Here is a 63,084-nt window from a genome sequence, read left to right on the forward strand (position 1 = left end):
ATAAATATTGAATCATGTTGTACACCTGAATCTAATGTTACATGTCAATTATATTTTCATTTAGAAATTATTTTCATAAAATCATATGAAAATTATGTGAAATTGTATGAGCTATTTTAGTGTCTGCAGTTTTATTTGAACACAGCCATGCCCATTTGTTTATGCATGATCCATACCTGCTTTCTCTCTACAACAGTGGAGTTCAGTAGTTGCAACAGTGACCATATGGCTGGCAAAACCCAAAAGAGTTACTGTCTGGTTCTTTACAGAAAAAGCCTGCTGATCCCTGAATCTATGGGATATTCAGAGGATGTTTAAAAAAATGATTTCAGCCTATGAATCTATAAACTTAAGAAAATGAAGAGTATAAAGATTTAGATTTATTCCAAGAGGCCTATAAACATTTTTTTAAATTGCAGAATATTAAGAAAAATTATCCAAATTTTGGAAATAAGACCAAGAATGTACTATGTCCTTCCAATGTCATATTGGGCCATTATTTCACAAGCCCACCCAAGGATTATTTAATTACCCAAAGGAATGGACATTTGTTTGAGTTTGTTATTTACTATTCAGCGTTCAGAATGTGAAATTACAAGTAGATATTTTCCAGGAGAGATGCAAAACATTTATATCTAGTAAAAATAACCTCAAAAGTTATTATTTTTACAAAAATGTTTATTAATTGTTCTGTAGGGCATCGTGTTTTTTTGTTTTTAAATTTTATTGGGGAATATTAGGGGACTGTGTTTCTCCAGGGCCCATCAGCTCCAAGTAATTATCCTTCAATCTAGTTACGGAGGGCGCAGTTCAGCTCCAAATCGCTGTTTTCAATCTTTAGTTGCAGGGGGTGCAGCCCACCATCCCATGTGGGAATTGAACCAGTAACCTTGTTGCTGAGAGCTGTGCTCTAACCAACTGCGCCATCTAGCTGCCCAGGATATCAACGTTTTGTATCTAACCTATAACCACATTCTAACATTCCTCTTTAAGTGCTTGCCAGCTCTTCAGGACGGTTTACCAACTGAGGAGAAACCCCCTCTCTAATGAGTTAACGCATCTTAGTTATATATTTTGTATATTGAGATGTTTATAACTTTTTAAAAGTTGTACTTTGACAATACATATGGTGTGGCTTTTAAAAATGTTTTTTATGTTATGCACGTGAACTTCTACGTGCATGTAAGTGTATGAAGTTACATCAATAAAGGACCAAAATGATGCCCACTCGCCAATCTGTTGAAGAGGTTACCTCTGTAGGAGTGAGGGCGGAGGACTGTTACGTTTTCCTCTGTATGCTAGTGTAGTATACAAATCTTTTTTTCCTCCTTCTTCCGCCTCCTCACTCCTGACTCCTGTTCAAGCCATTGTTTCTCAGTCTAGTCGTTTAGGACCCAGCTCCCTGGCCCATGCTGGTATTATGAGCCTTGCGCTCCCCTAGCTGAGGCGGTTGGTCGCTGGTCTGGCCACTCACGCTGGCCTCTGGTCACTCACGCTGGCCATACACAGCAGCCCGCTGTACCTCACAACGACCTCCAACTGTTCCCAGCAGCCCAGCTCCAGGGAGAGCAGTCACTCATAATCTTAGCTGCGGAGGGCGCAGCTCACTGGCCCATGTGGGAATCAAACCAATGACCTTGGTGTTAGAAGCACGGCGCTCCAACCACCTGAGCCACCAGGCAGGTCACAAATCTTTTATAAGAACATATTCATACATTACTTGGGTAATTGCTTAAATGGCATTGAACTAGGAGCCCTAACGTTTAAGAGTTAATTTGTATTCAAACGAGAACTGAGCTGAGGTGCAATTATTTCAACAGTGGAATCATACATAGGTGGGCATTGGGGCATCACCCCTTTAATGTGTTAGGATGGGGTTTGAGGGGCTGTGGTGATTAATGATACTGGGTAGCAAACATGGATGGTGAGGTCAGGCTCTAATCCTACTGCTTCAAAACAGAAGAATTTGGGTCTTGGCCTGACCTGGGACCTAACTAACTTCTGGGGCAGTCAGGCAAGAGGCAGTGGGGATGGCCAAGTTCAACATCAAGTCCTCCTTCTTCTACTTTAGTTCCTGGGAGCTTGCATGTCCCTTCACACCACTTCTGGCCATGTTTCTGGCTTATTTTGTTGACAGTCCTGGAGGTTTCACCTTGCATATATGGAGGAAATGTTTCCTTCTTGGCTTCTAACTGTCCCTGCTCATTTCATAGCCTCAGGTAGAACTGGATCTTAGCCTCAGGAGTAATGGCCCCAGTCACTGGCTGTGAAAGCTTGAGCTGACAATCCCTCCCTCTCTCTACCTCAAATTTGCATGTAAAACAGGATTTATGCCACCGGCCCCAGCTTTCTCATGGGACTCTTGGTTGACATAGATGATGGGTGTGAGAATGCTGAGTGCCAGGAGGCGGCAGAGAGGGGAAAGTGGGTCAGCATCAGGTCCTTGAAGAATATCTGGGGAGAAGATGGAAAATCCAGTTGCTCAGGGCCACAACTAAGGAGGGCATGCCATGTTGTCCCTTTTCTTCTCTTAGTTCCTTCCCAATAGGGGTTGGAGCAAATACTTAAGAGCTTGTCATCCAACCCCAGGCCTCCCCTCACCTGGAAGTGCCCTCCAGCTACACATCTGGGTCCTAACCTCTCATCTGCCTAAGACTTGCTGTGGACCTGAGACATGCTCCCCCCCACACACACTTTTCTGATCCCCCGTTCTTCATCTGTAATGTGCCCACACTAATTCCTCTGTCTTAACTCAGTAGTTAAAACTGTTGAGGACTCAGCGGGAAAACGTTAAGTGTACCTGGTGGGATGAAGGGAACGCTGTCCCTTCAACATGACAGACTCCCACTCATCTGTACCTTTAGCCCACTACTCCTCCACAAGTCAGAGCGCCCCAACCACCCATGAGACACTCCTGTGTTCTAGAATTCCAGCCTGTGTTCTAGAATATTGTCCCTTTGAACGTCCTCTTGGTTTTAGAATCCCACTGCTATTCCCAACTGTGCATTCTAGAAGCGGTGGAGGCAGGTGCTTTTCCTGGGCAGTGTTGGCTTGCTCAAGCTCTATTGTCTGACTTGAGTCTGTACTGCTGCCAGGATGCGGTGGCGGGACCGCATTGCCGTGCTCTTCTTCCCGCAAGGCATGATGCTCACCGTGGCTGCCCTGATGCTCTTCTTCATACACCTGGGCGTCCTCGCCAGCGACGTGCACAACTTCTACTTCACCCACCATTACGACCGCATGAGCTTCCGCTACACAGTGGTCCTGATGGTAGACCGTGGCAGGGGCTTAGGGGCTGGTCGGGGGAGGCCCAGGGGCTGATGGAAACCCCTGTTGTATCCGGGGGCCACTCTCCCACTGGATGGGGCCTACAGTTCTCCCAGGTGATCAGTATCTGCTGGGCTGCCATGGGGTCCCTCTATGCCGAGATGCTAAAGGACAAGTTTCTTCGGTACTTTGCCCTGACTATCCTGAGTGAGTGACGGAATGGGGAGCTTTGGGACCCTGAGATGTGGAGGGGGCAGGGAAGGCTGATGGGGGTTCTCTCCACCCAGTGCTCAATGGAGCCATGTTCTTCAATCGTCTGTCCCTGGAATTTCTGGCCCTCCAGTACCGGGAGGAGAATCACTGAAGCTTGGGGACTGGGCTGAGAAGGTGGAAGGAAAAGGAAGCTTCGGGTGTTTTAATAAAGTCTGTCATTTATTTCCACCTGTCCGCTCCTTCATGGGTTAGGGAGGGTGAGAGGCTGGAGACCTAGGGGAAGCAGATCAAGACGAACACTTGATCTGTAGGAACCCCAAGCCCAGCCTGCAGCCATTGTGGTAGATTCGGCTTTGGGCCTGGGATCTTAGTGTCTCAGGCCTGAGGGAGAGGAGCTGAGAAGGGCCCCCAGACTGTCCCACCTCCCCTCCTCAGGCCCCCAGTTCCTAGGCTTGCCCAGACACAAGCGAGGTCTCAGGAGGGACCCACACGGATGTGAGGGTTCATGAGCGGGTCCAGGTTGGGATCACTGTCAGCTGCAGCCCGGCCCAGGCGAGACATGAGGACAAGGAGGGCCAAGAAGCCCAGCAGCCCCAGCAGCAGCAGCAGCCCCGCCCGCTGGAGCAGGGTCAGAGGCCGCTTACGAGACCCGGCCCGGCTCCTGGGGGGACGAGGGGAAAGTCAGATCAGGCCTTCAATCCCTGGTGGCCCCGCGGCCTGGCGAGGAGCCCTCATCACGACACTTGTCTTCTGGCCCCAGCACCACCATCAAGCCTCATTTCCTCAAGTGTGTCATGGGGACGAACATCCCTGGCCCTGCCTGGCCACTACAAGGGTGACCGTGCCGCTCAAACCAGCTGAGGCACTGACTGTTCTGGAAACCGGAATGTGTCAGGCATGGGGACAGTTACAAAGATCGGGTGGTGGTAAAGCAGGAAGGAGCCTCAAAGAGCCCGAGTCGAAACCTCATATGTAGCAGCTGAGGAACAGCCCTGGAGACGGCAGACCCAAGACTTCTACTGACAAGCCCCAACACCGGGGACCAATGTTACCCAGGACAAGCCTCTTTTGTCATGAAATTGTCGTGCCCGGGGACTCTGGCTCTCACTTCCCTTCCTCCCCCTTCCTGGCATCCTGCCCCACCTGACCCTGTGTACCTGAGCAGCTGGGCCAGCCAGCCCAGGGCAGGACGGCGACGGTACTTGTCATCGTCGTAATCCCCGTGGAGGCCTGGTGTCCGGTCATCGTCCCGCGTGTCATACACCTTCCTCGGGGCCGAGGCTGCAGGGGCAGAGCCATTAGCATACACCGGCTCAGGGAAACTGGCCCACAGCAGGGGGAGTGGGGACGGCAGGAGATCCTTGCCTTTCTCGGCCTGACAGTAAACCTCAGAATCGTAGAGTGGTAACATCTGTGATTAGAGTGAGGAAGGGTCCCTCCAGGTGGGTCTCTGGACCCGCGCTCCCTTCACGTGAACCACCCCACCCCTTTTCTATCCTCCTCTGGCCTAGACAATCCCCTGGCTCACCATGAGTCATGGGCTCGGAACTGCCCATGTGGATCACCGTGTGTTGCTCAGGCCGGCTTGGGGAAGCGGGGGGCCGAGGGGCTTGGTTGTAGTAGGCTGGGGCAGCAGAAGCACTGGCTCGCTCTTCTTGTTCAGGGGTGCCATTGGCTGTGGCAGGAAGAGAGCCGTCAGCAGAGCAGGGAGGCACGGGCCCCAACAGCAGGTGGAGATTGCCACTCACCATTAAAGCTGGACCAGTCAGAGAAGTCGGAGGTGTTGAGGGGCTCAGGCTCCGGGCTCACCACCTCATCAATCTGAAGGAAGGAACCTGTATCACCAGCCTGCCCAGTGCTAGCCCCACCCACCCATCTGGCCCAGGTGGGACCCTAGACAGACAGAGGGACTCTCACCAGAGGAAGGCCCAATCCTGCCCGGGCCCAGTTGACCGTGGCCAGCTTCTCTCTCAGCGCGGAGGCCACGGGGCCAGCCAGGTTAGTTGGGGGGAAGATGGGGCCACTGCAGCTGGGACACTGGTAGCCAGCAGGCGCTGTATTTTGGGGCAGCTGGGCAGCACGTTCATTGAGGCAGGCCCAGTGGAAGAGATCTTAGGGCCCATGAAATAGCAGAGGAGAGGCATGAGGAAGAAGACACTTTGTACCCCTAGCCCAGCAACAGCCCCCAGCCCATTGTAGGAACATACGCATACATACATAGAAGCCCAGGGCCACCTCCTTCCCGTACTCGCCCCAGGTCCATCTGGTCAGTGTGCCCTCAGCCCTACAGCTACCACCATCTGCCTGAATCAAAGCAGATGCTACACAGCCTACTAGGAAGTGGGGATGGGTGGAAAGATGATGCCATAAGCTCCTTCATTAGCTAACAGCTAATCAAGAACAATTTCAGAAGAGCTTTCTAGACGTACACACAGGCACGTATATGCCTATACACCTCCATGGGCACACATACCTGTGCTTATATACACATAACCAAACAAGTGCCATCCCTGCATCTATCTTACAGACACACTTTCACACAGACACATCTGCACACTCACTTGTGTGCTAACACTCAAGCACCCTCACCCACAGGCGCTCCTGCAACCCCACGACACACCTGTATTCTTATGTTCACATGCAACATTTACCCATTCACTCACCCACAAGTACTAATGAACTCACTAACACTTACGTAAAGACACAAAGCACATTAAATTCATGCACGTATACCCATGCACTCACGTTAAGAAACACCTACGTGGAGCTCACTCTTTTGCACTAGTTCCTCCAAAAAAATGGAGCTAAGGCTCTTACACAAAGTCAAGGTCATGACACATGTCTGCTGACTGCTTTTAGCTGACTCTACTATGGGAAACTCGCTTCCTCTCTGTTTAATCTTGGAATCAGTAATGGATCCTGAATGTCCGAAAGGCCCACGCCAGTCTGGCCAGCTCACAGCTTCAACCACGCCCACAAGTTTGACTGTCTCTTGCTCAACCCTTGATATTGGAGGGAAGTAACTAGGAGCTTTCATTGTTAAGGAGACATTGAGGCCTAGAAAGGAAAAATGACTTGCCTGAGCTTACAGAGCAGGTTAAGGAACCCAGCAGGATTAGAATCTGGGGCTCCAGCCTTCACGGCTTAGAGGGGTCTCACTGTCCTGCTGCTTAAGGAGGGCTAGGAAACTAGTCACCAAGCTGGATCTATCCTGATCCCCCCAAGGTGCCCAGGCCTCACCATAGCAGACAAGGCGGGTCGTCTCCCGAGTGGCCAGGGGTATGTTGCACAGGCGGCAATTGGGGTTGTAGTCGCTATCTTGGAGCCACTGCAGGTAAGACTGTACGATGCACTGGAGTGGGAGAGAGAGGTCACAACTGGAGCTGGGCTCCACAGCCCAGTTCTCTAAGGCCCAACTGCCTCTTTATCTCTCATCACAGAGGAGACATCCTTTCGTTTGTTCAATCAATAAACATTTATTGAGCACACACTGTGTGCCAGACTCTGTCTTAAGAGGATATAGCAGTGAACAAAATAAACCAAGTCCTTGCCCTCGTGGAGCTTCCATTCTAGCGCCAGGCCCTTCATGGATTTGGAGGATGCCAATACCACTTGCCCTCCCAGTGCCCTGCTCAGCCGCTCCCCTGAAGGCCCCACCTTGGCGTGATTGGCTACCAGGCAGTGCTCGCAGACGTTGACCCGGTGTTCGAAGCAGAACAAGTTGGTCACCTTCCTCTTGGGGCACTTGCAAAGCCCCATGGTCGACCCTGGAGAAGAGGCCTGAGTTGGTAGGGAGCTAGGTTCTGGTGGCCGCTACGCACTCACCAGCCCAGTTCGTTTCCACTTTTAAGTCCCCAGACACTCTCACATTCGCCCAAGCCCCAACTTCCTGCCCACCGCCCCTCTTCATTCCAAGCTCCCGGCAGAAACCCCGCCTCCGAAGACCCCTCATTCCTCCTGGATCCCGCCCCCGGCCAGGCCCCTCCATCAGCGTCTCTCCGATACCACCGGCCCCGCCTCCAGGGGCCCCTCCTGAGTCCCACCCCTCCAGGCCCCGCCCCCACTTTCTCCACAGACCCCCCTCTCCGTGTTACTGATCCACTCGGGCACGGGTCCCGACAGGCGCGAGCGCTGGTCCAACGCGCAGAAGGACAGACACCGCGCTCCGCGGCCCTCCCGCTCAGCTCTTTCCAGTTCGGGCCGCTCCTATTATGCCTCGGCTGCCACGTCTCTTCCGGGTGCGGCGCGTGCTGATGACGCCACGCGCTCCTGGCCCCGCCCCGCCGACGGCAGACTTGCGACGGGTGAGGAGGAGGCGACCCCCGCGCCGCGGCCCTCCCGCCTTACGTCATTTCCGCTTCCTCCCGGGCAGGGCGGGTAATCCGAACGTTTTTGCTTCAGAAAGGCCCTCGGGTTGGCGCGAGCCCGGGCGGCGGCGGCGGCGGCGGCGGCGGCAATCCACACCCAGGCTAGACATGTCCGAGAGGCGAACGCGGTCTGGAGGGGCCTCTCAGCGCTCTGGTGAGGGGCGGGCGCGCGGAGAGACGGGGCCGAGCTGTTGGAGGGTTGCAGCCCCGTGAGGAAGGCCCTCCCCGTACCGCCCCACGATGGATGACCCACCGCCACCTTCTGCCCCGAGAAGGCTCCCCCAAAGTGCCTCTTGGGGAACCTTTGCTCACTGTGTCCAGAACCTGTGTTCCAGACCTCGAGGTCTAGAGCCCTCCCCTACCTCCAACTTGTTTCTCTTTCCAGGGCCAGACACCCCATCTCCTCAGTCTCTGCGGAGGTCCCAGCGGAAGTCAGGCTCCGACCTCCCCAGCACCCTCCCTGACATCTGGCCGAAGGTGAGCCCGGGGTCCCTCACTTCCTACCCTAGCGGGCCCTGGTCACGCAGAGCTCATGGTCACGCCTCTTCTCCAGGCACCCCCGGTGGCTCCCGTCAAAAAGCCCATCGTCTTGAAGAAGATCGTGGCCCATGATGTAAAGGTGAGGACGGAGAGAGAGCTTGGGGGGGGGGAAGCACAATTAGGGGCCGCGGCTCTGTGATCAGTAAGTGTTGTCTCCGCAGGTCCCATCCGTCCACTCGCCTCGGAGGAGCCCTAGGGTGAGTTCATTTTCATTTGCTTTGCTAAGTGGAATCCAGGACCTTCTGGAGCTGGGACAGACGGTAGTGGCCCACACTATTTGCTCCGCAAGCTGTTTTGCAGTCTTTTGAACCAGTTTGCCCTTGGACACCTGCAGGCATTGCCAAGCTTGCTTACTCCTTGCGGACTTAATATGTTTAGCTCTTGATGGTGTGTTCAAGAGATGGTATGTTCTACCATTTTCCTATGAACGTTAACTGGGTCCTAACTTTCTTTCTGCTCCATCTTGTCCTCAGTTTTTGGGTTTTTTTTTAAAAAAAAAAACTTTATTTATTTAAGTGTTTTTCCAGGACCCATCAGCTCCAAGTCAAGTCGTTGTCTCAATCTAGTTGTGGAGGGCGCAGCTCACAGCGGCCCATGTGGGAACCCACCTGGCAGCCTTGTTGTTAAGAGCACTGCGCTCCCAACCACGCTCTAACCGAGCCAACCGACCACCCTTTGTCCTCAGTTTTTATTTACGGTTGTTGTAAGATGAGTTATGTGTACGATGGCTTTGCAGTTTTAGCAGAAGTCAAGATGTTTCATTAAAATCTATGCCTGAGGATATAATGAACGAGAAATGCCAACTGATTTTGAGGAGCTGATGGGGCTTACAGTCAAGTGGAAAGAAAGACAGATGAACAGGTGACAACATGGTATGCTGAGGACTGCAATACAGAAAGAACTAGATGGTATGAAGGCCAGAAGAAGAAATATTTATAATGAGTCTTAAATCTGTACAGACAAGTAGGAGTGTCTGTAAAGGAAGCTGTATTTGCAGAGACCTGGATTCCACACACACATTCAAAAAACAAGGTTTGGGGAGCAGCAGCTTGCTTTCTGGGTATGTCTGCAGCAGACCTTGATAGAGGAGAGCGTGTGCTAAGCCAGAACAGAGTAGATCCTGATGAGGCATGAAAGCTGTGTTTGAGACCTTGGGTTTCATCCTTGGCATTGCAGGCAGCTTTTGGAGAGTCTTAATCAAAGTAGTGACTGAGTTAAACTTTGGTGTTTGAGAAAGCTCCCTCGTGGGGGTGGGGGTGGGGGGAGCTGGGTGGAGAATGGGCTGGAAAAAGACTGCTAGGGGTTCCAAGACCAGGTAGGAAGACTTGACAGGAATCCTGAAGTGAGATGATGGGGGCCTAAAGCAAGGTAATGGCAAAGTGATGCTCCTACCCCTGGCTCACCACGTGACTGTCCTATCACATAGGACTCAGCTCAGTGGAGACCTCCTCCCAGAAGCCTTCCCTGACCACCCCTACCCAGTCACGGTCACATTTCTTAATGTAATTCTTAGGACTTATATCAATGGCTGGGGGTAATTTGTTTGTTGTCTTTCTCTCTCCAGTAGGTGTCTTGAGGGCAGAGACTGCCACCTCTCCCATGGTAGTTACTCATTCTTGTTGGCTGACTAATAAATTCATGAGACAGTAAACAGAAAAGGCTGTGACGACTTGGGTGACTGCTTGGCCATAGGGAATAAGTAGTAGTCAGGTAACCCCCATGTTGTTCAGCATCCCTTTGACGAGACTCGGGGCACATTCTCCAGAGCTTTCAGTCGTGTCTCTTTTTGATAACCAATGGACTTCTTTCTAGAAGACCACAGGAGTCATTGAATTTGTCTCATTTTCCCCTTGTCTGGGCTGCCAGACAGCTCAGTGCCAAGTTTTGTGTACATTATTTGGGTTTTGTGTACATTAACTTACTGAACACCTGCTGCACGCGGGGCTCTGCTGAAGACGGGGCACAGGCAGGGTCAGCCAGACAGATAACGACCCCTGCTCTCATGAAGCCCATATTCTATTGGGGGGTGGCAGTCAACCAATGGACAAGCCCAAACCAGAAAGTGATGGTTGCTGTACAGGAGAGAGTTGTGACAGAGAGTGACGAGCAGAGGTGAGGAGGGTCTGATCTAAACTCCACGGTAAGGGACGGCCTCCCTAAGAAAGCAGCCTCTGAACTGAGTGGAATTGTAGGGGACAGTATGTGAACCTCCTAACCCACACGCCCTGTTCACAAGCTTGCCAGGGCTCCCTGAGTCTCCCCTGACAGTGGCCTACAAAGTGCGCTAGGATGCCCCCAATGACCTCTCGTGCCCCGTCTTTAGTGCCTCTCCTTAACTTCCACTCGATTCCGGCACACGGGCCTGCTTGTTCCTAACAGGCACTTTCGCCCCAGGACTTCTGTACCTTCTATTCCTCCAGGTGACTCACTCCCCCACCTCCATCAGGTGGTAGCTCAAATGACACGTCGCCTGCGTTCACCTCCTTAAAATTCCAACACACCCCTGATACTCTCTCCTGTTTGGTTTTTCCCCCAAACTCTAACATACTACGTGGTTTTCCCTATTTATTATCTCTTCCCCCACTAGAATGGAAGCTCCATGGAGACAGGGGTTTTCTCTGCTTTACTCCCTGCTGTACACCCAGTGCGTGGAGCAGGCAGGTGACCGATAAGCACTTACTACTGACTTGATGGACAGTTCAGGAAAGTCGTTGCCAGCTGGGACAAATGGACCACCGAGGGCAAGGGCGAAGCAGGAAGAGCAGTCAGGAGGTTATTGAACTGGTCTAGATGGCAGGTAATGTGGCCTTGCCTCAGTTAGAAGTGGCTAGCTGTCGGTCATGTTTTGGAGATAGCTGGCAGCACCAGCAGGTGGTGGCAAAGTCTTGTGTCACAAAAGACTCCTCAGAAGCAAGGACCGATCGTCCTTTCCCTCCCCGCATCTGTCTCAGGATCTGACTTGTTGCCTAACCTGTCTTCTCTTTTCCTTTTAAAAGTGTTTGTCCTGTGGCTCTTTCCTTCCAGCCTGCATCCCCTTGGGCCTTTCTGGAAGGAAGTAACACAGCTCAGTAACAGGGACGTGCTCTCTCTTCTGTCCTGGTACAGATTGCTTTTTTCTTGGAGAAAGAAAACCATCCTCCTACCAGGGAGCCTACCAGGGAGGACCTCTTCAAGCCATGCAGTGTCCCCATGACCCCCACCACCACTCCTGTGCTGTACAGCCCAAATGTGGGGTCCAACTGTGGGGAAGAGCTGGACACCAGAGCCCTGGAAATGTCTAAAAAAGTCAGGCGCTCCTACAGCCGGCTGGAGACCCTGGCCTGTGCTTCCACCTCCACTCCAGGCCGCCAGTCCTGCTTTGGCTTCCAGGGGCTGCTGGCGGCAGAAGACCTGGCCGGAGTCTCGCCTTTGGGATGTTCAAAGTTCACTGAGGTCCCCAGGGTCCCTGCAATTCCCTGGGTCCCAGACACGACTCTCCCTGGAATCTCCCCACCAGCTGTGAAAGAGAAACGAAAGAAGAAGAAGGTGCCGGAGATCCTGGTGAGTGCTAGGCAGGGGCCTTCTTCTGTCATCACGTGGACGCGCTGGGCCGGGGTTCGGCTCTGGCAGTTTTGGGGGAAAGGCAGCACCTACAGGGTATGGGTAGAGATGCTCCAGCCAACATGACCCCTCCCCACTCACCTGCCCCCCGTTTTTCTTCCCCCAGAAATCGGAGCTGGATGAGTGGGCCGCGGCCATGAATGCTGAGTTTGAAGCTGCTGAGCAGTTTGATCTCCTGGTTGAATGAGATGAAACGGGTGTACCTGGCCAGGCCCCCCCTTCTCCCTGTACACATCCCCTTCTTCCTGAGGAAAGGACACTTGGCGTCCTCTTCCCTGGCCTTGTTACCTATGCGTGTGCGTTGTTGCACGTGAGGTCTGTCCTATGAGAGTCTTAAGCAAGGTGGTGACTGAGTTCAACTTGGGCCAATGGCAGCAGCCGTTTCGGCTTCAGGGAATGGGGTCCCCCGGCCCAGCCACACGCTGGTATGCTGTTTCTAGTCATTGACCTCCATCCTCTTCCCTACCTGCCAGAGTGGCCTGGCCAGAGGAGGTTACAGGGCTGGGGACTGGGTGGGAGCATCTCGTTCTGGGGGGAAATGGGACGGCTCTGACCAGCCCCTACAGAAAGAGGCGCCACGGCCCATGGCAGCCTCATGCCTTCTCTCCCAGGTCGCCTTCTGCTGGTGGCTTGATCCAATCTACATAACATGGCTTGGGTTTCCTTATTCTGTAGATGGTCCAGGAGAGTGCTCGTGGATTGGGGACAGACTGAGGAAGTAACTGGACACTCAGCCAGTAGAGTCAGGTTTTGAAGGAGGGTGGGAACCTTTGGTTGGGTGTCAGACTTTAAGTGTTGACTCCTTAGAAGCTGTTTTATTGGTCTGTGATCTGCTGTTGAGATGTTTGGTTAAATGACAGGCTGGTGGCTGCGTGGGCAAAAGGTGCATTTTGAGGTGCAGTGCCAGATGCCATATGCTCCAGCCTCCACAGAACCTGAGGCTCAGAGCATCTGGACTGGACACCACAAGGCCAGGAAGGGGCCCGTGGCAGGAGGCACCCCCTCTTGTCATCCACACCGGTTTTCCTACAAAATAAAGCAGTCAACTCAGCTCTAGCACAAAAACTTACAGGTTGAACAGTCCTATCCCACTAGCGTTTTGCAGCTGCACTTGTGAAGTTCTAGGAAGCTTTTCTCAGGGGCCAGAAAGGGGCAGGGGGCGATAGCCGTTTTAACCTGTAGCTCTCCTAGTTTTCTCTCACATGAGGGCACTGCCTGGGGCAGATGCTAGGAGTTGAGCTGGGGGAGGGCGTTGTTTCACTGTCTCCAGGGAACCCCACTCCCCACCCCGTTTCTCTTCTCAATGCTGGTAAAAGGTGTGCTTTCAAAGGTTGCCCAACCGCAACGTCCACCGCATCCCAGAACCTCTTGACGTGTATAGGTTTGTGGACGTAGAGGCTAAGGAGTGGGGGGGGGGGGGCTGGTGGAGGACAGAGGACGGCAGGAGGATGAGTGCTTGCTTGGTCAGGGTACTGGAAACAGCGCAGCGTGGTGGGCGCTAATTAAACTCTTTGCAAGGCCTGTGAGTCCCAGCTTACCTGCTCAGCGCTTCTCGCTTTGTCACCCTGCAAGCAAGCCCCTTTGCCAGGGTGGGCCAGGGTGGGCCAGGTGGGCTGGAGCTAGACCGTGCCCAAGGGATTTCTGCCCTTGCTAGCTGGCACAGAACTGGGAAGTGTATCAGTCTGGCAGAAGAGTCAGGAGCAGCCTGCTGATGATGAGCTGATGGCATCGCTGCAAACCTCTCTCTGTCCCTGAAAAACTAAGAATGTGGGGTTTAAGGGAAAATTGGGGTTTCTTTTATAAATTAAAAAAAAACACCTGATTGAAGAGTTTTTGTTCCTACATGGTTTCTTTTACTGGGTCAAAGGCAGAGCTGGGGGTAAGCGGCCCAGGAAGCCACGCCTTCTTCGGGCTGTGTCACACGGCCGTGCCTTTGGACAGGGCGCTGCCAGCCAGGCCTCTAGTAGCCCTGTGGTACATCACTGCCCCCGCTCCCCGTGACTTTCTGTCGAGTCGCTCACACCTGCTCCTCCAAAGGCAGGGCTGCCTGGAATGTGCAAAAGTTGCTCTCTGCTTCCATCTTATTTACTTGTCCTCGCTCTATTTACTGCTCAGCCACAACTAACTAGTGACTCCGTAATGCCCAACGCTAGAGATTCAGGCCTCTGCAGCCTGGGCTAAAAGCACCCTTTTGGGGGTCATGACAGTCCTGCCCCTCTTTCTTGGCTTCCCCTGAAATGTCAGGACACACAGGTTCAGCCTTGGACCCGCTTTCCAATCTGATTGCTCCCCCCGGACAACCCCAGGCTCTCTGGGCCACCTTACGGCCAGTCTCCCCTGAGCCTCAAACAAGAATCTAGAACGGTCTCTCCACTCAGAAGTCATCTTGAACTCAGCTCAACCTCCATCTCGCCTCTTCCTATGCGCCCTACACCGTTGGCATCACCACAAGCTGACTCGCCTACAAGCCAGGACCCTGGGGTCATCTGCAGGTCCACCCTCTCCCACACCCCATCCCGTCAGCCCCAACCAAAAACCCCCATCCCGTGGCCACAGGACAGCTGTCCTGGCCTCCTAGTGGGTCTCCTTCCCTTTAATCTCTCATCTCTCCAAACGGTTCCCACTGCGAGCGGAACGAGTTTCCTGAGAAAATGTGCTGTTTCTCCTCTGCTTAAAGCCCTTCAACACAATGGCATTTCTGCGTGTAATGCCCACAGAATTGAAAGCAGAGGCTGAAGAAGTATTTGTACACTCACATGCAGCAGCAGGACTCACCGTGGCCCTCAGCTGGAAGCAACATCGGTGTTCTTCGATGGATGACCGGATGAACAAAATGCAGTGTGGACACACAATTGAATGTTACTCTGCCTGCAAAAGGAATGACATTCTGACATGCTACAACATGGGTGAACCTTGAAAACATGATGCTACGTGTAATGAGCCAGCAATAAAAGGACAAATATACGACTTAGGTACCTAAAATAGTCCAACTCAGAAATAGGAAGTCAAGTGATGGTGAATCCCAGGGGCTGGGGGAGGGGAATGAAGAGTTACATTGAATGAGAATTTCAATTTGGGGAGATGAAAAAGTGATGGAGATGGATGGTGGTGATGACTGCATAGCATTTAATGTGAATGCTTAATGCTGCTGAACTGTACACTCACAGTGGTCAATTTTATGTCGTGTATTTTGCCATAATAAATTCAACAAAACGCTTTGGTGACTTCCCATTGTCAGCATAGTGGTAACAATGATGGTTCCTGGGTTTGGGCTGCCCAGCATCTCAGCCTCCACTAGTGGGCTGGCTGTATGACCCCGCTTCCCTCCATGGGCGTGAGGACACTGCTCTCCCTGATCCCAGAAACCAGGACTTCAGCATCTGACCTGAGCTCAGCCAATCAATTCTGCACCTGAAGCGAGAACCAAAAAGAGGGAAGAAAAATTGAGGATTCAGCGAGGGGGTGGCCCTGTGTGTCCAGTGGCCCTGGGCCTCCATTGTCCTGTGTGGAGAGGGCAGGTCACTACAGTTGGCTCCTGCAGCGGGGCCCTGGGTATTCCTGGCAGCCAGCGTCCCACACTTCCTGCCCTTTAAATCTGTTCCTCCTATGAGTTGTGCGACTCCCCAATATCCTTCCAATAAACTACTTTTCTGCTCAAATTAGCCAGCATGGTTTTCTATTGTGCAACCCAGAGACCTGCTGGTCCAGACTCGGCAGAGCTTGTGAGAACGGTGGCCACAACTCTGGTCTTCAGGCCCGTAGGACCACCGCAGGTCCTGAGATGCTACAAGGTCCGTGCCTCTGAGCGTTCGCTCACTGCTCTGCCTTGCCTGCTGTTCCCCACTTCCGTCTCACCTGCTGAGTCTTGCATCCATTAGATCTGGCTCAAGCGTCAGCTCTGCTCAGCCTTTGTGACCTGCTCTCCTCTCCACGGCGGTAGCATGAGGAGTAAGAGCATAGATTCTGGAGTCCAACAGAGATTGGATCCTGGCGCTGCCAGTTTCTAGCTTTATGACCCCAGGCATGTTAATTAGCCTCTCTTGTGCTTCCGTTTCCTTATCTGTAAAATGGGAACAATAATCATACCTAACTCATAGTGTTTTGACGAGAGTGTGATAAAATAATACAAGTGAAGTGCTTAGTACAGAAGCGTTCAATGCACAATAGTTATTTTCAGGTGGAACTGACCACTCCTTTCTTATTCCCTGATCCCTGAACAGACCTCCATCATCGTACCTTTAATCTTGAGTCTGTGTGGTGCACACACGTTTCTACCGGTGTCTGAGCTCCCTAAGGGTAGAGACACAGGCTTGCTTCTGTCCCGCCAGCATCCAGGGACATCGTGGAGGACGTAATATGGTTTCCCTCCAGCCCAGTCAGGCCGCGCCCTTCTGAAGTTAGGCTAAAGCTGGCAACCCTAACGGAGGGATCTGGTTGGCTGGATAGTTAGTGGTGGAGGCTCTCCAGGCTGGAGGTTGCCCCAAGAAAACCGAACGAGGCTGGAAAGGGGAGGCCAGCGGGATGGTGGACATGGCTCACCCATCAGGCTTCTGTCTCCCGCAGTCTCCCCTGGGCAGACGAACAGTCCACTCTAAGCCCATCAAGAAGCCAGTGGTGCCGCCTATTAAGGAGCAGAAGCTGGAAGACCCTCAGGTCTCTGGAGAGCCAGGCACAGAGGTGACAGGCAGGGGTGGCAAGAGGGTTGGAAAAATTCTTCCCCTGCCTGGGTGGAGATCTAAAATCCCAGCCATCACTCCAGGGTGTGGGAGGACCCTGGCTCTTGGGCTGCCAGCCTCAAGCCACCTCAGTCACCATGACACCTTCTCTGCCAAAGCCACCCTCTTCAGAGCCAAAGCTGGACCTGCAACCAGAACCCACGGCCAAGTTCCTGTTTACACTCCTGAACGTGACAGAGACCCCTGAGCCCAAAGACCCTGAAGAGTAAGGCTATGTGATGAGGGGGAGGGAGGCAGAAGGTGCATCTCCCCTCTTCCCCCCCATTAACATGCAGAGCTGGGCCAGGACTCAGCCCTGGGGTGGCCAGAGGGAGCCCGTGCCTTGGGCTCCCTGCCACTCTGCCCAGCTCATCTTCCCCCAGCCTCTTGACCCTCTGGGCCAACCCTCACTGCACACCTGCCCTAGGGACTTGGAGCTCCAGGAGAGCCGGTTCCTGGATAAGGAAGACTGGGGCGCCCAACAGACCTGGAAGGAAATTAGCCATCTGCAGAATGCTTGCATGCGGTGAGGGGCCAGGGCAGGGGGGGCACAGGGCTTTCCCACGGAGGGCAGGGCCTGGGGCTTGACAGCTGTGGGTTTGCCCTTCACTTGGCCCTCTTCCTTCCCTCCTTCCCTTGCCTTCTCCCTGTTCTAGTCCTGGTGACCTCCTGGCTGGCCAGCAGTTTCCTTCCCTCCCAAGCATCAGTGTCCTAGTATGCGAGCAGGACCTGCCCCACAAGTATGGGGCCACCGCTCTTTCCCGTCAATTGTGTGCCCACATGCCTGGTTATTGGGCAGTCTATAAGGCTGCCTATTAGGGACCCCTGACTTTTCATTGTTCAAGAACTTGAAGGGTAGTTCGGTCTGGGGCAGGGTATGTTCTCTGCATGTCAGGCTCTGGAGCTTCGGTTGGTACAATCCCATGGCCACTTGCCAGGATCATACTGAAACCGGAGACCGAGTCCAGCCTTATGCTGCCTGCACCATTCAACCAATAGACCGACACGGGAATTGCAGTGTAGAATAAGCATTTATTATCAGAGCATCAGTGGTCTGGGAAGGCAGCGTGTTAATACCTCCAAAAACTACCTTTACATTCTCAGACCAGCTTAGGGGATTTAAGGGAAAATCTGGGCATTCTTCCAGAGGCTGCATGACAGTTCCGCGGGGGTCTGTTCTGCTACATGGAGTCTTCCCTCTGGCAGTGTGGTTCTCTGACATGGTTATCAACCCAGGAACAGTGATGGGAGTAGCCTGGAAAGAGTGCTAGGCCAGAAAGATTGTGACCAGTAAGTATGAGGGTATTAATCAAGTTTCAGGTTAATTTTCTAAAGCAGGGAACTGGGATGGGACATTCTGAGCTAATGGGGGTGATTTATGGTTAAGCTATAGGGCAGGGACATTGAGAGGGGTCTCAACAGGGCCCTGTTTCAATTCCCCACTGTCAAAGGCAAAGTCCATATGACACCAGCTTGAGGTGAAATTAGTCACTGTGATGTTGAAGGAAGACTTGAGCTTCCGGTGTCCATTGGGCCTTCGGCAGCCGGCTGGCAGTGGACCTAGAAACAGGGTACATTGAATACGCAGCAAGACATAAGCCCTACAATTACAAACGAGGAAAATGAGAAACGTTTCCCTTCATCCAGCAAGGCTGGGGAGCCAAGAGGTGAGCCAGGAGAGATCAAGACCAAAGAAACTATGGGGACAGAGCCAGGAGTGCAGTTTCCAGGCTCTCGGCCTCACCTGGAAGGCATCTCGCCCTTCCATACTACCCGCATGACACGCGGGTAGTAAATGGCCGTCAGCTGTGATTGGATGGCCGTCAGCTGTGGCTCGTTGGCCGTCAGCTGTAACCAATGAGCCATTGGCCACTAATATAACTGCCGTGGCTACGCTAGCAGAGAATGGGGACTAGCAAGGAGATGGTGGCTGAGCTAGCAAGCGCGGATTGCAGTTAGCGCAGTGGAGTGCGGTTGCAGATTGCAGAGAAGTGGACGGCAAGTTGCAGATAGTGTGGCTCCTGCTTCCTGTGTCTCCAACCCAGCCACCAGCGAGAATATAGTGGTATGCCTCCCCTATCTATGGCTCCGTGGGTGTTCCTTTTTGGCCTCAGCATATCCTGCATTCTTATGAGGGGAGCGGGACCAGAGACCCTGCATAACACCCGATTTTCAATGACGGCCTCTCTAACTTGTCCTTGTTCTTCCCCGAGAGCATGGATGGCCTGAGAGGTGGCATTCAGGGCCTTTACCATAGAGTAGGCCATCCTGCTGATTTCTATGATCAGGGCAATAGTCATGGCTGGCATCACAAAGAGAGACAGGGCTGTGTATTAGGCTGGACTAAACAAGTGTAGCTCGCTATTGCAGTGAGAGCCTAAAGCAGTTTCTCTGTGATGTCTGGTTGGGTGGGGTGTCTGTGGCATAAAAACAGTAAGTCTTCCCAGGGAGCAAGGCCCTCCTTTACTACTGGTTGGCACCTAAGAATAGTTTTTCCACAGATGAGGAACCACCCAGCGGATAACTTAACATATCCATTGCCATAACTCACTGCGGTGATGGAACTGCAATTCAGGTCTGCGTTAGCTATAACGACAAAACAAGAGTGGGTACAACCAGTACACATAACACAGTCCTTGCTGGGGTCACCGCTGAGACCTTGAAGGAAAACATAGCTCTGTCCTTCCTGGTGATGACAGGACCCCAGTTATAGATGTCAGAGTGTGACATAAGCTTGTCAATGGATTGGAACATCGTGTGATTCCTGAGTCTCTAGTGGGGCACAAACTCCTGTTACACAGGAGGTGAAGGTCTGTTCTACGTACGTCTCCCCTGAAAGGTAAAAATCAGAGATATTAAGTACAGACTTAGTCAGATAAACCCAGACATCTTCATTTTTTTCAAATGGTATTGGTTCCCCCAAGGAACATCCTAGGAGGACTGCCATGAGAACAAATATTTAAGGTCCCCTAGGGGTGGGGATTGCCATGTTGCAGTATCTTTTCTCTTGAAGTTCTGTCTTCTTTATTCTGGAGTGGTGACTCCAAGGCCGGATTCCCTCAAGTCTGACGGCCGAGTTCATGGTTAAACTCAGGTGGAGCTTTGTCCCTTAGGGCCTGGAATGGTCTCCCATGAACAATTTCAAATGGGCTTAATTTCAGCCTGCTTTGGGGAGCCACCCAGACTCTCAGCAGGGCAAGCGGCAGTGCTTGAGTCCATGGTAGCTGAGTTTCCTGGCAGAGTTTTGCTATGGTCTTTTTAAGGGTATGATTCAGTTTTTCTCTTTTGCCTGAGGATTGGGGCCTCCGCGGCGTGTGAAGTCTCCAGGTAATATTAAGGTACGTACTCACGCTCTGAGTGATGGCTGAGATAAATGATGGTCCATTGTCGCTTTGCAGACTTCAGGGGAGTCCATATCTGGGCATGATCTCCCGGAGTAGTGCCACGACTACCTCGGCTGCCTTTTCTGTTTGAGTAGGAAATGCTTCTCTCCACCCTGAGAAAGTACCTATACATGCACGCAGGTACCCGTAATTTCTCCATGCCCCGGGCATTTGAGTGGAGCCAACCTGCCCGTCATCAAAGGGCAGCTGGCCTCTGGATTGACAGCCGTGGTCTCTGGAGTCTTGATGAATTTGGGGGTTATTTTTCTGGCCAACTGAGCATTTATTGATAATATCTTGAGCTATTTGTGTCAAGTGAATTCCAGCGATCAAGGGGTTAGCTATATAACCAAGGAAACATCTCTCCTAAAGTACGTGGCCTGGTGTATTTCTTGGAGAATCAATGGCGGGAGTGAGGCGGGGATGAAGAATTTCCCTTCCGAGTTGACCTATTCCCTGTGGAACTATTTTGTGTGTGGCCCCTCTTGGATGCCTCTTGCAGGTCTGTTTCTGAACAGGCAGGCTGATGCTTCTAGAAATCTATTACAGGAACCAGGGCTGCCTCCTTGACTGCAACGGCCCATCTGTTTCCTGTTGCCAATTGATCTCCACCTTTCTGATGCCTTGGGCAATGCCTTACGGCTACCTGGGCGGGTTCTTGGGCAGCTTCAAGTAGTAGTAAAATTTCTGAGGCATGTTTTAATTTCTTTCTTCCCAGCCATAAGGAGGCCACGTTCTTCCCAAATAGGCCTATGTGTAGGTAATACCAGGAAAGCATATTTAGGGTCAGTGTTAATGCTGACTCATTTTCCCTTGGCTAGTTCAAGAGCACAGGTTAGTGCAATGAGTGCAGCCTTCTGGGTGGATGTACCTGCGGATAAAGGTTGGGCCTCTATCATTCGGTCCAGAGTAACCACTGCATACCCTGCTTTTCATCTCCCGTTGTCCACGAAGCTACTTCCATCCACACAATAGTCCAGTCTGGGTCCTGGATGGCTTGGTCCTGTAGATCTGGCTGACTGGAACAGACTAATTCCACAATTTCTATACAATCGTGTATTAACAATTCATGGGGGAGGGGTAGCAGTGTTGCTGGATTTTGGAAAGAGACGGTTTGGAGGTGGAGGTTCAGATTATTTAACAGGATGGTGTGGGGACAGAGTCCCAGAGAGCAGTTTCCAGGCTCTTGGCCTCACGTGGAAAGGTGCTGGCTCAGTTATTAGATGGCCATCAGCTGTAATCAGATGGCCATCACTGTGGCTGGATGGCCATCAGCTGTTACTAGTTAGCCATTAGCCACTAATATAACTGCCATAGCTATGCTACGGGGTTGGTTGGTTGGTTGGCAGAGAAGCAGACAGCGGATTGCGCATCGTGTGATGCCTGCTTCCTGTATCTCCAACCCAGCTGCCAGCGAGACTATAGTGCTATGAACCCCCCATCCATGGCTCCATTGGTGTTCCTTTTTGGCCTCGCCATATCCTGTGTTCTTACACAGGGAGCGGGACCAGAGACCTTGCATGACAGATGGTTTGATATTTGCCTTTCTGTCTGGATGTCAACCATAATCAGCCCTTCTATACGAATAATGTCAATACCTGGTGTGGCACTAGTACAGTCACATGCTACCCAAGAGAAAACTTTTCCACCTCTTGTACCAGTTCACAGGTGGCAGCTATGGCCCGTAGGCAGCTAGGCAATCCCTGTACTGTGTTATCCAAGCTCTTAGAAAGGGAAACTACTGGCTGCTGAGCAGTCCCAATCATCTGCGCTAACATTCCCAGGGCAAAACCTTGTTTCTCGTGAACGTATAGGTGGAATGGCTTAGACACGTTGGGTAGCCCAACAGTAGGAGCAGAGCTTAAGTGCTTCTTTAATTTTTGGAAGGGAATGTGACATTCAGGAGTCCGATCAAGGGGCAATCTTTCCTCTCCTTTTAGGGCCTCATATTAGGGCTTGGTGATGAGGCTGAAATTAGGAATCCAAATCCTACAAAATCCAGCCATTCCTAAAAATTCCCGTAACTGCCTCCTAGTTGTAGGAGTTTCAAGACCCGTTATTAAATCTTTTCGGTCTTTGAGGAGGCTTCTCTTTCTGGGCTCGAGAAGGAACCCTAGAAAGGTGACCCAGTTTTTACAGATCTGGGCCTTTTCCCGAGAGACCTTGTACCCATATTCTGCCAGGTGGTTTAAAGTTTCTATAGTATTGTTTCTGCAACCTTGCTTGGAGTTATCGGTGATTACCAAGTCATCTACATGTTGCAGAAGCACTCCTTTTGCTGGTCGCAGGGTCTGCAAGTCGTGCGCCAATGTTTCCCCGAAGAGGATAGGGGAGTTCGTAAAGCCTTGTGGCAACACTGTCCAGCAATATCAGTCCTCACTAGTGAGTCCGAGCCTTGCCATTCAAAGGCAAACACCTCTTGGGACTGCGGGACCAGGGGTTACAGAAACAGGCCCCCTTGACATCCAGCGCATTTTATAGCACTGCGAAGTACCGGGAAGGCCAGCTCACAAGGTGTGCATTCACCATCGGATGAATGGCCTCCGTTATTTCATTAATTGCCCGCAGATCCTGGACAAAGCGATTTTCCTGAGATTTGGGTTATTGAACTGGCAGGATGGGGGTGTCATATGGTGACCAGCAGGGACAAATAAGGCCTAGATCCTTGAAGTTTTGAATTAAGGGTTGGATGCCTTTCAAGGGTTCCTTCTTAAGAGGGTACTGTCTTTTCCGGGGAGTTGATGCCCACCCCCTCCTTCAGTCTTATTTTGTATCAGTTCACTGTTCTTGGCCCTGCCCAGATGGAAGGATTGACCTGTAATAAGAAAGATTTCTGACCTGTGTTCCAGCGTTGTGGTTGGGTCCTCCTTCCAGGAGCATCTGGAGCCGATATGCATTTTCAATTGGTACCTACAGGTGGAGCTGGTGCGCTTCAGGAGCAAAAGTGAAATTTGAGCACGTAATTTTGAGTTAAGTCCGGCGGAGCCAGAGGTATTGGACAATCAGGCGTATATAGAAACTTATGTTTCAGGTGTAGCTCTCCTACTACATATGGTGATGATTGCAGAAAATGTTGCTATTCTGGCTTGCCGGACCCCAGTCACCTGAAGGGTTTGAGACCAGTAATTTTCTCACTCAGAAGAGTGTATGTAGCGCCAGTATGAAGAAAATCTACTTTCCTGTTCCCCACTCCATCTAACTTTTGGAGTTCATTCCGGGGAGGCTCAGCCGAGGCTCCTTAGGGGTGATTGCTAAGGCCCGTTTGGGGAACAAAGGAGACCCCGGGCCCTATCGTTCTTCCTCAGAAGCGGCCACCCTTTGGCCGTCAGGGCTACTGGTGCTTTGCCTCGGTTAAGGCATTCCTTCTTCCAATGTCCTTTCTCTTTGCAATAGGAGCACTGGTCTCGCCCTAATGGGGGACCCGAGCACCACCTATTCGTATTTTGTGACTCATATCCCTTTACCTGATTCAGAAAAATGGTGGCAGCCTTCGCTTTTTGGTACTCACGGCTATTGTACACCTTGTAGGCGGTGTCTACAAGCTGGGCATGTGGCATGCTCATGACTTCATCTAACTTTTGGAGTTCATTCCGGTTGTCTGGGGTACTCTGGGAGACAAAACTCACACTGATAGTACAAGAATTTCCAGCTGCTTGGGGATCAATATCAGTATATCACCCATAGGCTTGGTAAACTGTCTCCAAAACCTCTGAGGGATCCTCATCTGGTTTTTGTTGGACCACCTGTACCATGTTTAGGCTCTTTTGTTTTGGCACCCCTTTACGTAGCCCCTCTAGGAGACATCGCCAGGAATGTTCTCATCTGGACTGATCATTCCTGTCATTAGCGTCCCAGTCTGGCTCAACGAGAGGGATCGCCCCATTGGTGCTGGGGTCCCACAGGGCCCTCCTGGTGCAGCCTCTCAGCTCCTTCCCTGGCCTTGCCTATCACCAGCCTTCACTCATCTGCAGTCAGCAGCCTGTGGAGCAGGGCTTGCACGTCTGCCCAGGTGGGCCGGTGGGTGGCAAACACCGAGGAGATCAGATCGGTCATCTTTTGGGGGTTATCTCCATAAGAGGGGTTAAGATCCTTCCAATTCATTAAATCCAAGGTGGAAAAAGGGGTATGTGCCCAATAATATCTAGCGGGCTGTCCCCCGGGGCAACTCCGACAGCCGGACACCTCAAAGGGTATTGCCCTGCTGTGGCTCCTTGGCTCCCCAGCCCGAGTCCAAATTGTGTACCTTGTCTGGTATGAGAGGGGGAGACCATTCCATCAGCCTTTTCTACATTAGGCACCCCTGGTGGTGGGGATCGGTTGGAGGTCCTGGGTATTGATTTCTAGTTACCAGGACATTGAATTCCCTGTCATCCTTTAGTTCCCCTGCTCTAGAATCAGGGGTTGGGTCAGCGGCTGGTTCCGGTGCCGAGGCAGTCTCCTCCAAGCCATCAGCTTGCTTCCCTCCTTCCTAGCTTCCACATTGAGCAAACTCATAAACATCTGTACATAAGGTGTTCCATCCCATTTCTCAGACCTCTGACAGAACACCTCCAGTTGCAAAGTAGTATAATAATTCAATGAACCATTGAGCAGCCAGCACTCTCCAGAATCTAATATATACACTGGCCAAGCAGTATTGCGATAGAACAATAATTTCTGTTTGGTCAATGGCTTATAGCCGTAGTCTTGCCAATGGCCTAATATTTTGCCCAATGGGCTCCTGCCCGGGATTGAAACCTTAGTTCCTATTGTTGAGCTAGAAAAAATACGGCTACACTTAACACACATTTACACACACACACAGACAGATCCAAGTATTCCCTGGATTGGATAGACAACAGCAGAAAAACCAAATTCGGATCCGAATACCAAAAACCTAACCTGGCCAGGCATCAAATTTGGATGCAACATCATCTTATTCCATACACATGGTCCGTCGACCATCAGACAGTCAGTCAGTGGGCTAAAACCAAGAACCAAATGTGGCCCCAAGACCACGCAATGCCCAAAGGCCAAAACCGAGCATCGAGCATGGTGTCTTTTACAGTGCCAACTACAAGCGTGCTTCCAAGACCAAAGCAAGCTTGCAACAAAAGCCCCTTACTGGTAGGGATATCATGCCTTGCTGGACATTGTAGTCTCACCTATTAGTGCCAATGGGTCAGTACGACCCCCAAATGGCCCTCAAAGAGGAACCCCAGATGGTGAGTGCAAAACCCTCCGGCTGCATGTGTCGGGGCCACCCCGCTTTCGGAACCAGTAATTAGAGGCAGGAAACAGAGAAAATGCGTATTCTATCCCAACTGAGCAGAAAGGAGTCTGTGACGGACAGGCCCCACCTTGGCGAGCAAAATCGCTCTGCAGCTGCTTCCAGAGGTGGGTCCTGCGTCACAGAATCCTCCCAGCCCCAGGCAGCCCCCACAGCCAAAAGACTTACCCTAGTAGTCCCAAGGCTGGTCCTGGTGGAGTTGCCAGAAACTGAAACCAGAGGCCAACTGAGTCTGGGCTGGTGCTGCCTGCCGCCTGGCCAATGGACCAACACAGGAGTTGGGTCGTAGAATAAGCGTTTATTATCAGAGCACCGGTGGTCTGAGAAGGCAGCAGGTTAACTCCTTTAAGAACTGCCTTAACATTCCCAGACCAGCTTGGGGTATTTAAGGGAAAATCTGGGCATTCTTCCAGAGGCTACATGACAGTTCCTAGGGGGTTCGATGTGGTCAACTCAGGAACAGTGATCAGAGTAACCTGGAAAGAATACTAGGTCATAAAGATTGTGATCAGTAATCATGAGGGTATTAATCATAAGTTTCAGGTTAATTTTCTAAAGCAGGGAACTGGGATGGGACATTCCGAGCTCAGGGGGGGTGATCTATGGCTAAGCTATAGGGCAGGGACATTGAGAGGGGTGGGGTCTCAATGGGGCCCTGTTTCAAGATCACCTGGAGAGGTCTTGGGGTGGAGGTGGGGGGAGTGTGATGCCGTTCTCCCAGGGCTGCACGTGGGCTCCCACAGCCATGGATGTGAGTGGTCAGCTCAGCTGTCTCAGAGAACTCAGGCAGGGCTAGTTCCACCCAGGAGCCACCCAGAATCTTGTCACAGACTCACTGCAGCCCACCCGGGTGGGGTGGCTAGCCATATGCTGCCCCCTTCCAAGGGGGACCTCAGCAGCTTTCTAGCCCAGACTCTGTGATGAAGTGGCCAGCTCTTCTCTGCGAAAGAAGAGAAGAAGCACACTTTGTCTCCATCTGGTCCCTCTGATCTGAGTTACTTGGGGAAAATAATTCTCTCCCCGCCCGAGGCTTTGTCAGGATAATGTGGGGTGCAAAAAATAACTCTTTTCCCACCTTCTAACTTCTAGCTGGGCTAATAATCAAATTAATATGAGACAGATTAACAGAAAGTGCCCAAAATTTATTACAGAGGTACTGGCTCCATACAATATGAGACCCAAAGCCTCCTTGGGCACTCGAGATTTATATGCCATTTTGGACAAAGGAGAAAGGGTCACGGGTCTGGGATTTCAAAGGAAGTGTAGGCAATTCACAGGTAGACGAAAAAGAGCGAACACAGGTAAACAAATTCTTTCTGGGCCACCTAGAAACAGCAGGACACAGAGGAGGTCTAATGGACAGACTTTGCTAGATTTCTCCCTGCCTGCCACACTTAGTTCTTATGCTAAGGTGATTGATTCTCCTGTCCTTCAGGCAAGCAGATTTTTCTATCTGAATTTCTTTAGGTAGGGAAGGGGGAGGGTCAAAGTTTCTTTCTGAGTCTTTTGTTTCTTCATAACCAGCTTAAAATCAACATCCCAAAAGTCATATGTTGGGTTGGCAAAACTTTGACCCCCCCTCAACAACAAGACTGGGTTCTAGGTGGAACCCTGGTCTCAGGTGGCTGTGCCAGGTCACACACAGCTCCTGTAGGATATGTGGGTTGGGGGAGCTGCATGGGTTGGGGGAGCTGTGTAGGACAAGAGCTTGGGGGCTGAGGGGTGCCTTCTCTTTCAACCCTAGGCTTCGGGAGTCGCTGAGCACTGTTCAAGCAGACAACCTGGCCCTGGGGAAGAAGCTGCAGAACCTGGTGAGACCCTCAGCCCAGGACCCGTTCCTTTGCCTGCCTCCTCTCTACCTCCTAGCTGAGCTCTGGTGCTGGGGGGCCTCAGGCAGTCCTGCCCAGGTCAGCTACCCACATCCGGCCCCTGCAACCCTTTGTTCCAGCCCAACTCGTTGTATAAGAGACTGAAGGAGGAAGTGAAGGCCTTCCAGGAGGAAGGGAAGGCTGTCCAGAAGGGAGCCCAGGCCATCCAGGAAATGACGTCCCAGGTGCACAGACAGCTCCATGGCACGTGGTGAGGGAGAGCACACCTCACTCGAGCTCTCCTTGCCTGCAACAACCCAGCTTGCAGAGGCAGCACTGCTCATCCCACAGCCTGATGTTTCCCATGACCACAGAAACCAGGGTCAGCCTGGGCGGGCCTCAAGGCCCAAGGCTGGAGGCCAGAGACCAGACACCTCCTCGGGAAGCCACTCCTACAAGTCCTCTCCAGGTCCCAGCAATAAACTTCTCTGTAGCTGAGCCGAGGCTCCCCCTGTGTCTGTGGACCCTGGGAACCAGGTGGAGCAGGAGGCCACTAGCTCCAAATTGAGCTTGGTCCCTGGACTACCCTCTGGACCTCCCCACCTCCCAAGGTTCTCTGGTTCTGAGCTCCGCCCACCCCAGAGGAGGTTCCAGGTCTGGTTGGTATTCACCTCAAGGTCAATGCCCCTGTGATAAGCACTGAGGCAGGACTAGAAGGGGGCCGCACCCCTTCCTGAGAGGAAGAAGGCACCCGGTGTAACTGGCAAAGGGCAGATGTACTAGGGAGGGGCGAGAAGAGCCACTTCTCACCTGGTGACTTGGGCGAGGTCTCCTACCTTTGAAAGTTAAGTCCTGGGGGCATAGTGAGAGCTCCCCAAGGACCCAACACCCTTCAGGCTGGAGATGCATCTGGAATTTGAATTCCCACCCCACCCTCCAGCCTGGGCCCCCTGGGGCCTTCCTTGAGATCTCACTCCCTTCACTAATAAGGCTCAGCCCCTCCCCCACACCACCTGTGGGCCTCAGCGGTCCCCTTACCCTCCTCAGGACTGGCTGCCTGAGCCCCCAGCCATGGTCGCGGTGTCCTGGCCACTGATAGGCCCTTGGGCTTGTCCCCACCAGCTACGCTGCTGAGCTGCTCTCAGCATCTGCCCAGCCCCAGGTGTTCCCTATTCCTAACAAGAGCAGGAGGGAGAGGAATAGAGAATAGGTAGAATACTTAAAGACTTAGAAATAATTCCCCAAAACTAGACAAGGACCATGATTCAGTTATTTGTTTTTAATTTCCTTAGTGAGGGAGACAACAGAGCTACCAAATGACAAAGCTAGTTTAAATGACAATACAAGAAATTGGTATATAGATATAATCAAGGGGAAAAAATGAAGGAATCCTGAAATAAGATTGCTAAATTAGATACAAAATTGGTCAATATCCTATAGGGTCATATTTTTTTCAAAACCCCATAACCCTAAGGGTGACAATTGTTTACTGGGCAGAAATCTTCTAGTATGACATGGAAAGGACTGTGACCATCTTTCTGCCTTATACTCTCTTGGGGAAGGCGGGGGGACACCAACTAAGAGGATGGAAATTCAGGTTTGTGGCCTCACCTCAGACCTGGTCTGACTTATACCAGACTTCATGGGATCAACTGACAGGCTTGATTAGTGAAGGACCGAGCTAAACTGAGCTCTGATTTAGCAGCCAATCTATCCATTTTCCTGAAGGGGATTATGCAATAGTGAGATTGAAGGAGGTCAATGGTTGAATCAATTTAACCATTTCAGGACTTCTAGCAACAAGATAATCATCTACTTGGTCCCATTGGAATCTGCTTCCTCTAAAAGCCTCCAGCATCTGCCTGGGAAAGCAAACTCCTGTGGCTACATCGATAACACTGCTCAGCTGCAGGAAATGGAGTCTGTCACAGAGCAGACCCTCCAGTTGTTTCTAAACTACAGAAATTGCAGACAGATGCCCTAAATAATGCATCCAGACTCGGCCCAGCGGCTCGGGGCCCCACACGCACTGCCCTGAGCTCACTCCTGCCGACACCCCCCCCAACAGTAAGGCAGCCCAGTCAGCAAGGCCCTTTCCAGGGGCGGTCCCCCAGCAAAGCTGCGTGGGCCCCAGGGCATTACCAGCTGTCTTAATTCACACACTGCACTCATGCACTCAGTTCTCTCAGAATGGCTAGTGAAAGCAGGCTAGTACTGTGTCAGTCACAAGCGGGGCCCAGATCTTCCAGCCTCTCTGTCATTGAGACGTTGGGGCTGGGTGGCAAAGCGGCCCCCTGTGTCCCCGTGGGCCCATCTCTCTTAGGAGGTGTGGAGTGGGATGGGATGCCTCTCTCTTGCCTAGTGACCGAGAGGTGGTGTTGCTTCATTGATAAGACTGCAGGAGCTGCAGCCCCACTACCTACATTTGAAATCTCAGCTCCACCACGTCAGCTTGTGTGATGTGACCAAGTAACCGGCATACTTCTTCACCCGTAAAATGGCGTTGATCACAGGCTTTTGGGAGGACTGGTGATTTAGTGCAGGCTTGGAGAGTTGTCAGCATCGAGTGTCGGCGATTATTAGCAGAACCTCTAGTAGACCTACCCATGCCTCTGAGAGGCCCAGTGGAAGCAGGTTGGGGGCCCTGTGCTCCCAGCAGGCTCCCCAGTGCTGCCCAGCCTAAAGGTCCTGCTCATCCTTCCTGAGAGCGTGGTTGACCTGGCAGCGTGGCAGCCTCTCCCTCTGTGCCGTGGCGTCGTCCTCGAGGAACATCCTGCTCCAAAGGTCTGTGAGATCCCACATCCCTGTCTCTTCTCGTGAGGCTCCCACCCACGCTGGCTCAGCAATCCTGTTGGGGCTTATTCAGATGGCGTCTGTTTGTTTCCATGGGGTTCTTTTGTTCCCTGTGGTTGCCTTGGATACTCCTTAAATACCACGCAGCTGGAGCATGAATGAATGCCCGCTGTGCTGGTTCTCATCCATTCCACAGATATTTGTCGAGTGCCTTCTATGTGCCAGGCAGTGTTCTGGGCTCTGAGAGTCAGTGGTGAATAAAACAAAGCTCCCTGTCCCTGTAGAACTTTACATTCTAAAAAGGGAGATAAGAAATAATTGAACGCCAGATGGTGTTAGATGCAATGGAGAAAAATGAAGTGGGAGAAGGAAGGGAAAGCCTGAGGGAAGTGAAGGAATGCAATGTAGGTGGAGTGGCAGAAGTGACATTGGAGCAACGGTATGGAGGACCTGAGGGAGAAGCCCTGAGGATAGCTGGAGGGGACAGCATTCCAGGAAGCCAGAGCAGTGAGCTAGGAGAGGGGGAGGAGAAGAGGTCGGGGGACCTGAGGGGTTCTGTGGCCACTGGAGTGGTTTTGTTACTCCCAGTGAAATGGGAGCTGTGGGGGCTGTGAGCAGAGTCATGACATGGCCTGACTTGTGTTTTACAAGATTGCCTGATTGCTGTGCTGAGCATGGATTAAAGGGGACAAAAATGGAATCAGAGAGACTAGCTCAGAAGCTCTCATCCAAGGGAGAGGTGAGGAGTTTTGAGCCAGGATGGAGTCCAGAGTTCTGAAGGCACCTGATAGACTCAAGGTAGAGTGTGAGAGACAGAGGAGTAACGCGTAACTCTGAGATTTTTGGCCTGAGTGACTAGAAAATGGAGCTGCCATTAATTAAAGTGGAGCCTATGGGAGGAAGAAATTTTAGCTCAGTTTTGGGCATATTCAGTCTGAGCTGACGCTGGGTCACCAAGTGTGGCTGTAAAGTCGGCAGCTAGAAATACAGGACTGGAGTTCAGAGGATAGGTTCCTAGGGGAGCATACGTTTGCGGGTTTTTAATCTGCATTTGGTAATTTGGATCAGTTTCCTATTGCTGTGTAACAAATGACTCCACAGCTTAGCATCTTAAAATCAGAAACATTTATTATCTTACCCAGTTTCTGTGGGTTACGAATTTGAAATGGTTTGGTTGGCTGGTCTGGCTCAGGCTCATGGTCTCTCAAGAGATGTACTCAAGATGTCAGCTGGGGCTGCAACCTGAGGCTGGAGGACCCACTTCCAAGGCGGCTCACTCCCATGGCTGGTGGGAGGCCTCATTTCCTTATCTGTGGCCTGTCCACAGAGGTGCCTGAGTAGCCTCATTGTCGCTTCCCACGCAACATGGGCAGTGAGGATGCAAGAAGGGGCGGTTTGGGTTAAGTTTTTAAGCAAGAAACAGAGACTTAATGCTGTTAAATCTCTCAGAAGGCCAGGGGTCTCTCAGTCTCAGAGGGCTGGAGCCCAGAATAAAGCCGGCTAGAGGCTTTTATTGATATGTATACAAGGGAGTAGCAGTGTTTTTGGCACGGTTTGTGAGACTCACTTATCACGTTATAGAAACATCCCAAGCCAATTATTTTAACCTTCAAACAGCCGAAGTACAAGGTCCCATGATATCTTACCTAAGGTCTGTAACTTCTCAATGTCAAGTCTCTCATATATTAGAGAGAACTGATCTTTGTTCTCCTCATTATTTCTCTAACAAACAGCTGCGAGGGACAAGCCAGAGCCGGCAACAAACTTTCCCAAGCAGGGGGAAGGGGAGGCAAGGCCCCTTCCCATACCTGTCCAAGGCAGCTCATTTGGGGTCCCCACTCGGTTCTGCCTGGCCTAGGTTGTATCTCCCGTGAGATATCTTACCCGTCTTTGGCTGCAAACCATCTTTTGGGGACCAGACAGAGAGACATAAGGTGTAAACACAAGGATGGAACAGAGTCCCAGAGAGGCACAATCTCAGACTCTTCTTTCCCTAAGGAAAGACATGGAGGGACAGTTGGCTAGGCTGTTGTGCGACTACACCTCATGACATGGCTTCCAGCAAGTGACCCAAGGGAGAGCCAGGCAGAAATCTCAATGTCTTTTATGATCTAACTTTGGAAGCCACATTGTGTAATTTCTACGGTACCCTTTTGGGCGATCTTGGAGGCCGGCCACCACAGAATTTAAAGCCATGAGCCTAGGAAATGAGGCGACCCAAGGCCTGAGCTATGGGCCACTCTGACTCTAAGAGGTCAGGACATGAAGAGGACCCAGCAAAGGAGACGGCAAAGGAGCAGCCACAAATGGGGAGGGAAACAGGGCAATATGACAACCTGGAAACAAAGTGACCCAAGTGCTTAAGGAGGATGAAATGATCAGCTGTGACCAAGGCTGCTGCCAGGTCAAGAAGGGGACAGAACTGACCGCTGGATTTGGCAATGAGGAGCTAAGCAGACCTTTTCAGTTTTAGTGGAATGGTGGGTAAAGCCTGAATTGGAGTGGCCTCGAGAATGGAGGAGAGGAATTGAAGACAAACGTGGATGACACTTCAGGAGTTTTATCATAAAAGGGGACAGAAAATTGGGACAGTTACTGGAGGAGCAAGTGGAACTGAGAGATTTTGAAAAGATGGTGTTCACCACCACCAATGGGCGCCAAGGAGATGGGTGTGGGGGGGGGTGGTAAGTAGCTCAAGCTGTGAAGTTCCCTCTGAGTTTCTCAGTGAAATAGGAAGTGCGGTCATTGGCTGAGAGTGAGGGTGGAAGACAGGCTGGGCCGGGCGAGCAGGGCGGTGAGTATGGCGTGGGAGATGAGGGAACACAGAGTCAGCACGATCGCTGGAGTGAAGTGGGGAGACAAAGGGCCGTCAGATGCATTAGCTACCTTAAGTGACTTCCATGAACACCCACAATTCAGGATGTTCAGGGAGGAGCCACGCCACCACCCCAAGATGGGGGAATGAAAATGGAGTTAACATCTGGTGCTGGCAGCAGTGTAGACACCAGCTGGCTCCAACAGCCTGAGCCAGAGTTCTCGGGGGTCACACACACAGATGTTACACTCAGGCAGTCAGATGTCACACACTCTCGTCCTGACAGCCTGTCTGTGACTTCGTAAGTTCAAGGGACTAAATCCTTCCAGGAGGGGGAGGGGCAGGACCATAAAGCTGGTGCTTCGTGGTGTCCTCACCATGTTTCTTCTTTAGTTTATCAGATGACCTTGGCGCCCCACGGCCTGCTCGGTGGTGCCTGTCCTCCTGGGTCCTCATAAAGAACACGTGTGCTCCCCACACTGACGGGCGTCTGATAAGATCCAAGGTCATATCCTGGTTGTTGATAATCACCTGGCCGAGGACAGTGGTTTCCTGGTGCAAGTCCTGATGTCACTGATCACACTACCCCTCCACACACACTTGCACCCATCCCTAGTCCACCCATGCTAACATGCTAACCCTCCTGACCAGCAGCACAAGAGAAGGGTGGGGGAGGGGACAGGTGGGCTGGCAGCAGGAAAGGGGCTGCTCTGAGATGGGGCTGTGAAATTTCTCTCTCCTCTCTCTCTCTCTCTCTCTCTCTCTCTCTCTCTCTCTCTCTCTCTCTCTCTCTCTCTCTCTCTCTCTCTCACCATGGCCCAGCTCCCTCAGCGATTCAGGCATTTCTGGACCAATCAGTGGGCTGCAGCCTGGCTGGGTACCAAGGCAGGATAGACATGGGGGTGGGAGGAGTCAGAGCTTGAGCCCCAGGGACATTCCCAGCTCTACCTGGCTCTCTGTGAGGGCTGGAAGAGGCTCAGTACTTGTGCTGAGAACTCAGTGTCTCCTTCTCCCTCTCCCTCCCTTCCCTCCCAGTATTTGCACAGACAGCCCATCCCTTGCCTTCTCTGCATGCTGAATGCCTTCTCCTCCTTGGAAGACCCCCTCCAATGTTCCCTCCTAGACAGAATTCCTCATGCTCCCCACTGGGAACACAGTGGTCCTCCCTCTGTAGGGGCACTTACCACATGGTTGAGTCCAAAGCCTGTCTGTCTCTCCTGCTGGACTTGACTTCCTGCACACCTTTGCTTCCCCAGGGCTGGGCCTGGATGTAGCATGGTGCTGAATGAATGAATGATGCTTGCAGGTATTACGTGACAGGATGGATGGATGGATGGAGAGGTGGATGGGAGGACAGGTGAATATGAGGGTGGATGGATGGATGAACAGTTGAATGGATTCCAGATAGGGTCAAGGGATGGAAGAGGAAGTCACCTTGCCAAGAAGTATGGGTTTCCCCTCTGTCTTCTAGAACAGCCTTCCTGTCTGAGTTCTACTTCCTCCCATAAGCTGGCACCCCTGCAGGATAAATACAGAGAAATCTTCTGGGTCCCCCTCTTCCTTTAGCTCTAGACTTCACATTTTAGGGAGTCAGATGAAGGAGGAACGGCTGAAATGTACTGAGCTCCCACTATGTGCCAGACACTGGGCTAGATATTTCTTGAGATGTGGTCTTGTGTAATGAAAACAGCACCACAGTTTTGTGAAATAGGTTATATTATTCCCATTTTACAGCTAAGAAAACAGGCTCAGAGAATCTAAGTGAATTTTACCCAAGCTTATGTCTAGGGAGGATGGCATCTGAACTCAAAACCTGCTCAAGCAGCCAGTGCTGGGTGTGCCGGCATCAAATGACACCAAGGAAACAGCAGGGGTGGTGGGCAGTCGGTACAGCCCTGCTCCGGACACAGGGGCTCTGAGTTCCAGTCCTGGCTTGGCCTCTGTTTTGCTGGGACACCCTGGATGGGACCTGTCCCTTTCTGGACCTCAGTGTGCCTGTATGGATTTGATGCCCCTGGAGGTCTCTTCCAGATGAATGATACAGAAATTGAGGTGAAGAGAACTGCTCCTGGCCCTCCCGGCATGATGCTCCCTCAATCTTCCTGACAACTGGGGGCCAAAGGGCAGGGCCACGCATGGGGTAATGGTTAACTATACCTGCCACCTCGTGTATAAGGAGCCATCCCAGCTGGCCAAGACTCCACAGGATGCAGTGGGTGAAGTTGCTTGGAGGGTTAGTGGGGGCCGCTGCCCTCTTGGGGCTGGGAATCATCCTGGGCCACTTTGCCATCCCCAAAGGGGCTGACCCATCAGCCCCTAGTGTCTCAGTCTCCCAGGACCTGGACCTGGAGCTCCTTGAGACCGTTATGGGACAGCTAGAGGCCAGCAGGATCCGGGAGAATCTACGGTGAGAGGCCCGTCTGCCTGCCCCTGCTGTTTGCCAGAGGCCCCTCGCTGAACCTGGGCCTGCCCCTCCTTCTGCCCACCCTTCAGAGAACTCTCCAGGGAGCCGCACCTGGCCTCCAGCCCTCGGGATGAGGCGCTGGTGCAGCTGCTGCTGCAGCGCTGGAGGGACCCACAGTCAGGGCTCGACTCAGCTGAGGCCTCTGCGTACGAAGTGCTGCTGTCCTTCCCCAGCCGAGAGCAGCCCAATCGCGTGGCCATTGGTGAGGTCCTGCTCCAGCTTGGGGGTGCCTGTGGGGTGGGGGAGCTGTGGGACCCAGCTCTGACACTGCCCCCCCTCCACAGTGGGCCCCACTGGGGACATCCTCTTCTCCTGTCGCCAGAGTGAAGAGAACCTGACTGGGGAGCAGGGAGGACCTGATGTGGTTCCGCCCTATGCTGCCTACGCTCCCTCTGGAACCCCACAGGTGGGCCTTGAACACCCCATCTGCACTGCTCCCCTGGGCTCCCTCTCCAGCTTCTCCCAACCTGACTCAGGGGAGGTTGAGGAAAAGTGCCTCACTTGCGGCTGAGCCCCCACACCAGGAATTCACTCACCTCCACATCCCATTGGTACTCCTTTCATCCATCACTTAGTCACTCAACAAATCCTAAAGGCGTCTGCTCAAGGCCAGGCCTGACACAAGGTACCTGGACACAGAGGAAACCAGGTGTGACTCTGTCCTTGGGAGCTTACAAGCGGCCGCTGAGGTGGGGAAACAGAATCTAAACCCTTTATCCTGCCATCCGGCCTTCCCTCTCCTGTCCTCATTCTGTCTTTCCTGGGCTTGGCTGTAAGGATCACCTCCTCTTGGGACTAGGGCCTCCTTGTCTATGCCAACCGGGGCACGGAAGAAGACTTTAAGGAACTACAGACTCAAGGCATTGATCTCAATAACACCATCGCCCTGACCCGCTACGGAGGTGTAGGACGTGGGGCCAAGGTGAGCAGCAGCCCCCCAACACAGGGGCCCAGGTGGGGAGAGGGGCTGGGCAGTGGACAGGAGGAAGTGAGGGGCAGGAGCAGTGTTGAGTGGTGGGCCGAGCTGTGTTTGTGCTGTACCACTGATGTGCTGTGTGACCTTGGGTGCCTCCCCTAACCTCTCTGAGCCTTAGGAAATAAAGGGATTGGGCAAATTTTTCAGCTTTGATATTCTGGGAGTCTAAGTCCTCCTGTGGAGTAGTTCTTCTGAATATTCAACTTAAGTGCCTCCTTTTGCCCTCCCTCCCCCAACCTGCTTCTTTTCAATTAAAAATTCTGACTAAGTATTACATGTCTGGTTTTTAAATTTTTTTTTTAATATAAAGAGATAGAGATTTAGTGTTTGTGGGGACAGAGTGTCAGATTTGCAAGATGAAAAAAGGTTTGGTAGGGGGCCGGCCCGGTGGCTCAGGTGGTTAGAGATCCGTGCTCCTAACTCCAAGGGCTGCCGATTGGATTCCCACATGGGCCAGTGGGCTCTCAACCACAAGGTTGCCGGTTCAACTCCTTGAGTCCCGCAAAGGCACCCTCCAAAGTTAAGATTGAAAGGACAACAACTTGACTTGGAAAAAAGGCCTGGAAGTACACACTGTTCCCCAATAAAGTCCTGTTCCCCTTCCCCAATAAAATCTTTAAAAAAAAAAAAAAGGTTTGGTAATGATGGTTGACAATAATGTGAATGTATTTAATGCCATTGAAATATACACTTTAAAATAGTTAAGATAGTGAATTTTATGTTGTGTATTTTATCATAGTTTTTAAAGAAGTGTCCATGATTAGAGCTGGGAACAAGAAAGAAAAAGAAAAGGAAAGAGAAAAGAACGGAGGGAAAAAAAGAGAGAAAGAAAGGATGACAGGAATGGTGGAATTATACAGATTGTAGAATTTCCAGTTTAAAAAAAGAAAAAGCTGTATAAAGTGAAAAAGTTCTCCCACAATGCCATCTTCCCAAGAGGTCACTACTCTTATTCAATTTATGGGTTATCTATCCAGAGCTTCTTTTGGAAGAAGCACATATGAACATATATTCTTATTTCCCTCTCTTTTTACATGGAAATAGCATACTAGGCCCACTGTTCTAAGATGTGCTGTATTCACCTTTCTACATGCTGGGGAGCGTCCTCAACTGGCACACAAAATCTGTCCTTGTTCTGCTTTTTTTCTTTTTTCTTTTTTAAGTACTGTTTTGTTTTTATTGTGGAAAATATATGTAACAAAATTTACCATTTTAATCATCTTTAAGTGGCATTAAGAACAGTCACAAAAATTGGGTAACTATCACCACCACCCATTTCCAGGACTCTTTCATCATTCCAGAGGAAACTGTCCCCATTAAACATGAATTCCTCTTTCCCCCTCTCCAGCCCCTGGTAACTTTTATTCGACTTTCTGTCTCTATGCATTTGCCTATTCTAGGGACCTCATATAAGAGGAATCATATATTTGTCCTTTTGTATCTGCCTTATTTCACTTAGCATAATGTTTTCAAGGTTCATCAATGTTGTATCAGAATTTCCTTCCTTTGTAAGGCTAAGTCCCTTGTGTGTTATACTCCACATTTTGCTTATCCATCCATCCGTCGATGGACACTTGGGTTGTTTCTATCTTTTGGCTATTGTGAACAGTGCTACTATGAACATGGATGAATAAGCACACCCTTGTTCTTTTTAAAATTTATTTTAAGTGTTTTTCCAGGACCCATCAGCTCTAAGTCAAGTAGTTGCTTTTCAATCGAGTTGTGGAGGGCGCAGCTCACAGTGGCCCATGCGGGGATCGAACCGGCAACCCTGGTGTTACAAGCATCGTGCTCTCACCAACTGAGCTAACCGGCCACCCCACATCCTTGTCCTTTTATATAGCTGCATAGTATTCCCTTGTAGGATGCATCAGTTTATTCGACCAGTCCCCACTGATTAGAGGCACTGGCTTGCCTATGCCAACAGCATTTTGCGATTTCAAGCAGCACTGCAATAAACGACTTGTGCCAGCATCATCCTGCCCGTGGGAGCATAGATCTGTATTGGCTTCCACAGCGAGGGAGCGAGCAAGCAAACTAGGGCATGCCCCCTCCTCACCCCTTCCTTAAAAATAGCCTCTTCCTCCCCTTCTTGCAGGCTGTGAACGCGGCCAAGTTCAAGGTGGCTGGGGTACTGGTGTACACAGACCCTGCAGACATCAACGATGGGCGGAGCTTGCCCAATGAGACCTTCCCGCACTCCTGGCACCTGCCTCCCTCGGGGGTGGAGAGAGGCTCCTACTATGAGTATTTTGGGGACCCCCTGACCCCATACCTTCCAGCCAATCCTTCCTCCTTTCGTCTGGATCCTGACACTGTCTCCGGATTTCCCCCAATTCCCATTCAGCCCATTGGCTTCCAGGACGCAAAAGTCCTTCTCTGGTGAGCTTGTATCCTGGGGTCACCTGCCCATCCTCCAATGGCCTCCGGACTTCAACCCCCACTCCCATACTTGCTCTGAAGGGTCTCCCCCTCCTCCCCAGTAACCTTCAAGGAAAATCAGCCCCGGATGCCTGGCAAGGAGCACTGGGCTGTGATTACAAGTTGGGGCCCGGCTTCCACCCTGATAGTGTCTTCACAGGCAGGTGAGATGGGGCCCCCACTTCTCCTAGCTCTCCTTTCCTCTTATTATGTTTCCCTGACCCTGGGTTTCCCCACTGCCCAATTCAAGGCCTGCTAGCCTTTCCCTTTCTTCTCTCTCCCAACCCCTCCCCTGACTCCAAAATATCTGTCTTGTCCTGGGGAAACCAGTGAAACAGCTGCGTGGTCCAGAAGTTCCTGCAGGGTTACACACACACACACACACACACACACACACACACACACACACTTATCTCAGACCTCTACTCTCCAGTCGCCCTCTCTCTTGAACACACCAAGCTCATTCCCAAATCAGGGTTTCTGCACTTGCTGTTCCCTCTGCCCGGAACACCCTTCCCTATGCTCCCTGGTCTGTACTAACCTCCCTACCTGCCACCAGGTATCCTCTCCCACATCATCTTGTTAGTGTCTTCCCAGGCCCCTCCACCTCTTGCCTTGCTCACTTCCTTGTGGTCTGTTTCACTCAGGAGAGGGAGGCCCCAGGGGGCCTGGGTCCTTGTCTGCCGTTGCCCAGAGCCTCATGTAGTGTCAGCATATACTAAATATCTGATAAGTACTTACTGAGTGAGTGAATGAATGAAAGGAGCACTGGAATCAGAAGAGCTGGGCTCTAGTCTTGCCTCTCCTGGTACTTCTGGGCAAGTGATCTTGCCATGTCCCATTCGGCTCTGGGCCTGTTTCTTCTGCCCTGGGATGGAGGTGAGGGGGTGGTGAGTGGGAGGGCCAATACTCTTGTCGGCCCATTTCCTTCCCCAGCCAGGTGAACGTGAGTGTCTACAATCGCCTGGAACTGCGGAACTCCTTCAACGTCCTGGGGTTCATCCGCGGGGCTGTGGAGCCTGGTGAGCGCCCCCTCCCTGCTCCCTGCGCCCCAGGAGCCGCTGTGCTCTGGCTGCTCTGCCAGGCCTGGTTGACCCCGCCCTCTTCTCTGGTTTTCTGACTCCCGCCAGACCGCTATGTGCTGTATGGAAACCACCGGGACAGCTGGGTACACGGGGCAGTGGACCCCAGCAGTGGCACGGCTGTCCTTCTGGAGCTCTCCCGCGTCCTGGGGACCCTGCTGAAGAAGGGTGAGGCCACCTCCCTCCCGTGGTCCAGGGACTCTCCCCCCTGGCGTTCACCTCCACTCCCACTCCTTCCTTGGTCTGGGGGTGCTGTCCCACCGCCTCCCATTCTCCAGTGCTCACATGTGCCAAGCCTGAGGGCCCTGGGGGCAGACACGCATGGACACCAGCTCTGGCCTCAAGAGCCCAGTGGTACAGGGACCGGACCATTGATGAATTCATCCAATAGCTTCCCAGAGCCCAGAAGCCGCTGTAAGCAAAGCGGTGCCCAAGCTCTGCCCTCCAGGAGCTTCAGCCCTGTTGAGGCAGGGATGAGAGACAATGATTCACTCCACAAATATGTCTCGGTGCCCACTATGTGCCAGGCCATTTCTAAGCATGGGAGATCCCACAGTGAACACCCCAGAGTTCCTGCCTATGGGGACAACTGAGACCCATACTATAAAGAAAGGAATCTAAGAGGTTTCCCAGGTGTAAGTTAGAGAGCTGTTGGGGACAGTGGGGTGGGATCCAGGCGGAGGGCACAGCATGTGGCAAGGAGGGGCTGGACCAGGTGGCAGATTCCGCAGGGACAGGTTGATGTTCTATCCAAGGGCAGCAGGAAGCTGGTGAGGGATTTCCATCCAGAGAGTGCAGTGATGAAGACCAAATCTTAAACAGCTTCCTTTGCTACAGCTGGGAAGGGCATGGGGGGCAGGCGTTCTGGGGAGGGACCAATCAGAGGCCAATCATCCTCAGGGCCAGGAGAGATGGGGGCTTGGACAGGGGCAGGGGCAGTGGAAGGAAACAGTGTGAAGACTTGGGGTCTGTTGGTGACAGAGGGGAGGGAGAAGACCAGTGGGGAGTTCCCAGATTTCTGATTTCTGCTCCAAGCAGCCCAGTGTATGGCTGTGACAATTATGAAAAACAAAACTGGGTCAGAGGGCAGATCCAGGGGGGAAGAACGGGAATTTGGTTCCTCACTTCATGGTTTTGTTTTTAGCTTTTATTGTGGTAAAATATACATACCATAAAATTTGCCCTTCTAATCATTTCCCCCCAATAACTTACTTATTAAATTTAAGCACTTATGACCATACTTGGATGTAAGTAACTACCTCCCAAACACAGGTAGGCTGGGAAACCCTTGATTCTCGATGTTGGAGGGATATATATACATATACATATACATATACATATACATACACATACACATTTACATTTACATATACATTTATATATACATATACATTTACATATACACATACACATACACTTACACATACACATACACATACATATACATATACAGATACATATACATATACGTGTGTGTGTGTATACACACGTAAGTTTCAGGTATACAACATTATAATTTGACATCTTGTATACACTACTTGTATACAAAGTGATTCCCACCAAAAGTCCAGTTACTATCCATCACCATGCAATTGACCCCCTTCACCCTTCTTGCCCAGCCCCAGCCCCCTCCTCTGTGGTAACCACTGATCTGTTTTTTGTATCTATGAGTTTGTTTTTGTGTTATTTCGCTCATTTCCTTCTAGCCAATTTGAAGTGTACAGTTTAGTGGCATTAAGTGCCCTCACACTGTTGTGCCACCATCACCACCATCCATCTCCAGAATGTTTTCATCTTCCATTACATATGGCATCCTAAAGTTATGACTATCTCATCTGAATTGATTCCAACTTAACTTCAATCTCATACAAAAAGTCTACTCCTATAAAGCTGTCCTTCCCCTTTATACTATCGATGTTACTAATTACATCTTTATACATTGCGTGTCTTTTCATGTACTGATTTTGAGATGCCCAGGGGAGAGGCAAGCAGGCAGTTAAAGGTGCTGATCTCCAGGTCAGAAAAGATAAACTGGGGAGTTGGTGTCGTAAATGGTATATGAAACCACAGGTGTGGTTGCGATGAACTGATACGGGCGGATGTGGGGAGAGGAATCTTGGGGAGAGAGGCTGGGCCTTTGACTTGACCCACTTTGGTAGTGCAGGAACGTCTCTCTTTGTTATTGGTGTTTTATTTTGAAATAATTTCAGACCTACAAAACAATTGCAAAAATAGTACAAAGAAGCGTCATATACTCTTCATCCAGATACTCCTAATATTAATGTGTTGCCACGTTTGCTCTGTTTATATTTTTTTCTGAAATGTTTGAAAGTTGCAGAAATGCCACACCTTCATCCATAAACACGTCACTGTATATCTCCTAAAACCAAGCATATTTTCTTTCATAGCCACAGTACCTTATCAGAATCAGGAAGTTAACAATTTTGCCAGTTGTTCCTGTAATGACCTTCAGAGCAGAGGAATTTTCTGGTCAAAGAGCCAGTCCATGATCATACCTCGTATGTGCAGTAGTGGCATGTGTACTCTGTAATAGTTCCGTAGGCGTTCTTCACGATCTTGATATTGTTGTGGCGGGTGAGGGGGAATCTGGAGGAGGCAGACAAGCGAGGACCACCAAGGCTTCTGGGAGGTGCCTGGGGGCCATGGCAAGAGCAATGTGGGCATAGAGACTGGTGATGGAAGCCAGGCTGCAGGAGGTTGTAGGAGGCAATGTGGGGCATTGGTTAAGCCCCTGGACTCTGCAGCCAGACCCCGGATTTGAGCCCCAGCTCTGCTGCCTACCAACTGTGTCATCCTGGGCAAATCATTTTACCTTCACTGTGGCTCAGTTTTCTCAACTGTGAAATGGAGACTGTAGTAGTCTCTCCCTGAAGGCGTCGTTGTGAGGACTGGCTCAATATGGATAAAGTGTTTAAGGAGAACATTAATTAATGTATGGTCACAAGTGAAGAAGGGCCAGTTTTGCATAGGCTGCATGGAGGAGACTGTTGGGGGTGGAGGGTCAGGTCTTCTCAAAGCAAACCTATAGAGAAGAGGGAAGCAGGGCATCTGGCCAACGGGCCACCTGACCCTGAGAGGTTGGTGTTGGGGGCAATGTTGGGATGGGGGTGGGGTGTCACAGCAGAAGAGGCGGGAGGCTGGGAAAAGGAGCCTCCAGAAAGGCTTGGCTGGAGAGGTGCCTGGACCTACTTCATGTCATGGGCTGCCGCGCCTCTTTCAGCCCTTCCCTCCTCTCCATGTTCCCAACCTTTCCCCTAAATCACCCCAGGATCCGGGGTTCCCTACCCTCCAGTCCTTTCTCCCTCTCCCCAGGCACCTGGCGCCCCCGAAGATCGGTCGTGTTTGCGAGCTGGGGGGCAGAGGAGTTTGGGCTCATTGGCTCCACAGAATTCACGGAGGTGAGTGAGCCCCGCAGGGTAGACGCTTGGGGGAATCCCTGGGGCGGGGCAGTGCGGGGCTGAAGTCGCCCCTCCCACCCACAGGAGTTCTTCAGCAAGCTGCAGGAGCGCACAGTGGCCTACATCAACGTGGACATATCTGTGTTTGGTATGGGGGGCGGGGTGAGTGGGCGGAGTGGGGAGGAGGGAAACGAAGGGGCTGCGGCCCAAATACTCTTTCTCTGATCCTCCCACAGCCAACGCCACCCTGAGGGCGCAGGGGACGCCCCCGGTGCAGAGCGTGGTCTTCTCCGCAGCCAAGAAGGTGGAAAGGGGCGGGGCGGTGGGCCCGCTTGTTGTTGGGTCTGAGGAGGGGCCAGCCCTGAGACTAGATTCCTCTTGCATCAGATCCCCTCGCCTGGCCCCGGCGGCCTCAGCGTCTACGACAACTGGATCCGGTATTTCAACCGTAGCAGCCCAGTGTACGGCCTGGTACCCAGGTAAGGCCGGGCCGCACGGGGCCTCGGGTGGGCGGGCTGGTTGGCCCAGCAGCCGCCAGCCCGACCATCTTCCTTCCCGCAGCTTGGGCTCTCTGGGTGCAGGCAGTGACTATGCACCCTTCATTCACTTCCTGGGCATCTCCTCCATGGACATCGCCTACACCTACGACAGGGTGAGAGCACCCCTCGTCGGGGCCCCCAGCTCGGTACCTTGCTTCACCAGCCAGCCCTCTCCTCTCCTTCAGGCTGCTCTAGCGCAGACTGAATCAGGAGCTGAGCTACCTTGGCCAAATTTCTTAACCTCTCTGAGAATGTTTATGCTCATCTACGGTATTTTATCAAATTTAAGATACTACTGATTGTAAAACACACCATTATGATGTGCACTACTCAGGCGGGAATAAAAAACACTGTCAGTTAGTTGTAGGATAATCATTGACTTTAGGAAAGCATCCTGATTCCAGAGATCTTAAAATGTGAAGAAAAAAGTTGATCTTGGAATAGATGAAATAACAGAATCAAACAGGTGATTCAGAGCATTGGTGTGACAGTGAAATAAAGGATGCAGGGTCCAGCCTGTATCTCTGATGCTCTGGGGGATGGCGCTGGGATTTACAGCTTCTTGTCTGATTCCAAAGCCACAGGCTCTTCATTGTCATATAAACTAGAAAAGTGGCACCTGACCCAACTCTGTCACTTATTGGCTTTGTGATGTCAGCCAGGTTGCTTAGCTCTCTGAGCCTCAGTTTCCTCCTCTGTAAAGTGGGAATTTTAGAACTTATCTCATGGATATAGCAATGATTTAACTGAGATAACGTCGCTACATTGTAGCTCACTGTAGGTACACCTCCTTCCACTTCCCATCCCAAGCCTGTCACCTCTGGGCTTTTCCCCCCAGAGCAAGACCTCAGCCCGGATCTACCCCACCTACCACACAGCCTTCGACACCTTTGGTTACGTGGACAAGTTCGTGGACCCTGGTGAGGAGGGAGCAAGGGGCATCCTGAGGCTGGAGGAGGATGGGCTGAAGACTGAACCCCGGTCTTGTCACCCTCCCTGCAGGCTTCCGCAGCCACCAGGCCGTGGCCCAGATGGCGGGGAGCGTGCTTCTCCGGCTCAGTGATAGCCTCTTCCTGCCTCTCAATGTCAGTGACTACACTGAGACCCTGCAAAGCTTCCTGCAGGCCGCCCAGCAGTACCTCGGGGCCCTGTTGGAGCAGCACGGCATCAGCCTGGGTACGGAGCCCTCCTGACAGTGAAGCATGGGGAGCTCTGTACCCACAGGGCTAAGATGCTGGCTGTCCCCTCCAGGGCCTCTGGTGACTGCAGTGGAGAAGTTCGAAGAGGCGGCCGCGGCCTTGGGCCAGCAGATATCAGTGCTGCAGAAGGGCACCCCCGAGTGAGCAAGGGCAGCAAGCAGGTGTCTGGGAGGGTGGCATCTGGGCTGCTGCCTCCAGAGTGACCAGCAGGTCCTGCCACCTCCTGTAGCCCCCTGCAGGTCCGGATGCTCAACGACCAACTGATGCTCTTGGAACGGACCTTCCTGAACCCTCGAGCCTTCCCAGAGGAACGCCACTACAGGTGAGCCTGTCCCGGAGCTCGTGGGAGGTGAGGCGGGGGAATGGGCGCCTGCCTGAGGGAGGACAATGTCGGCATTTCACGGGCCTCGCGGGGAATCAGGCTCAAAGGAGGGGAGGCAAACTGGTCAAGGTCAGCCTGGGACTAGAGCCTACATCTCCCCCTACCCCCACTGCTGTCAGGCCCCGGCTTTCTGAGGCAGTGGGGTGGTGCTTCTGTGTCTAGCTGTATAGACAGGAGTTGAGCCCGTTCCAGGCTGCAGCTCCCCCTGTTCCTGGCCCCCAAATGACCCTGATCCTCCCCTATTTCTCCTGTTAGCCATGTGCTCTGGGCACCCCGCACCGGCTCTGTAGCCACATTCCCAGGCCTGGCCAATGCCTACCACAGCGCCATGAAGGCAGGCGCTGGATCTGCAGCCTGGGCTGAGGTCCACAGGCAGCTCAGCATTGTGGTGGCAGCCCTGGAGGGTGCGGCTGCCACCCTGAGGCCTGTGCTTGACCTCTGATCGCAGTCCCCCAGCCTCAGCTCTCCAGCACCACCGTTTATCCTAACCCTCCCCCACTCGTTTTGTTTGAGCGTACCCCAGTCTTCCCTGATGCCAGGCACAAACACAGGACCCTCTCAAGATTCTGAGGCAACAGCTCGGGGTCCCACCAGATGTGGACACCTGAGGGGAGTGGCAACCCCTGGATGAAAATCTCCCTCATCCTGGCTCTTGGTTGGCAGAACAGGAGGTGGGGATGGTAGAAATGGCAAAACCACCAACTGCTCTTGGTGGTGAGCAGGTGGGAATAGGATGCGTAATGCCAACCTTAGATGCCAACTGAGACCACCAGAGCCACCCTTTGGGCATTGGTGGGGAAACTGAGGCCCGGGAAGGATAGGGCCTTGCATACTCTGGGTTCCTCTCCTCCCATACCGCTAGCGTATTTCAACTCCTCCCTGCCCTCCCCCAAATAAACCAAGCCTAGCAATTGTCCCTACAAGTTCCTTTTATTGTGTGGGAATCACGAAAAAAAGAACCTGAGTGCTCAGATCCAGTCCTGGGCTCTGGGATACTGCACAGGCCCCCCTCAAGCCCGGGATTTGGATCTGTCCCCACCCTCCTCCTCCTCCTCTGCCATGACCACGTCCTCCAGGGTGCGCCCTCCTAGTTTGCTCCCTACCAACACTTCGCAGGTCCCGGCAGGTGGTCGCCCCTTCTCCGTGTAGCAGCCCCTCAGGAACACAACTCTCTCCTGTCCATCCAAGGGCAGTCCATGGGCTTGGCACAGGTCCCGTGCCTCCTCCGGCCCATCCAGGGCCAATAAGTGGACCATGAAGCCCAGGGGTAGGGTCTGGCCCTTGGGGGTGCTTAGGGCACGAGCGAGGCGCGCCAGGGCTCTGCGGCGGGCATGGCCCACGTGGCATTGCACAGCACAGCTCTGCAGGAAGGGCAGGGTCCGCAGCAGGCGGAACAGGCGGGCAGTATTGCCTTCGCGGAAGGCGGCGTCCACAGACAGGGCGGTGCGCAGGGCTGGGCAGGAACGCAGGGCAGCGGGCAGCTGCAGAACCTCATGAAGGGCCTCCACCGAGCCTGTGAGGGTGGGAAGCCGGGATGAAAACGGGATGAATCCTTCCAGGATCAGGTCCACCTTCCATCCCTCCCGCTTAAGGCCTCCCGGTACCCATCTCCCCTCCCACTCACTCCGGCCCTCCTCCCAGCCCACGCCTACCTCCCCGCTCTGGCCACGCCCCTCCACGAAGCCCAGCCCACCTTCTCTCCCCTGTCCCCATCAGCCTTTTCCTAAGCCTTATCTGAATTAGTTGCCAGAGGGTTCTGGAGCCCTTGCAAACAACTTGGATCCTCAGAATAAAGTGAGGCAGTGTTTACGGATGAGGGAAACAGGCCCAGATAATTTAACGACTTGCTAGAGACTGTCCTACAATTCACATGTAATAGGTCCGGAGCCAACCATTCTGACTTGGAACCCAGCCCTTTCGCCACTGCCCTAGCTGCCCCACAGATTAGGATTCTTTCCGGTCCGCCTGGTAAGGCCATACATAGTTTCTTCGAAGAGGTTCTGCCGCTGCTTCCTTCCCAGAAGAACCACCGACCTTTGTGATTGTTTGGCCACTTTTGTGAACCTTTGGCCACTTTTGTAAACTGAGGCTTCTGACCCATTGGTGGGTTGTGAAGTCAACAGCATTTTATTACATTTAAGTAGAATAGAACTTATTAGAATGCACCAGCCACCCATAGAAAAGATCTAGTCTTGAAACTTCTGTTTCATGTATTCGTGGGCATACGTGTTCTTGGATGCTCTGCAACACTGAAGTGGAGGTTTTAAAAAGGTCAACATCACTATCTAGGTCAAACCCAGACATGGGAAAGGACAGGCCAGAAGGCCCACGTCGGGGTTCGGTGGACTTTGTGCATTGACTGGATACACCTTTAGGAGGCAGGGACAGGGAGAGAACTAAAGGTGACATTTTCAAGTTTCCCTTTACTTCCTCGCCCTGCACTGTTCACTTGCAGGGGCCCCCGCCCCCGCGTTCTGCCCCTCCGCCAGGACTCCGGCTCACCCAGGTTATAGAGCAGAAAGAGGCCCTGGAAGGCGGGCTGGCGGGGGTGGGGCCCGGTGCCCTGCGCGTAGCAGCGCCGCAGCGAACCGAAGCCCTCCTGCACCTGGGCCTGCAACAGCACCGGGTCCGCTGGCCCGCGAGCTGCATCGGGCCCGAGCCGCGCCACCACGGCCAGCAGTACAGCCAGCGCCGCCTCCAGCACCACCGCCGCCTCGGAGTCACCCGCGCGCTGCAGGGCTAGGTCCAGCCGCACGGCGCGCAACCGGTCAGCCACGAAAGCGGCCACCTCGGTGCGGGATGCGTCGGCGCGCTCGGCCACCTCGCTGGCCAGGTAGCGCACAGTGGCCAGCAGTACGGACGGCGGACGCAGCTGGCTCGCTAAGGGCCGGGCCTTGCCGGCGGCCGGCCGGCTGTACTCCTTCACGGCGCGTTGCGGGTCCGCGCGAGGCCGGTCCCCGCGGAGCCCCGGCGCCACCTCGAAGCGGTGCAGGCGGCACTCCTTTTCGCGCCGGACGCGCTCGGCGGCCGGGCACATCTCCCGGCACGTGCCCACGGGAAGCTCGTAGTCGGGCATGGGTGGGCTGGGGGAAGAGGACGGGCGCTCAGCATTCCGGGGACTGCGGCGGCCACTCGCCCCATTCTGCCGCAGAGCACGACCAGGCCGGCGGAGGCTCGGAAAAGACGAGGCGGGCCGACCTCAGCTAGGTCCGCATCCCCGCGGGGGTCTAAGCGTCCCCGCCTCCCGGCCGGCCACCGCCGTCCTCTCACCGAGTCCCGTTCACTCCCACAAAGCCTCAAGCTGTTCAGCGCCGCTCCCTGTTCCGCGCGTTCAGGAGCGGTTAATATCCCCCACAATGCGCCGCGCACACTCTAGGCTACTCCCATGATGCACCGGTTTGTAGTCCTTTCCGCAACTGAACGCTTCGCAGAGGGCGGGGCAGGAGCGGAGCCACGCCTCCCAGGATCTAGCCCAAAGAAGAGTCACTGTTCGGCTTTGAGCATCCACCCCTCCAAAAATAGGTACCCGCGCCTTGGGTTCCTCTCCATCATCCCTTTCAACCAATAAACTGGTTCAATCAGCCTTAATGTCATTCTCCTCTCTTGTTTCCCTGGAGGCCGTTCTCCCCATTTTCCAGATCAGAGGTCAGCAAACTTTGTGTAAATGTTTTGGGACTTAAGAGTCACAAGTACATACTCAATTCTGCAACTATTCAACTCTGCTGATGTAGAGGGAAAGCAGCCTACTAAAGAATGCGCTTGGTTGTGTTCCAATAAAATTTTATTTTTAGATACTTAAATTTCGTATCATTTTCACCTGTCACAGAATATTCTTTTGATTTTTTTTCAACTATTTAAAAAAATGTAAAAACCATCCTAGCTCATGAGCCTTACAAAAAAAAAAAAGGTAGCGGGCCAGATTTGGCTGCAGGCTGTAGTTTGCAGACCCCGGTTCTAGATAGGTAAACAGTTGAATGACAGAGCTGCTGCTCACACAGTAAGAGACAGGCAGGATCAGAAGTGTGAGTCCCTGGTTCCATGCTGGCAGGTGTGGTCAGGGAGCTGAGAAGTCACTATTTTTCTCATTCTTGGTCCAGTTACATACAGAAATGGCCCCTGGAGATACACCAGGAGATAGGGCCAAGCCCCAGGGAGAGGAGATGGGGGTGGCTGGCAGTGCTGGAGCTTGAGTCCCGGGGAAGGGTCCACTCTCTCCTTCTCAGGGTGGGAGCTGGGACAGGTGTAGGTGCAGAATTTCCTCTGCCCGCTTTAGATACTCAGCTGCCTTCTTCTTCACACCCTCCCGGCGGGCAGGTGATGGATCACCTGTGGAGAGAGAATGGCTCAGGTGTACCTGGGTTTAGAACTCCCGGTCTATGTGAGCGACACCAGGCCTCCCCCCACTGTGCTGCCTTCCAGTGCCTCTTTCTGCTCTACAATCTGGGTGAGTCCAAGTCCCAGTAGCTGGGCAGAATGTGGGGGCGAGGGACTCTGAAAGTGAACAGTGGAGGTGGCAGATGGAAAGAGAAACTCTAAACCCTTACAGTTCACAGAGCATCAGCGTATCTCTCCCTTTCCCTGGGAATCAGATCTATTCTCTCCATTTTACAAACAAAAAATTGGAGGCCACAAGAAGTAGAGAAACTCCCCAAGGTTATACAGCTGATCAATGAGGAGCAATTCTGATCCTTAACGTGCTTGTTCTTCACTTTCCCTTCCTTTTGCTGCACTATCCGGGACCCAAGGCCTGGCCATCCTCCCTGGAGTCCTACTCACCCGGAACTCCCTGCAGCAGGATGTGAACACCATCCCGGTAGCCCTGCAGAGCTGCAGGGTAGGCGCCTGCTTTCTCATCCCGTAGGGCCTGGGTGATGAGCTCTGTGGCTTGGCTCAGATAGGCAGGGGCAGGCCCTCCTTCATCTTCTTCATCCTCCTGCCCACCTGGCTCCCAGGGTTCCTGGTCCGGCCTCTCTGACTCTGCCTCCATTGCTGCCAGTTCACCTATGTGGGTAGGACTGGAGCCTGCACCTTCTGCAATCAGATATGGAGGACTTAGGCCAGATTGGCCCTCCCTTTCCCAGGGCTTGTGCCCATCTCCAGACCTCTTGCCCATCAAGGTACCAACCTGACAGGTGGAGGGGAGCAGTGCTTGTGCTTGCAAGCAGTGCTTGCAATCTAGAAGTCACAGTGCATAGCAAACAAGCTTTGATCTTGATCTATTTGATTGGTGGAGTTCATACGATTTTGAAAAACAGCCCACCTTCCTAATTCTTTTTTTTTTTTTTTTTTTTAAGATTTTATTAGGGAAGGAGAACAGGACTTTATTGGGGAACAGCATTGTGGGGACAGAGCCAGGAGTGCAGTTTACAGGCTCTCGGCCTCACGTGGAAAGGTGCTGGCTCAGGTAGTAAATGGCCATCAGCTGTGGCTAGTTGGCCGTCAGCTGTAATCAGTGAGCCATTGGCCACTAATAATTGCTGTGGCTACGCTAGCAAAAAATGGGGGCTAGCAAGAAGATGGTGGCTGAGTTAGCAAGAGCGGATTGCAGAAAGGTCGATGCCGCCAGCGAGAATATGGTGGTATGACTCCCCTATCTATGGCTCCGTGGGTGTTCCTTTTTGGCCTCACCATATGCTGTGTTCTTATGTGGGGAGCGGGACCAGAGACCCCGCATGACACCCCGCAGGACAAATGGCGCAGCGAGCAGGGTCTCCTGCATGACAAGTGTGCACTTCCAGGACTTTTTCCAAGTCAAATTGTTGTCCTTTCAGTCTTAGTTGTGGAGGGTGCAGCTCAGCTCCAGGTCCAGTTGCCATTGTTAGTTGCAGGGTGTGCAGCCCACCATCCCTTGCGGGACTCGAGTAATCGAACCAGCAACCTTGTGGTTGAGAGCCCATTGGCCCATGTGGGAATCGAACCAGCAGCCTTCAGCGTTAGGAGCACGGAGCTCCAACTACCTGAGCCGCCGGGCCGGCCCCCTAATTCTTTCTTTAGGTACACATTAGTTTGTGAGCTCGGGGTCACAAGTCCTACAGCCCTCCTGACTACAGTTGATCCATCAATCTGAGAATTCCCTCCACAAAGTTTAACTGAAGGATGCTAGATCAACTACGCCAGGCAAGGGTAGAAATACTACAAGTATTACAATACTACAATACTAGGAATCTTAGAATAATGGATTCAGAGAATCTTAGGGCTTTCATGAGGTCTTAATGATTTCAGCTGAGGTCCCACACGTGAAGACAGTGCTTGTGGACATCCTCACATTCCAGAGAAAAAGGCTCATTATATATCCCCCCAGGACTGGCAAGGAGGTGGTCCAACATCCCCTCTGAAGTTTCCACGAAAGAACGCTAGAGATCTGGTGAATCTGTGATGAAAAGGCCTCTGAAGGGATGGTGCAGGAGCAAGAAGCACCGTGGCTCACTACTGGCGTAGAGAGGGCAAGGTGAGCACTATTCCAATCCCAGTCAAGTGACCCCATGAGGAGACCAGGGGCCTCCTGCAGGAAGGGAAGATGACATGTCACTTCGCAGCTGGACCTGCAGCTCTGTCTATTGCTAATGGAGCAGAAGGCAGAATGTTCTTGGGACGCCCTAATACTAGAGTTCAGGAGTTCGGTGCCTGTGCTGTGCAGAATTCTTGCTGGAGGTGCCCACAACAGTAGGGCAAGAAGATGAGGCAGCATCTGAGCAAGTGGCCCTTCCAGGCTTGGGGGGGGCGGGGCAAGGATTTGAGAGTTTTCCCACGGGCTGAGGGATGTCTCATGGGAGCCACCTTTCAGGAATCTTCAGAGACTCCTGCCCAAGCATCTGGCCCAGGCACCCCGGGGGCTCGGCTGGGGCAAGGCGGAGTGTTTGGACACCTGCCTCTCAAAGTCTGGGTACATCAATTCCGGTGACACCATCCCTGCCTTTCCCCTCCAATCCCTCTTCCCCCTCCCTAACCCTGGAGGGGCTGGCACAGGGAAGGTAGGGAGCAGAACTAGAAGAGCAAAAGAATCCTCCTCACGCTCTCATCACCACGGCCAGGGGCCAGGCCACCAGTCAGGCCTGAGCCAGGTGGGCAGGTGAGGCTGAAAAGTGGATGGGAGACTGAGATTCTGATTTGGATTAGACTCGAGCGTGCGAGAACTCAAGTGCCTGAAATTGATCAGATAGCTAAGGGTCTGCCAGGAGGTCACCAAAGGGCGAAGAAGGGAAGCCAACAAAACGGGCTTCAATAGACTGCTGAGGAGTCCAAATTGAAGCTGATTCATGATGATCCCGCAGTGAGATCAGCCAATTCATCAACCCAGCTGCACGAACAGCATCAACTCGGAGAATTGCACAATGACAGGATCCAGTGTCTCAGAGCCTGGGACTGTCAGGTCCCCTGATCTTAGAGCCAGGAGCTCAGGACCTGGACCTCCATGGGCGCTCTTCTGTTTCTAGTGTCCCCGTGCCAGCAGCTGCTCCAGGGCCTTCCCCTGCTGCTCTCTGAGCCCAGGCCTCACCCCCGTGACCAACAGGCCTCTCCTGCCTTCAGGATCTGCAGCCGGACCCTAAGCCAGCCAGGACACCCCCAGTTTGGGCTTCCAATGAGAGGAACTCAAACCCTCTCAGAGCAGGGTGACCTCTGCTCATTCCAGAGCTTTCTCAGGGAGAAGATCTCATCGTGGGAAGTGTCTAATTTCCTTCCTCCATGGCTGCTCACTGTACAGGGACGTGGGCCATAGGCCAAGGCACAGCGCCTGCTTCTCACTCTCATCGAGGTTGCTATTTGCCCACAGGAGGCGCCTGTCTCTGTTTTACAGGTCCCACAGGCTAGTTGGTGGTCTGCCTGCCTCGGCACCCCTAAGGACCTCCTGCCCCAGCCCACCGTGTGCTTGTCCCAGCTTGTTACCTTCCTTGGAGAAGGGGTCGAAGAGGGCAAGCTCAGCCTCGGTGAGGGGGCCTCGGGCAGGGGAACTGGACGCCTCCTCGGTGGTCCCACAGTTAAAGAGGAGATCCAGGGCCTCCTGGGCAGGGCTGGATGGCGGGGGGTCCGCTGAGGAACAGATCATTGGGGACATTCACTCCTGCCCTTTTTACTTCCCAGCTTTCACAATGGAGTTACCTCTCACTGAATACTTGTAGCAACATAGACAAGCCCATTCTTAGGATTTGTGCCCATTTTACAGATTAAGAAACTATAGCCTAGATGACCTGTGCAGCTCCTGGCAGATTAGTAGTAGAGGCACTGAAACACACTCCAGGCTTTCCACTAAAATCACCGAGGAGGGCGTGTACCCCTTGCCCCACTCTGGACATTCGAGCCCTGGCTCCCCGCCCCACCCCGATGTACCTGGCACCTCCAACTCTTCAAGGCCCCTCTTCTCTACGGGGAGCGGCTGGGGCAACCAGGACTCATCAGGTGGTGGCCGGGGCTCCTCAGGGGGTGGTGGGATCAGAGGGGGTGGAAGGATATGCAGGTCCCTGGACACCTCGGATAGTCGTGTCACCTCTCCACCCTGTAGGAAAGAAGGACCAGCCGGGGGAGTCATCAGGTGCAGCCTGGTGGGCAGGAAGTTTTCCCAGGTGCTGGGGAGAACAAGCAGGTGTACATACCCGGAAGAACTCTTTGAGTTGAGGGCTGTTGTTGAGCGCGGGGATGTGCACGGTGAAGCGAAGCAAGTCCTCAGCCCCCTTTCGCCGCTCTTCAATCACCGAGGCTTCGAAACGGCCTGTGGCCCCCAGACAAGGGTCAGGGAAAGAAGCAGTGACCTGCAGGGGCCTCTGGTCCCCAGGCCACTTTTCCTGGTTCTGCCAGGAGAGGATCTGAGCAGCCCCCCTCTCTATTTTCCCTGCAGTCGTCCTTGACTCCGCCAGGTGTGGGGGTTGCTTGCAAGGAGGGACTAATCTCCCTGATCAACCATTTACCAGATGATTATTGAGCACCTACTACGTGGTAGGTTCAGAAGGTGAATGAGAGAGAAGCAAGGTCTCTGCCCTCATGGATATCACATCCTAGACAAGGGGAGGCAGGCAACCAATAAGAAAATAATTTCATATGGCTTTGATGTAATGGGGAGGAAAGTAAGGCTCAGAGAAGGGGAAGTGACTTGCCCAAGGTCATACAGCCAGTATCCTTTTTTTCTTTTTTTTTCTTTTTTAATAGTTTCACTGCTCTGTTCTACATATCATACAGAGTTATCTAACTCTGGGCTAGTTATCATGCTGCCTGGGGAGTAGCCTGCTGCACTCCCCACTGCCTGGCATAACCTGCCAGCAGCAACTCTTTACCTTGCTGTAAAAGGTGAAGTCGAGAGACCCAAGTACAGATCAGCTGTGTCCAACAGAAATATATGAGTCACACGTGTAACTTACAATTTCCTAGTAGCCACATTTTTAACAAGTAAAAAGAAACAAGTTAATTTTAATAATATAGTCTAACCCAATACATCCAAAATATTCTCATTTGAACACACAATCAATACATACACCGTTGAGATCGTTTACAGCCTTTTTTCGGTATGTGTCCCATAAAACATGCCAGAGTTCAGGCTCATCACACTTCTAGTGCTCCCCAGACGTGGCTTATGGCTGCTGTTTTCAGACAGTGTGGGACTACAGGAAACGGGCTTGTGGGTAGGAATTCTGGTTCTGCCACTTAAAGACCCAGTCGCTTCATCTCCCTGAGCCTTAGTTGTCTCATCTTGAAAATAGGGCTAATGAGGACAGAAACGTTAAAGGACCTGACACACAATAAGGGCAAGGCTGCTCTGAGCCTTGGTTTCCCCATCTGTAAAATGAAGCCATCTCCAAGGGCCCTTCCAGCTCTCAAAACGTCTTTGCAGGGAGTTTCAGGCCCCGTCTATCCAGCTGCCACCAGCAGAGGTCCCCTTTGCCCAACTCTTCTGCCATCTTTGGCCTAAATGCCTAGATCAACACTCACCAAAGACTTGCGCCCGGGGGAAAGCAGGGAACTCCTCAAGACGGCGGAAGAGGTTGCGGTGGGTGTAGGCCAGGTCGCCATGCAGCTTGCGGAAGTCACTGTACCGCTTCCAGACCACCACCTAAGAGGGAGGTGAGACTAGACTGGACCAGCATGAGTGGGCGGCAGCCGGGCTGTGTGAGGATTAGGTCTGCAGCAACCCTTCCTCCCAGGGCCAGGGAAGAGACAGGGCTGGTCTCCTAGCAGTTACCAGCTGTTTCTCTACTGTCTCCAGACCTGGAATTGGGGAATGGTCCCCCTTTCTCCCAGGAACCTCACCTCTTTGACATCTTCTGGGTTCCTCTTTGAGATGAACTGCAAGAAAGGCAAGAACCAGGTGAGACTGGAGACCGACATCTGACACCTCATCACCCTAAAAAATCCCAGGATGCCCCAGAATTATCCCAGATCCTCTCAAAGGGCCACTGGTATCAAGGTGTCCTGGCTTTGAGGCTTTGGCTGTGACTCGGAGCGATCTTCCTAGTGAAAAGACTGTAAACGATCTCAACAATGTATGAATTGATTATGTGTGTTCAAGTGAATATTTTAGATGTACTGGGTTAGACTGTATTATTAAAATTAACTTGTTTCTGTTTACATTTTTAAAATGTGGCTACTGGATAGATGGGCCTGAAACTCCCTGCAAAGATGTTTCTTTACTTCTCTGTGGAATCTGAAAAACAAAATCAATGAACAAACAAAACAGAAGCGAACTCATAGATATAGAAAACATTTTTATGGTTGCCAGATGGGAGGGTGTTTGGGGGGGATGGATGAAAAGCGGGTAGGTATTAAGATGTGCAAATTGCCAGTTATAAAAACAGTCCTGGGAATCTAAAGTACAGAACAAGAAACATCAATAATATTGTAATAACTATGTGTGGTGTCAGACTTATTGGGGAGATCATAAGTTATATAAATGTCTAATCACTATGTTACACACCCAAAATTAATGTAATATTGCATGTCACTGTAATTGAAAAAGATTTTAATTTAGAAAATAAAAAAAGACGTTTCGAGAGCTGAAAGGGCCCTTGGAGATGGCTTCATTTTACAGATGGGGAAACCAAGGCTCAGAGCAGCCTTGCCTTTATTGTGTATCAGGTCCTTTAACTTTACTGTCCTCATTAGCCTATTTCTTCATCTGTCAAATGGGAGGATTCCTAACAGCATATCTAGACCTCTCCATCCTCAGCTCAACTTTTGTCTCAAAGAGCCAACTCCCTGTAATTTCTTTTGAAACGAAAGAACCCCAAGTTCTCTAAAAACTGAAGTTCTGTCCCAGGACCCACTCCTTCCTAAAAGGAGGAAACCTCTGTGGACAAACACTCCTGAGCATAGAAGAAACCATCACTGGGGTTGCCCTGGAAGAGCAGTCTGGGGTCTGAGGTGGAAAGGAAACTCCATTTTCACTGTTATATTCGTAATAATTAAAAAAGAACACCCTACAGCTTAGAGCACTTGAGAGTTTTCAAAACATCTCCTGATCATTATCCTAGATCCCAGAGAGGTTGTCATGTTCTTTTAAAAGATGAGGAAATGGAGGCTGGGAGAGGGGAAATGACCTGTGCAAGGTCACACACCATGCAAGAGGGGCTGGCAGCGCTGAAACCCTGGCCTTTGCTTTTAACAACAGACTTGCCTAAACTATTTTTAAAAACCCCTGAGAAATACATACCTGACAAAGGAGTCATATCCAGAACATACAAAGAACTCCTACAACTCAACACTAAAAAGACAAGACTAACACCCAACTTTAAAAATGGGACAAAATACTTAACAGGCACCTCCCACAAAAGAAGAGTGGCCAATACGATTATGAAAATATACTCAACATCATTCGTCATCAGAGAAATGCTAATTAATACTCCAGTGAGATACTATACACCCACCAAGAATGGCTACAATTAAAGACGCTGATGACATCAAGTACTGGCAAGAATGGGAGTATAAAACGGAACAACCACTTTAGAAAACTGGCAGTTTCCAGGAAAGCTACACATATGCCTATCGAATGACCCACCAAGTCCACACCTAGGTATATACCAAGGAGAAATGAGTATACATGTCCATAAAAAAGACTTGTCCACAAATGTTCACACAGCTTTACTCCTAACAACGAAAATATTTTTAGAAACAACCCAAATGTCCAACAGGAAAATGAAAAAAGAAATGATGGTATATTCATACATTGCACTGCTACTACACAGCAAGAAAAAATAGCAAACTACTTAGACTTGCAATGAGGATGAATTCCAAAAACATATTGAATGAAAAAGGCCAGACACAAAACAGTACTTGCTGTGCAATTCCATTCATATGAAGTTCAAGAACAAAACTAATCTATGGTGATAGAAGTTGGGACAGTGGTTACCTCTGTAGGAGGAGGACCAGTAACTGGAAAGGTACTAAGAAACTTTCTGGGGTGGTGGAAATGTCTATATCTTGATCTTCGTGGTGTTTACATATGTGAAAATTGTTGAGCTGCACACTTAAGATTTGTGCATATTCATATAAATTATGTCTCAGTTAAAAAAAATTAAAAGGTGAAACAACAAAAAATTGAGGAACACTGGCAAGTGAGAAAAGCAAGATGCAGAAACGCTACTATGTGTCATAATAAAACGGATACTTATATTTGCTTTCAAATTTAGAGTTTACCTGCAAGGAAAAATAAGGAACTAGCAGCAATAGTTCCTATGAAGATGATGAATGGGAATGGGAGGGGAGGGAAAATTATTTGTCTTAAAAAGTTATAAAAACATATCAAAATAATGCATGTTACTTATTTAAAAAGCCAACAGAGAGATTTATAGGAAAAGGTATCCCTTGCCACACCCACCCCACCCTCCAGTCCATCTTCCCAGGAACTATCTTTTTAATTGTATTTTTTAGGCATGGAGAAGACATTATAAAAGATTTGGGGAGCCTATCAAAAGAAGAATGGATAAAGAAGACGTACGTATATACAATGAAATATCATCCAGTCGTAAAAAGATTGAAATCTTGCCATTTGTAACAACATGGATAGACCTAGAGGATATTATGCTAAGTGAAATAAGTCATACAGAGAAAGACAAATACCATATGATTTCATTTATATATAGAATCTGAAAAACAAAATAAATAAACAAAGAAAACAGAAACAAACTCATAGACACAGGGAACAAATTGATGATTGCCAGATGGGAGGGGGTTGGGGGACTGAGTGAAAAAGGTGAAGGGATTAAGATGTACAAATTGCCAGTTATAAAAACAGTCACAGGAATGTAAAGTACAGCATAGAGAATAAGTCAGCAACATTGTCATAACTACATAGGGTGTCAGATGGGTACTAGACTCAGAGGGGTGATCACGTCATAAGATATTTAAATGTATAATCACTATGCTGTACACCTGAAACGAATATATTGTATTTCAACTGTAATTGAAAAATAAATTTTAAAAAAGATTTGGGGAAAGCTCATTAGGATCTGCACTTAAATCACTTTGGAAGTGTCTTTGTATTTTGCTTCACTTTTAACGGTTACTAATGCACCAGTTTAGTAGTTGCCTAGTTCAAAATTCTAAAGGTATCAGAAAATTAACAGTGAAAAAAGTCTTCCCCGAATCAGTTCTATTCACGCTACAGATAGTCTATTATACTGTTTCTGTTTTTAATTCTTTTCATCCTTTCCTCCAGGTCTCTAAATAACGTGTTTATGACGTTGTTACTGCTTCATTTATCAACTTTAGTCTCTATCTATTGACTTCCTGCTGTGACTGTGGAGACTTACTCCTTAAATTCTTTTGAACTGTATGATGTTTTAAAGTCATAGACAAGTATTTTTTGAGAAACTAAAAAATATATATATTTTTTCTTTTCTTAAGGAGGGTGCAGCTCACAGTGGCCCATGAGGGGAGCGAGCTGGCAACCCTGGTGCCACCAGCACCACGCTCTAATCAACTGAGCCAACCTACCACCCCCCAACATGAACTCTTTAAAGGGCTTTTATGTAAATATCAAATGAACCAAAAAACAAAACTTACAAGAGATTGGAGAACTAATACTTGGGTTGAGCTAGAGTTTTCATGTTAAAGACATTCACAGCCTAATGCCCAGACACCAGAAGTTGGGCGACAGCACCCCAACGCGCGGGTCCGAGACTCGCGATTCCAGCCCGTTTAAGAAGACAGCGCCCTCGCGAGACCCCGCCCCCTGACGGCTCAAGGTGTAAACGGAGACTCGCGCCACAGCCTCCCCTTAAAGGGGAAACCCATTTCTGTCGTCCAAAAAGGGAGGTTCCAGATGCGCCTTGCCTTAAGGTAAAACAGTCTCCCTCTTGTTAAAAGGGTAAGGTCCCCGCTGGGCCCCACTTCACCTGCGCGGTCACTTTGTACTCGGTATAACCCTTGGGGTGGGTCCGGGGATCGGAGACTGTGTAGTGTCGCAAGAAGTCGTCCTTCACCTGGCGGGACATGGCAACACAGCTGGAGCAGAGCTGACCGCCCACCTCCACCTCCTCCACGCCGCCCCCGCCCCTCAGGGTCAGCCGCCGCCAGCCGCCGCCTCGCCTGGGCCTGCGCCCTTCAGCCTCGGGCCCAGGGAGCGGGTCACAAGTGACTGTGCAATTCTCTGCCCAGGAGCGCGGGTAAGGGATCGTCTAAAAAGTTCTCGGTCGTTGGTGAAGCGTTAACTAGGTAATTTGAAAGTAAGGATCAGGGAGGTTGGCTCACTCATCTCTGTCAAGCGATCAAGCCCACCCATCCGAGCCTAGACCCTCATCACAGATCTCCAAACGTCTTCTCGTCTGCTTTCCATTTTCTTTTTTTCATCTATTCACCCAATTTTTATTGTGTCCAATATGTACCAGATTTAGCCAAATTATTTCCCTGCCTCTCTCCACAGAATTCGCTAATGCATGTTTTCTGGAAGACCCGGGAGGGGGGAGCAAAAAAAAGCCTTGGAGAAGCACGATGGTGTCACGGATTCTGAAGTCACACTTCTAACTAGCTGTGTGACTTTCCCATAACTATTTGAGCCTCAGTTTCTCATCTCTAGAATGGGGATATTTGTAATAGAATCTACGGCAGTGAGTATTTCTTTTTTTCTTTGTGGGTCTGACCCGCATTCACCCCACTTCTTCCTGTTCGTACCATTGCACCAGATCTTTGTTTGGAGGTCGTTCTCTAGTATGTGTAGCCCTCCAGCCTCCTACCCAGATTCCAAAGGTGCCACCTCCTTTCCTTGCCCCAGGTCCCAGGTAGGAGTGGACAAGATCCTCAGGCCTTGGATCTTGAGTGAGGGACAGTGCCTGACAACTTGTTTCTGGATGTGTAAAACGCCCCTGAAAGTGTTTACTTGTTTGTTTGTTTGTTTTTTAAAGATTTTATTGGGGAAGGGGAACAGGACTTTATTGGGGGACAGTGTGTACCTCCAGGACTTTTCTCCAAGTCAAGTTGTTGTCCTTTCAATCTTAGTTGTGGAGGGCACGGCTCAGTTCCAGGTCCAGTTGCCGTTGTTAGTTGCAGCCCACCATCCCTTGCAGGAATCGAACTGGCAACCTTGTGGTGGAGAGCCCACTGGCCCATGTGGGAATCGAACCGGCAGCCTTTGGCATTAGGAGCATGGAGCTCCAACCGCCTGAGCCACCTGGCCGGCCCCAAAAGTGTTTTTATATGAGCGAGAGTGACTCAATTTTGTATGAGCAAGAGTAACTTCATCTTGGACAGAGTGCTGTGGAAATTCCCCATGAAGACAGACAAGTAAACAACTACCAGATGGACAGTGCAGCTGTGTAGACCCATAGAAAACAAGTCTGTGAGGACTGATAATGTGATGTCCTACGGCTCTACTGAAGTCCGTAAGAACCCAGGACTTTGACAGCTCAGAGAGCTGGTCTTGACCTAGAGGTGACCACGCTGCTCCTCTGCCCCAAAAACCTGCTTGCACTGTCAGACTCAGACCAAACCTCTGCTGGACCGACCTCCGGACCAGCCGCCCTGCACACCGGATTCTGATTGACTCTGGGACCAGTTCATTATCAAAATACTTTACTATTAATAACTTGTTATTGCTATAATGATGATCATATTGCTATGATTACATTGGGATATTGATGTTAAGGAGACTATTCTCCCCACTGCATTTTCTGTGTGAGTAAACGAGCACATTGAAAGGTACTAGACCTATGTGTTTGCCTTAGTTCTCGCTCGAAGCCATGGTTACCGCGGAGGCCTCAGTCAGTGCCAGGTAGATCCTGAGGGTCTGCGAGTCTCAGGGGTCAGTCCCACTGCCTTACAGGAACAGACTGCAGCACGATCTGTGAGCCTAGCACATGCTCGTGACACTGGAATACAGAGTTGGCTGTGGGTGTGGCCGCCCAGCCTCTGCAGCACAGTTTTCCAAGCCTGGATGTCCCACCTCCATTGGAATGCCAGGAGTTCCCAACATCCTTCCAAGAAATGTCCTTTCTGTTGAAGGTAGTTGTAATCTTGTATCTGGGGCAGGCCATCGAGGACCCTGACTGTACCATCACCAGATTGTGAAGCTTAAATGTAGTATTATGGGATGCACTTAAGCATCATGGCCAGTCTTGTCAGTAGAACGCAGATGTGTGGGTGCTGTATGGCCAGTTTCCAGAAAGAAGCACAAAGCAAAAACCCCATCAGACTCTTGGGAGTTTGGAAATGAAGTAGTTCATCTATGAGGTGTTCTGGAGGAGGCTGGGATGTGGTGGCGTCCCCTCACACTACACATACCTGGGCTCCTCTAAGACCCCTTTAGACATGGCTGCTGCTCTCCAAAGCGCTCTGGGCAGGGCGGTGGCTCCAAGTCTCCTTCTCCGTCCATCATTACCTCCCCTACCTGACCCAGCAGCTCCTGATTCCCCCCTTTCCACCTTTTTTCTTCCTGTCCCCTCCAAGCCCTTTCCTGTGTCGATCAGTTTAGCCTCTGGCCTTCTCCACACCACTAACTCCACCAGTTCCATCACTGGAAGCAAACAGAAGAACCTTGTATTTAGAGAAGTCATGGGAGAAGGGAAATCTGCCAATGCACAGCTGCAGGGGGCCTGCTCCCCACATTCCCACTGGGTCTGTTTGACCATGTGATGCAGACTTTCTGTCACAGCTAATTCCCCATTCATAGGCCTGTGTGATGAGTATAAGAACCGCATTATTGCCTTGTCTCTGACCATGCAATTCACATTTTAAATCAAGGGTGCTGCTTCCTAAGGGCCCCCAGGAGGGCTTGAACACTGGGGTGACTCACTCGGGAAGGATGGTTGAGTTCACATTATTTGGATCTGCTTGAGCTCCTACTGGTTCATATAATGATGATTACAGCTAACATTAGACAGTGCTTAAGGCACACAAGACACCCACCCATTTGGTCCTTGCCCCAACCCTAGGAGGCAGGTGCCATTATCTTTCTGCAGATGGGGAAACTGAGGCACAGATTGGGCAACTTGCTCGGCATCACCCAATGCGTGGCAGAGCCGGGGTTTAGCTCTGGAGCCTGGGTGTGTTCACTCGGCATAGGGTTTGGGAGCGTGGGGATCACAGTGTCCGTCTTACAGAGGACAGGGCAGGCGGTTCTAATTTTCCACACTGAAGGACAGTTGACATTCTAAGGTTGTCCACCCAACACGTTTCCCTTCTTCCACCTTAACAGCCCAGATTTTGCACAGGTCTCTACCCCGCCAAGAAGAGATCCTAGTGCCAGTTTAGGAGTAAATCTGGTTGTCTCTTCCTTGCCTTTCCCTTCATTAGGCCCCCTATCCCTGGCATTTGAATTTTGTGCAGAGACAAAAAGTGAAAGCGGTTAGTAGGGGGTAGTGGCTAAGTGTGCTGGGTCCAAATCCCAGCTCCCCCACTTCCTAGCTGGGTGGCTTTGAG

At 51.5% G+C, this 63,084-nt stretch overlaps 6 protein-coding genes across 8 annotated transcripts; 3 read left to right on the plus strand and 3 right to left on the minus strand.

The window, feature by feature from the left end:
- Window positions 1-2,939: 2,939 nt before the first annotated feature.
- On the plus strand, window positions 2,940-3,631 carry TMEM262 (transmembrane protein 262; the record flags this gene model as incomplete). The annotated part of the gene is made up of 3 exons (XM_081064437.1): window positions 2,940-3,270; window positions 3,375-3,474; window positions 3,555-3,631. Exons 1-3 carry the CDS (start codon window positions 3,097-3,099, stop codon window positions 3,629-3,631), a joined length of 351 nt encoding a protein of 116 aa, XP_080920563.1. The 5' UTR covers window positions 2,940-3,096.
- A 45-nt stretch (window positions 3,632-3,676) lies between these two features.
- Window positions 3,677-7,715, minus strand: ZFPL1 (zinc finger protein like 1). Of its 2 annotated transcripts, none has more exons than XM_081064438.1 (8): window positions 7,558-7,715; window positions 7,138-7,247; window positions 6,721-6,832; window positions 5,398-5,591; window positions 5,229-5,301; window positions 5,009-5,155; window positions 4,638-4,761; window positions 3,677-4,141 (listed from the first exon to the last, which is right to left on the minus strand). In XM_081064438.1, the coding sequence occupies exons 2-8, from the start codon at window positions 7,237-7,239 to the stop codon at window positions 3,955-3,957; spliced, it is 939 nt and encodes a 312-aa protein (XP_080920564.1). In that variant the 5' UTR covers window positions 7,240-7,247; window positions 7,558-7,715; the 3' UTR covers window positions 3,677-3,954. The 2 variants fall into 2 exon arrangements, with proteins under 2 accessions (XP_080920564.1, XP_080920565.1); XM_081064439.1 differs by having other exon boundaries at window positions 3,685-4,141; window positions 7,575-7,712.
- Window positions 7,716-7,852: 137 nt separating this feature from the next.
- On the plus strand, window positions 7,853-15,643 carry CDCA5 (cell division cycle associated 5). Its single transcript, XM_081063000.1, has 6 exons — window positions 7,853-8,001; window positions 8,233-8,324; window positions 8,401-8,466; window positions 8,549-8,584; window positions 11,493-11,927; window positions 12,094-15,643. The coding sequence occupies exons 1-6, from the start codon at window positions 7,956-7,958 to the stop codon at window positions 12,172-12,174; spliced, it is 756 nt and encodes a 251-aa protein (XP_080919126.1). The 5' UTR covers window positions 7,853-7,955; the 3' UTR covers window positions 12,175-15,643.
- A 19,334-nt stretch (window positions 15,644-34,977) lies between these two features.
- On the plus strand, window positions 34,978-46,060 carry NAALADL1 (N-acetylated alpha-linked acidic dipeptidase like 1; the record flags this gene model as incomplete). The annotated part of the gene is made up of 18 exons (XM_081063001.1): window positions 34,978-35,177; window positions 35,264-35,436; window positions 35,519-35,640; window positions 36,034-36,156; window positions 38,309-38,592; window positions 38,694-38,795; window positions 39,568-39,653; window positions 39,762-39,881; window positions 43,047-43,132; window positions 43,217-43,280; window positions 43,369-43,436; window positions 43,520-43,611; window positions 43,694-43,784; window positions 44,510-44,591; window positions 44,674-44,847; window positions 44,923-45,010; window positions 45,100-45,192; window positions 45,508-46,060. 18 exons carry the CDS (start codon window positions 34,978-34,980, stop codon window positions 45,692-45,694), a joined length of 2,235 nt encoding a protein of 744 aa, XP_080919127.1. The 3' UTR covers window positions 45,695-46,060.
- A 105-nt stretch (window positions 46,061-46,165) lies between these two features.
- SAC3D1 (SAC3 domain containing 1) lies at window positions 46,166-48,612 on the minus strand. The gene is made up of 3 exons (XM_081063111.1): window positions 48,523-48,612; window positions 47,755-48,335; window positions 46,166-46,765 (listed from the first exon to the last, which is right to left on the minus strand). The coding sequence occupies exons 2-3, from the start codon at window positions 48,326-48,328 to the stop codon at window positions 46,263-46,265; spliced, it is 1,077 nt and encodes a 358-aa protein (XP_080919237.1). The 5' UTR covers window positions 48,329-48,335; window positions 48,523-48,612; the 3' UTR covers window positions 46,166-46,262.
- Window positions 48,613-49,007: 395 nt separating this feature from the next.
- Window positions 49,008-59,812, minus strand: SNX15 (sorting nexin 15). 2 transcript variants are annotated; one of them, XM_081064777.1, is made up of 8 exons: window positions 59,655-59,812; window positions 55,486-55,521; window positions 55,168-55,288; window positions 53,841-53,956; window positions 53,578-53,743; window positions 53,137-53,280; window positions 50,029-50,283; window positions 49,008-49,578 (listed from the first exon to the last, which is right to left on the minus strand). In XM_081064777.1, the coding sequence occupies exons 1-8, from the start codon at window positions 59,664-59,666 to the stop codon at window positions 49,472-49,474; spliced, it is 957 nt and encodes a 318-aa protein (XP_080920903.1). In that variant the 5' UTR covers window positions 59,667-59,812; the 3' UTR covers window positions 49,008-49,471. The 2 variants fall into 2 exon arrangements, with proteins under 2 accessions (XP_080920903.1, XP_080920902.1); XM_081064776.1 differs by having other exon boundaries at window positions 59,568-59,807.
- Window positions 59,813-63,084: the final 3,272 nt, after the last annotated feature.

This window comes from Rhinolophus hipposideros (assembly GCF_964194185.1).
Source record: "Rhinolophus hipposideros genome assembly, chromosome: 10".
NCBI classification, from domain to species: Eukaryota; Metazoa; Chordata; class Mammalia; order Chiroptera; family Rhinolophidae; genus Rhinolophus; species Rhinolophus hipposideros.

Bases quoted from the DNA above. Each gene is read 5' to 3' on its own strand.
- SNX15 (XM_081064776.1), bottom strand. From the start codon at position 59,666: ATGTCCCGCCAGGTGAAGGACGACTTCTTGCGACACTACACAGTCTCC. The intron at 55,289-55,485 runs GTGAGGTTCCTG...CCTCCCTCTTAG, and splicing joins ACCCAGAAGATGTCAAAGAG to GTGGTGGTCTGGAAGCGGTA. The intron at 53,744-53,840 runs GTATGTACACCT...TCTTTCCTACAG, and splicing joins AACTCAAAGAGTTCTTCCGG to GGTGGAGAGGTGACACGACT.
- CDCA5 (XM_081063000.1), top strand. From the start codon at position 7,956: ATGTCCGAGAGGCGAACGCGGTCTGGAGGGGCCTCTCAGCGCTCTG. The intron at 8,002-8,232 runs GTGAGGGGCGGG...TTCTCTTTCCAG, and splicing joins AGGGGCCTCTCAGCGCTCTG to GGCCAGACACCCCATCTCCT. The intron at 8,585-11,492 runs GTGAGTTCATTT...GTCCTGGTACAG, and splicing joins CGCCTCGGAGGAGCCCTAGG to ATTGCTTTTTTCTTGGAGAA.
- ZFPL1 (XM_081064438.1), bottom strand. From the start codon at position 7,239: ATGGGGCTTTGCAAGTGCCCCAAGAGGAAGGTGACCAACTTGTTCTGC. The intron at 5,302-5,397 runs GTGAGAGTCCCT...TCCTTCCTTCAG, and splicing joins CAGGATTGGGCCTTCCTCTG to ATTGATGAGGTGGTGAGCCC. The intron at 5,156-5,228 runs GTGAGTGGCAAT...TTCCTGCCACAG, and splicing joins TGACTGGTCCAGCTTTAATG to CCAATGGCACCCCTGAACAA.
- SAC3D1 (XM_081063111.1), bottom strand. From the start codon at position 48,328: ATGCCCGACTACGAGCTTCCCGTGGGCACGTGCCGGGAGATGTGCCCG. The intron at 46,766-47,754 runs GTGAGCCGGAGT...CCACCCTCACAG, and splicing joins CTTTCTGCTCTATAACCTGG to GCTCGGTGGAGGCCCTTCAT.